At 43.8% G+C, this 60,948-nt stretch overlaps 6 protein-coding genes across 6 annotated transcripts; 4 read left to right on the top strand and 2 right to left on the bottom strand.

Annotated features, from left to right (window-relative positions):
- Positions 1-2,070: 2,070 nt before the first annotated feature.
- On the top strand, positions 2,071-9,249 carry LOC311149428 (uncharacterized protein). The gene is made up of 12 exons (XM_084186623.1): positions 2,071-2,224; positions 2,518-2,719; positions 2,860-2,892; positions 3,116-3,219; positions 3,348-3,462; positions 3,578-3,616; positions 3,710-3,763; positions 3,938-4,171; positions 4,323-4,429; positions 4,510-4,675; positions 4,785-4,863; positions 8,054-9,249. The coding sequence occupies exons 1-12, from the start codon at positions 2,157-2,159 to the stop codon at positions 8,914-8,916; spliced, it is 2,064 nt and encodes a 687-aa protein (XP_084042749.1). The 5' UTR covers positions 2,071-2,156; the 3' UTR covers positions 8,917-9,249.
- Positions 9,250-11,059: 1,810 nt separating this feature from the next.
- On the top strand, positions 11,060-14,949 carry elob (elongin B). Its single transcript, XM_084186795.1, has 4 exons — positions 11,060-11,314; positions 12,815-12,949; positions 13,297-13,405; positions 13,675-14,949. Exons 1-4 carry the CDS (start codon positions 11,312-11,314, stop codon positions 13,785-13,787), a joined length of 360 nt encoding a protein of 119 aa, XP_084042921.1. The 5' UTR covers positions 11,060-11,311; the 3' UTR covers positions 13,788-14,949.
- A 1,147-nt stretch (positions 14,950-16,096) lies between these two features.
- LOC311149499 (putative nuclease HARBI1) lies at positions 16,097-18,461 on the top strand. The gene is made up of 3 exons (XM_084186687.1): positions 16,097-16,891; positions 17,033-17,273; positions 17,485-18,461. The coding sequence occupies exons 1-3, from the start codon at positions 16,580-16,582 to the stop codon at positions 18,204-18,206; spliced, it is 1,275 nt and encodes a 424-aa protein (XP_084042813.1). The 5' UTR covers positions 16,097-16,579; the 3' UTR covers positions 18,207-18,461.
- Positions 18,462-18,603: 142 nt separating this feature from the next.
- LOC311149593 (uncharacterized protein) lies at positions 18,604-19,688 on the bottom strand (the record flags this gene model as incomplete). Its single annotated transcript, XM_084186767.1, has 2 exons — positions 19,478-19,688; positions 18,604-19,205 (listed from the first exon to the last, which is right to left on the bottom strand). The coding sequence occupies exons 1-2, from the start codon at positions 19,566-19,568 to the stop codon at positions 18,604-18,606; spliced, it is 693 nt and encodes a 230-aa protein (XP_084042893.1). The 5' UTR covers positions 19,569-19,688.
- Positions 19,689-20,023: 335 nt separating this feature from the next.
- Positions 20,024-26,768, top strand: armc5 (armadillo repeat containing 5). Its single transcript, XM_084186466.1, has 8 exons — positions 20,024-20,292; positions 20,503-21,010; positions 21,135-21,165; positions 21,253-21,363; positions 21,480-22,374; positions 22,486-23,660; positions 23,763-23,895; positions 23,995-26,768. Exons 2-8 carry the CDS (start codon positions 20,603-20,605, stop codon positions 25,484-25,486), a joined length of 4,245 nt encoding a protein of 1,414 aa, XP_084042592.1. The 5' UTR covers positions 20,024-20,292; positions 20,503-20,602; the 3' UTR covers positions 25,487-26,768.
- cox6a2 (cytochrome c oxidase subunit 6A2) lies at positions 26,582-28,797 on the bottom strand. Its single transcript, XM_084186805.1, has 4 exons — positions 28,689-28,797; positions 27,563-27,647; positions 27,011-27,153; positions 26,582-26,836 (listed from the first exon to the last, which is right to left on the bottom strand). The coding sequence occupies exons 2-4, from the start codon at positions 27,636-27,638 to the stop codon at positions 26,747-26,749; spliced, it is 309 nt and encodes a 102-aa protein (XP_084042931.1). The 5' UTR covers positions 27,639-27,647; positions 28,689-28,797; the 3' UTR covers positions 26,582-26,746.
- Between the last annotated feature and the right edge of the window lie 32,151 nt (positions 28,798-60,948).

Here is a 60,948-nt window from a genome sequence, read left to right as displayed (position 1 = left end):
TTGGTTGTGGGATGCGCGCAGTACGGAGTATGGAGCGCAGAACGCACACATCGTTACAAGTAGGCTATTTAGGTTGTCATTATGGAGACCTATTTCCAACCCCTTTTCCATAAAACATTAACGCGCTAGAATTGATGCGCATCAAGAAATAACGGAGACGAAGCAAAGGAAAACGACTTTAGGAGCTCTAGAGCCCATTAGAAAAATTCGTTTGGAGGTGGTTTAAACTGCATTCTTATATCAACTTTGCTTATGGAAAACCATAGCAAGCGAAGGATTTTTCGCATGCTCACTGGAAATTTGAAATGGAAGTCATGGAACGCCCTCGCGTGCTTCTGTTATGGTATAAAGTCCACAATAAAACTGACATTAAATGTGAAGAATGATAGCCTACATGTGCATCTGTTGGCCATCAAGTAGCCTATTAATTTCTATGCCTATGTAGGCTACTGTAACCTACCATTTCATACAATAAATATGTTGAAATGACGATATCACTGGAGTCATTGTAAATGAGTTTATGCCACTTGTGTAGCCTACCTGGAGCTGGCAAACGGATTTAATAAATAGCCTATAACTTCAGTTTATTGTTGTTGTAGCCTTGTGTTATCATGCAATTATTAATGTCCATGTTAAGTTAATGAAATTGGACGTTACCAATTGTGATCATGGTCACAGTTCTATCGCAATTGCTGATCAGCTGTTATTAGATTGAAGGTAACAGTCCGTCGAATTAGGCTACATGTAACAAAACAACAACACTGGCTGTTGTTGACAAGCATAGGCCTATTCGGTTCATATCCATATTATTAATATTTGATTCAGTGATTGAAATTATAACCCCATTATCAGTAGCCTATTCCAGCAGGGCAACATTAGCACTTCCTACCTCGAAATCACCACCATGTTGAATAAATTGTCAATTTGAACAAAGCAAACTGCTAAATCATTCATTTTACATCTTGCCTACATCTTGCCTAGGTTACTGTAGGCTATCTGAAATTAGATGTAGGCCTATCAGGGGCTGTAGTCTACCTGCATCTAGCTAATCATAAACCCAGATTTGAGTCAGTAGGCCTAGCCTTTGCCGATTGAAATGACTAGTCAATCTCCCAAATATGCCATTTATAACGGTTTGTAGTCTTAACATCTGGCACATAATGAAGTCACAATTGCCAGAAAATTGCCTAACATTCGTTTTTTTTAAGTTTGTCCAAGTGTTTCTTGCATAGAGATTTCGAGATCCTCTGTCCAATTTTCATCCCTCAAACTCTGGGTGGTTCAAGCCCTGAATGCTGATTGGCTGAAAGCTGTGGCATATCAGACCCTATACCACAGGTATGACAAAAAATATTTTTACTGTTCTAATTACGTTGGTAACCAGTTTAAAATATCAGTAAGGCACCTCTGGGGTTTGTGGTATATGGCCAATATACCACAGCTAATGGCTGTATCCAGGCACTCTGCGTTGTGTAATGCATAAAGAACAGCCTTTAGCCGTGTTATATTGGCCATATAGCCTACCACACCTCCCCGGGCCTTATTGCTTAATCATAGCAGTCAAATAGTTAAATCGACATCCATTGATGGAAAATGATCTGGCGATTTTAATTAGGGCGAATTATAATTTATCTTGCGACATATTGAAATTCCTTTATTAGTCACCGTAGCTCTCAATAATTATTGTTTTGATGGAAAAACGAATTTAGCTTCTTATGTCGTTACAAGTTACGTTGATATTCCTTCTTAATAAGCTCGATAATGTTATGGAAAAAGGGTTTATTGGCTAAATGTGGCAACTCCCCTTGCTGCATAATATATATATTTTTTAACTAGATTTCAGGCCATGTGGCCGGGTTTTGTGTGGTCATTGGCGAGACATTTGTTTGACCTGGCAACCCTGAATAGTGGCGTTTATGAAGCGTTAGATGGTGGTGCATTTAATTTTTCACCATTCTACTTTTTTGTGAATACATTTTGCAATTCACACTCCAACCTGTGGAAGGCAGCAAGTCTGCCGGAAAACCACACGAAGAAGAACAAGAACAAGCCGTGTAAAAACCATTAACATCCGGCGGCATCATCACCTTTGAGAGCGGTTAGCTAGCTAGTTGTCCCGCGAATTTTATATTTGTTCATTTCACACAGCGATAAAAATGCCAACACTGTGTTCAGCATACAACTGCAAAAATCGCGGTCCCAAAGCTGATGTAGGATTTTTTAGGTAAGTTTTACCGTCTTGCTCGAGAGCCACGTTAACGTTATAGATGCCTACTACGTTACGGTAGCTAGCTATCTAGCTAACTATGGTAGCTAAAGTAAAAGTTCGCGCTAGCTAGCTAGTACAAATAGTGTGCAGGAGAACCTATTACAAAAAAATCTTAGCTAGCTCGATTCTATGTTCTTTTGCGATGCTGTTCTCTTAGAAATCTACATAAATAATTTTTGGATTTACTGTTCATCATTTGATACTATTGTGATAACAATTTGCTGGTGTATTAATGTTTTTGGTAACAGTTTCCCAAAAAATGACCCTGAAAGACGCAAACGATGGATTATTAATATGAAGTGGAAAGACTGGAATCCGCAACACCACCACCGTGTGTGCTCCATTCACTTCGAAGACAAATACATTTGCCGGATGGACAAACGTCAACGGCTCACGCCAGATGCAGTCCCGACCATTTTTGACTTCCCAGAAAATTTTCAAAAGAAGAAGGTACGCAGCAACCGAACAATTGATCTAGCTAGCTATATCCCAAAGTCAGTAGAACTAACTACACAAATAACACGGTGTTTTATAAAATATTTAGCATCTAGTAAACGTGTGATTTCAAAATAAATGTGTTCCTTCTACAGGCATCCATCCACCCACAGAGTAGAAGAGCCAGGGTAAGGCACAGGGAGAGGCTAATAACTCATTGGCTATATTTGGCATCACACATGGCACGTTAGTGTCCATCTTGATATTGTATTGCATTTGATGTAGCTCTGCTATGTTTTCACTTGGTAAGTGAAGCATTGATATGGAAATGCATAGCCTAGACACGGTACGTTTTAAAGTACATGCGTCCACGCAGTAATGGTGGTCATTCTCTTTGTTTTTTGCATGCAGAGTGATGGGTTGCCAGTGAAGTATACTGCTGCCCCTGCTGTTACAGTGGCTGAACCTGTCACAACACCAAGCCCCACCATCACATCGACTAAAGACTCTACTAAGTAAATAACCTTGTGAATTTAATCATGTTCTTGCCCTTTTTGGAATGCACAACGTCACTGTAGAGCAGTATGATTTCTACCTGTGTTGTAGTGCTTGCTTTTTATATTGTCAACTTCTGTTTTTGAAGGATCAGAGCTCCAGAAAAAGTGACCTCTAAAAGTTGGTATATCCACGTAGATGAAGAAATCCAAATGGCTGAATCCCTCCCAGGTTTCTTCCACAGTGACTACTGTCTACCACACGTGAGTGTCTCTAGGTGGTCTGATTGGACTATTGCTTTGCCAGATATACAAGGATTATTTACTGGGCTTTTGTAGTAGACATTTTCTAAAATTTTCCTCATATTGATCTTTGCAGAGTATTCGCTGGGGATTCAAAGATGATGTTGCCCCGAAGGTAAGTTCTTTACTCACTGGAATAACCAATAGCTTATGCTACATACCAATAGCTTATGCTAAGAATTTGATAAACAGTACACATTATTTTCAGGTGGCATGTGAGAACATGGAGTTCCAACTTCCACCCCTCAAGCACATAATAGAGGTAATGAAGGATGTATAAACATTCAGTCTCTAATACAGGGCTAGGAATAGAGCCTCCAACAAGTTGATCATTGATTCATTGGCCTGTCTTTTTTGAATATGTCTCACTCTGGATCTAAAACCTATAAGAATATCATTAAAACAGTACTATACATTGTCTCCCATTCTTACCCAGATCACAGAGGCATGGGAGTGGCTGGGTATGGACATCAGAGGGCCGCTGCCCCTAACACCGAACGGACACCAGTACGTTCTGACCTTGACAGACTTCTACTCCAAATGGGTGGAGGCCTTCCCTCTGAGAGGTTGTAGCTCTACTGAGGTGGCACAGCATGTAGCTGAAGTCATCTCTCACTTTGGTTTCCCCTTTGGAATCCTTGTTCGACTGAAGAGGAAGTTTACCAGTAAGGTGAGAGGCAAAATATATTTTGTCACATACTTACTGTTACACATACCTTGCTACAATCTCGAAGTTGGTTCATATATGCAGTAGCGGTCACTAGGTCAAGAGTGGTTCATTAGACAATCGTATGAGCTGTTTACATTTATTCATGTTTCAGATCAACCTTGCCTTGAACAGTCATCTGAAGCTGAGGGGGTTCTCTCTCTTATACCGCCATCGGCAAGTTGGATCATTGGATCTGGCCACACAGACCCTGATCAGCAGGTTTGTGTTTTAGACACATTCCTTTCTATGGTGTTTAATTTCATACTCAACTTTGACCATGGTGGCCTTCACCCCAACAGGATGGTGTCTGATCTTGTGAAAGACCATCCAGACAACTGGGATGTCTGCCTCCCTGCAAAGGTGTTCAGCCTGTGTTTCAAGGAGCATCCCAAGACCAAGCAGAGGCCTTTCTCTCTGCTGTGCTGCAAAGGACCACAGCCGGTCACCACCCCCAGGGATCTGTCTGTAAGTTTACACTCTGTGGTTATAGCTAATAAATGTAAGCTCTTATCATAATGGATTGCATTTCAATTGAATGGGTGTGTTTCTGCCTGTCCTCCTATATTTCCTACAGTTCAGTCCTGCAGAGCTCAGAGAGAGTTCCTTTGCAATCCAGTCCACTCAAGAGAGTGGGCATGACACTGATGCGCAAGGTGAGTGCAATCCCTGTACTATACGATATATATATATATATATATATCACACACTGCAGTGATGGTTAAAGGGATACTTTGGGATTTTGGCAGTGCCAGATGAACTTGTGGATACCATTTTTATGTCTCTGTGTCCAGTATGAAGGACGTTGGAGGTAGTTTTGCGAGCCAACGCTAACTAAGTAAAAAGGAAATAGTAACACAATAAAAACAATGAGGCTATATACAAGGAGTACCAGTACCGAGTCAATGTGCAGGGGTACAATGTAGTTGAGGTAATACATTATGTATGTGTGGAAAGGGGTGAAAGTGACTAGGCAGTCAAGATTGATGATAAACAGAGTAGCAGCAGCGTATGTGAAGAGTAAGTGTGTGTGGCGTCAATATGCATGTGTTTTGTGTGGGTAGAGCCTAGTGAGTGTGCATATAGCCAGTACAAGGGAGTCAGTGCAAAACAATTAAGATAAATAAACAATAAAGGGGGTCAATGTAAATGGTCCGGGTAGCCATTTGATTTACTGTTAAGCAGTCTCGTGGCTTGGGGAGTAGAAGCTGTTAAGGTGCGTTTTGGTCCCAGACTTGGCGCTCCGGTACCGCTTGCCGTAGAGAGAAGCAGAGCAGAGAGAAGTCTATGACTTGGGTGGCTGGAGTCTTTGAAATTGTTTAGGGCCTTCCTCTGTCACCACCTGGTATAGAGTTCCTGGATGGCAGGGAGTTCGGTCCCAGTGATGTACTGGGCTGTACGCACTACCCTCTGTAGCGCCTTGCGGTTGAGTACCGAGCAGTTGCCATACAAAGCAATCAAGATACTCTCAATGGTGCAGCTGTATAACCTTTTGAGGATCTGAGGGCCCATGCCAAGCCTCCTGAGGGGGAAGAGGCATTGTCGTGCCCTCTTCACGACTGTTGCTGCGCTTGGACCATGATAGGTCCTTAGTGATGTGGACAACCAGGAACTTGAGGCTCTCGACCCGCTCCACTACAGCCCCGTCGATGTGAATGGGGGCGTGTTCGGCCCTCCGTTTCCTGTAGTCCACGATAAGCTCCTTTGTTTTGCCCACGTTGAGGGAGAAGTTATTGTCCTGCCAGGTCTCTGACCTCCCTATAGGCTTTCTCATCGTCGTTGGTGATCAGGCCTACCACCATTACATTACTCTTATCCAGAGCGACTTACGGTTAGTGACTGCATACATGTTATTTTTTACTGGCCCCCGGTGGGAAATGAACCCACATCCCTGCCGGCCAAACCCTCCCCTACCTTGGACGACGCTGGACCAATTGTGCACCGCCCATGGGTCTCCCGGTCGCGGCCGGCTGCGACAGAGCCTGGACTCGAACCAGGATCTCTAGTGGCACAGCTAGCACTGCGCCACTCGGGAGTACACACAGGGAGTACACCATGTCATCTGCAAACTTAATGATGGTGTTGGAGTCATGCGCTGCCACGCAGTCGTGGGTGAACAGGGAGTACAGGAGGGGACTGAGCACACGCCCCCGTGTTAAGGGTCAACGTGGCAGATTTGTTGTTGCCTACCCTCACCACCTGGGGGCGGCCCGTCAGGAAGTCCAGGATCCAGTTGCAGAGGGAGGTGTTTAGTCCCAGGGTCCTTAGCTTAGTGATGAGCTTGGAGGGCACTATGGTATTGAATGCTGAGGTGTAGTAAATGAACAGCATTCTCACATAGGTGTTCCTTTTGTCCAGGTGGGAAAGGGCAGTGTGGATTGCAATAGAGATTGCGTCATCTGTGGATCTGTTGGAGCGGTATGCGAATTGGAGTGGGTACAAGGTGTCTGGGATGATGGTGTTGACGTGAGCCATGACCAGCCTTTCAAAGCATTTCATGGCTACAGGTGTGAGTGCTACGGGGCGGTAGTCATTTAGACAGGTTACCTTAGCGTTCTTAGGCACAGGGACTATGGAAGTTTGCTTAAAACATGTAGGTATTACGGACTGGGTCAGAGAGGGGTTGAAGATGTCAGCGCATACTCTGAGTATGCGTCCTGGTAATCCGTCTGGCCCTGCGACCTTTTGAATGTTAACCTGTTAAAGGTCTTAGAGTGATAATACAGTCATCCTGAACAGCTGGTGCTCTCACGCATGGTTCATTGTTGCTTGCCTCGAAGCGAGCATAGCATGCATTTGAGCATAGAAGGCAATTAGCTCGTCTGGTAGGCTCATGTCACAGGGCAGCTCATGGCTGGGTTTCTCTTTGTGATTGTTTGCAAGCCCTGCCACATCCGACGAGAGTCAGAGATGGTGTAGTAGGATTCGATCTTAATCCTTTATTGACACTTTGCCTGTTTGATGGTTCGTCGGAGGGCGCAGGGGGATTTCTTATTAGTCGCCGGATTAGTGTCCTGCTCCTTGAAAGAGGCAGCTCTAGCCTTTAGCTCAGTGGGGATGTTGCCTGTAATCCATGGCTTCTGGTTGGGTATGTACGGTCACTGTGGGGACAACATTGTCGATGCACTTATTAATGAAGCCGGTAACTGGTAAACTCCTCAATGCCGTCGGATGAATCCCGGAACATATTCCATCCAGTCTGTGCTAGCGAAATAGTGCTGTAGTTTAGCATCCGCTTCATCTGACCACTTCCATATTGAGCGCATCACTGGTGCTTCCTGTTTGAGTTTTGGCTTGTAAACAGGAATCAGGAGGATAGAGTTATGGACCAATTTGCCAAATGGAGGGCGGGGGAGAGCTTTGTAAGCATCTCTGTGTGTGGAGTAAAGGTGATCTAGAGGTGACATGCTGGTAAATTGAGGTAAAACGAATTTCAGTTTTCCTGCATTCAAATCACCAGCATCTGTATGAGGATTTTCTTGTTTGCTTTTGGTCCTATACAGCTGGTTGAGTGCGGTCTTAGTGCCAGCATCGGTTTGTGGTGGTGAATAGACAGCTACGAAAAAAATACAGAAACACTTTTGGTAAATAGTATGGTCTACAGTTTATCGTGAGATATAACTCAGGCGAGCAGAACCTTGAGACTTACTTAATATTAGAGATCTCGCACCAGCTGTTACAGTTCAGACTTTCCTAAAGAGGTTTTGGAATAACTTGCTGTCAACATATTTATTGTTCAAGTGAGTACTTTGATTGTTAACTGTTCTATATTGTAGTTGTCTTTTATGGTATGTTACTAACATAATTGTAATTTTTTGATCATATTGTGTTTATCTGTAATTACAGACATGGTTGGCATTGAATCTGGGAAGGAAACGGCTGGAAAGAGCACAGTTACGAGGATCTCCTTTTTTAGGAGCAACACCGATGGTAACACTGATGGTAACACAGACGGTCACCCCAACAGTAACACAGACAGTAACGGTAACCCCAACACCAACAGTAACACAGACGGTAATCCCAACACCAACACAGACAGTAACACAGACGGTCACCCCAACAGTAACACAGACAGTAATATGTATGGTAACCCCAACAACAACAGTAGCACGGACGGTAACCCTAACACCGACAGTTGCACAGACTGTAATATGGACGGTAACCCCAACAGTAGCACAGACGGTAACCCCAACAGTAACACGGATGGTAACCCCAACAACAGTAGCACGGACGGTAACACCAACCGTAACACAGACGGTAATCCCAACACCAACACAGACAGTAACACAGACGGTCACCCCAACAGTAACACAGACAGTAATATGTATGGTAACCCCAACAACAACAGTAGCACGGACGGTAACCCCAACACAGACAGTAACACAGACGGTCAACCCAACAGTAACACGGACGGTAACCCCAACACCAACAGTATCACAGACGGTAACACCAACAGTAACACAGACGGTCAACCCAACAGTAACACAGACGGTAACCCTAACACCGACAGTTGCACAGACTGTAATATGGACGGTAACCCCAACAGTAGCACAGACGGTAACCCCAACAGTAACACGGATGGTAACCCCAACAACAGTAGCACGGACGGTAACACCAACCGTAACACAGACGGGAATCCTAACACCAACACAGACGGTAACCCCAACAGTGAGCGATCCTCTGAAGATAATCATGCCATGGAAAACTGAAGAATTGATTGGATGAGTGCTCTATCAGTCATGTTGATATCTTTTTGGGGGGAGTAGTTATTATTTATTGTTTTGATCATTTTGATTAGAAACACTTGTCTTTTATGGTTCAGTGTTTGGCTGGTGTACTGTGTCATGATTGTTACACAAGAGCATGATAGCAGAGATGTCTGTGTGGGTCAGGAGTTTATGAACCACCAACTGGATCAATTCAAAATCAGCCAAAACATCATGCATAGCAGCATAGATGATGGATTAGTGATAAGCTAATCCTAAAATCAATGTCTTTATTTTACACTGTGATCTGTTTTTCAGTAAATGAATCCAAACATGCATTATTGCAGTACATTATTTTAGTATAGACATTTTCACCTAACATGATTGTAGCATATACTGTAGATATTTTCACCTTACATGATCTTGGAAAAATCCACTTGAACGCCCCTCCGACTGGTAATTAGTAGTAGGAAACTTCTATCATCCCTGAGCTCGGACTTCTCCCACATGCTGACCTCTGACATCACATACTAAGGAAATTACCTTGATAACAGCATTTTTGGCAGTTAAATGCAACAAAACATTATTTATAAAAAGCAATCTTGTTATTGTTTTTGAACACTTTGTTTACAGTCATGATAGCTGTACTTTTAGTTTATGGTTGAAGCAGCTTGTTGGCCATTAGCCAATCGGCGAGTTCAAACCTTGTGAATGTATCTAACAGGTATTTATGACTTCCCAACTGGTAAATACCACCTTCCCACTTGGTTATGAACTCAGGATTATTCAAGGTATTTAACATTTATTTTTAAATGCCTTGAATAAGATTGAATGAATTATCTTGAAGCAACATTTGTCATGTTCTTTCCCCCCCCCCCCCCCCCCAAAAAATGTAATTTGTTTATACAAAGATACTTGCATGTTTCATAATGTATTTATTATGGGTCTCTTCATTGTAGAGGATGCCGGAGTTTTAACAAAATGTACAATTATGAAACATTCTCAAAACAAAGCTTGAGTTTTAATAATAATATGCCATTTAGCAGACGCTTTTATCCAAAGCGACTTACAGTCATGTGTGCATACATTTTTGTGTATGGGTGGTCCCGGGGATCGAACCCACTACCTTGGCATTACAAGTGCCGTGCTCTACCAGCTGAGCTACAGAGGACCACAGTTTTGACTTCATATATAACTCCCCCCCCCCCTTGGCATTTTGCACAAGCAGCGCTTTCAGACAGCTGGGGTGTATTCATTCTACCGATTCTGTTTCTTAAACGGAATTTACCTGCATTTTTCCAATAGAATTTACATGAATTTGGCTAATAAACTCTTGTTTTGGTTCTTAAATGGTAAACAGCTCGCCAGTTTGTAGTCCTAAAACCGGGAATGAGTTACCACTTGTTGGGAAAGAATAGGGGTTGGGAAAGAATAGGGTTTTCGAATAAATGCCGAAAATAAGGTCTTAGGTCTTATATATTTTGTTCTACGAGATAATATCAGTCAGTTAACAGGACCATTATGAATTTTGAAACTTTGTGCTTTTTTTTATTACATAAATGCTTACAAATTTACAGAAAGTGACGTAAACCGATTAAGATTATCTCATAGAACAAAACGTATAAGATCTCCTAAACCTGTGTTTACCACAGACCTTATTTTCGGTGTTTATTCAAAATCCCTCAAAATTCGCCATTAATTTCCCCATAGGCTTTGGCTAACGAACCATGGCGTGGTTAGCAAAGATGGTTACCCCTTCTGGCTGTGGAGTTAGTGCCTACAAAAAGACGCCATTACTAGTTCTCTGAATACACGCCACTGAGGTATGGGTATGATCAGAGATATTAGAGAAAGGAGATAGGAATCCTATTGATCAATGAATGGAGGCACGCGTAACGACCCAATCAGCTGACTGTTGACCAATCGCGTTCACGTTGTCATGCTGCGTCACGCTGTTGCTAAGAGAATCGTCACGCAATCCCTTCTCAAAGTCAGGGTATGAGTAGAGAAACGTGCCTTTTTTCCTCCAAAGAACGTAATGTCACGATTCCAAAGCTATACAATATTACATATAGCAAGTTAATTATCTCACATCTCGGAAGAGATTTGTAATGTTGTACTTTTTGTTGACAAAATGCATGCTAATGTTGAGTTTTTGAGCTAGCGGCCAATTGACTCCTTGAAGGAGAGCTCTCCTTGTCCAAGAATCGTCCAGAAGGCACCGCGCGGTCCATTGACATAGCATAGACAACGTACACAATGCGCGTAAATACGATTTCAATGCAGTTTCCTATCTCATCAAAAGTATCTCTGGTATTATACACAGCTTTTGGATTAGAGCGTTTTGTGATTCTCGCAGTGCAGCGTGGGATAGCGGAGGCGCAACCGACCGAGAGAAATGGTGAGTGAGGAAGAGAAAAATAATATATTTTATAACTGTGACTAGACATCCTTATGGCTTTTTGCTACTTTGGTAAAGTAAATGTTGACATGTAGAAACCGTTAATTCCATCCATTAAGACATATGGTTGGGAAACGCTTGACATGGACCCCTTTGTTTCGCAGGATATTAGGCTAACGGTAACTAGCAAGTCAACAAGGCTACAGTAGCTGCTTAACTGCAATCAGCGTTTTGTTTTAGTCCAACTAGACGAGCAAATTCTAGATAAACGTTCACTGTCGGACTTGTTAAAAAGAAAGGAAACTAGCTAACTTAGGCTAGATCTCTCATTTCGCTAGTTATCTAGCCTTGGTGACACTCGAACACACTTGCAATATCCATAGAAACTAGGTTACGTTAGCTAACTAGGTAGCTACTGCCCAGATGGCTAGCTATTAGCTTGTTGGCAAGTGAACGTACATTACCACACGTCAGTGAAGCATTGAGTGAATGGGCTAGCTAGCTAACGTTGGCTGGCATCTACTACTGTTAGTTAGCTAACTGAACAAGTAATTAAATATTAACTGGCTATTTTTTGCTGACTAGCTAGCTAGCTACCCAAACATTCCATTTGATATTTAACTAGTTGCAAACTAACGTTATACAGTTGCCAGCTTGGTAGCTAACTAGCATCGATATGTAGTTAGCTAGCGACTAACTTCGGAAGATTTGTAAATCGCTCTGGATAAGAGCGTCTGCTAAATGACGTAAATGTAAGACATACCGTTAACCAGTCAAACTTGTGGCAAGTTTAGGTAAAATCAGCTTATAGTCAAAACCGTCAAACAGTTTGTCATTTTGTCAGTCAACAGAAATGTAGCATTTTCCTCTTCAGGTTGAAGGCTAGTTCCAACATCTCGTCGCTGTCTTTTCAAACATGGGTGGAACTGGGATTTACAGTTGGTGGTGCGGTCTTCACCAATTGACTTTCCATGATCCCCCAACCTTAGCCCCAAATTTACTCCCTTACTTTAATAAAACTGTACTTTACCCACTATTCTCAATCCCTACATGTTGTCGACATTATTGGGGGCCGGCCCAGGCCTGAGGCCTTTAATTAGAGAGATGTCTCTAGCACTTCTAATGATGAATGAGCATATGTTGCTTTCACAGCTGCCACCCGGCAGGAGCCTATGGTGGCCGATTTGGCTGCGGTTTTATAATAATAATAATATGCCATTTAGCAGACGCTTTTATCCAAAGGTTTTCCCCTCTACTGAGATTTTTTAACATCTAACAGTTACATTGGTTCAAGAAAGGCTTCCACATATACAAATCACAGGCCATTGACTACTAGACAATGTTTATCAGTCCTATTCCAGTGTTTCTTATTGTTCACTGACACTGGTCTGTTAGTTAGCTAGCAAACAGAGAGCAACGGCATAGTGGTCCCTGGTACTAAAAGTTTGGGAAACTCTTATTTTTATTATGTCTTATCCCCTTAACTTGCTGTTGTCTTAGGATGTGTTTCTGATGATCCGGCGTCACAAGACGACCATCTTCACTGATGCCAAAGAGTCCACTACGGTCTACGAGCTGAAGCGCATAGTGGAGGGTATTCTAAAGAGGGCACCGGAGGAACAGAGGCTCTACAAGGTATATACAGTGCATACCCCTTGTGGAGGACAGCTACAAAGTGGGGGAGTAAGATCAGGCCAATTAAAGTCATTTATTCTATTATTTTTTTTAAATATTAAAAATGTAATTTCCCCCCCTTCTGATATAGAAATTCCCCCAGTCTAGGAGGAAGTTGATTTATTAAACCAAAACTATCCCCCAAAGTCTGTTCTTCTCTTTTTGTTATTTCTCTACTGCCCTCATTTGTGATGTGTGTATATATATATATATTAGTTGTGGGCATGGATTAAATGGTGAACTGTATGTGCATTCATGATGGTGTTATTACATATCTACCCTCTGTTCTGACATCTCTCTTGTGTCAGGATGACATGTTGCTGGAGGATAGTAAGACTCTTGGAGACTGTGGCTTCACAAACCAGACAGCCAGACCTCAGGCCCCAGGGACTGTTGGATTAGCTTTCCGTCTCGGGGGTGAGTATTCATGTTTCTGTCACGTAGTATCTGTCCCGTGTTTCAAAACTTTCACTCTGTTATATTCAGATGTTGAGCTGTATCTGTCCGTCAGAATGGCTGTGGGGAAGAAAAAAAAAAAAGTTTGTTGTGTGATAGTGTAACAGAAACACATTGTAACTTCCTTGCACCCCTAAGTTTCTCCCTCTAATAATGCCTCTTGCTTCCTCTGTTTCACTTTGATACTCTTCACTCTCTCCTTATCAAACAAATCTCTCCCTCTCTTTCAGATGATGCATTTGAGCAGCTGAGGGTTGAGCCCTTCTCCAGCCCCCCAGAGCTCCCTGACGTCATGAAGCCTCAGGACTCTGGCAGCACAACCAATGAGCAGGCCGTGCAGTGAAGGAAGCAGGGAGGGAGGGAGGGACATGGGGGGGATCGGGGAAGTGGTGCTTTGGATTAGGTAGGTGGGCTTTACAGACTGCTGTAGGGTAACATGCGAGTGTACCTGTGAGATCTTTAACTTTGCAGGAAGAACATGAATTCCCTCACACACAGAGGGGAGTATTTTCATGTTATTCCTGAACTAGGCTCACGCATGTTTAGATTAACTTACAAGATCCCTCAACAAAAATTTCTGATTTGTCAGGCCACTGTTATTAAGGGGGTTGGAAAAAAAACTAAAATGTATCATACCTCCTAATTTAATTCATACAATTCTGGTTTGGGTTGTTTTTGGGGAGGGTGTTTGTGTGTTTTGGCTTGGTGGGGATTTGAGAAGGGAGTGGCTATTACATTTTTTGAATGCCCTCTTGCTGATTGCATTTGTTTGTTTCTTTATTCAATATTATTATTATTACAATTTAGCATTTTTAATGACTCCTTGGTGTGGTTGTATGTGGAGCAACAAAGGGTTTGTGAGTTTGTTAGTAGCTTATCTAGATAACATGCGCATGAATGGATCTGAAATAAACACACAAAGATGTTGATGCCAGGACATTATAAAATGTATAGCAGAACACATGTACTTACACACGGACGGACACGCACACAGAATGTTGTGAAGATTTACAATCTGTAAAGTTTTTATTTCAGCGTAAAGGGATTAAGCTTTCCCACTATCTGGTTTTTGTTTGCTTGTTTCTTTACTTTTGACCTTTTGCGCTGGAGTTCCTGTGTGTATTGTTTTCCTGATTCTGTCCGTACAAAACTGTGTACCAATTTCACCCCTACCCCTCCCAAATCCCCCCCCCCCCCCCCTTTATTTTATTTTGCCAACGGGGAAATGGAACCCTTAGTTTTGTGTTTTGAAATCTTCAGTGGAAAGAGACAAGAATCACTAATATTTTGTGATAAACAAGCATGAAGGTACACATTACTGGTGTTGAATTGAAATAGGTGTAAACTGTCTCAATTAGATTCAACAATCTGACTTTGGGGTGGTTGTCATGCCCTTTTTAAGATATGATGGAAATGGTTCACCAACAAGCTCTTTTAAAAACAGGACTTTATCATACAAGCAACACCCTGTAATTGTCTTGAGTTGACATAAAAAACAAAACATATTTTCTGTGTGGTATATTGTTAATGCACTCTCTTCTGTGAAATGCTTTTGTGCCATTCACTTTACTGGGTATTCATCATTCATATGGTGAAATAAAATCAGTTCAGTTAAATTGGAAATTTACAGGATGTTATGATAGTGTAGTGTTATACTACAGCCAAAAGGAGGCGATCTCTTGCACTTGCTTACTTTATTACGCTAGTTACAGCAGGATAATAATATATTTGTGGTTTTAGCAGGCTGAATGAGAGCTAGTCAAAAATATGTAGCTAATTTATTTGCATCAAGGGTCGGGTAGGTAACTTCATTAATCTACACAGTTGAGGACACAGTGGATTAGCGAGTTAGCTATAACACAATAATAGCCCATTTATTAGTTACCGGTATCTTTGTTAGTAAATTACCTTGGTTACATTGTAGATGGCTAGCTAGCCTGTACTTGTGTGTGTTGGCTGACCAAGTTCTGAACAAGCATGGCATTTTGCATCAACTATTTAAAGGAGTGAATCAACAAAACATCAGTAAATATGGTATTTAGCATATATTTCCGTGGTCTGTCGTTTCGGTGGTCCACTCATCTTTCGTGATAAACAAGCATAAAGGTACAAATTACTGTCTCAATTAGATTCAACAATCTGGCTTTGTTATGGTTGTCATGCTCTTTTAAGATGGAAATTGTTCGCCAACATGCTCTTTTAAAAACAGGACAACCACAAATTCCTTTCGACATACAAAAAAATCTTTGTCACCCCCGTGTGGTATATTGTTATTGCTTTCGTTAATGCACTCTTCTGTGAAATGCTTTTGTGCCATTCACTTTGTCATTAATTTGGTGAAATAAAATCCGTTCAGCGGTAAAATTAGGAAATGTTCAGGATTTTATGAAAAAGTGTACCACCGCCAAAAGAGGGCGATGTCTTGCAGTTTTTTTTACTCTATTACGCTAGCTACAGCAGAATAATAATATATTTCCCAGAGCCTGTAGGGATGGGCGTTGGCAGTTGAATTGAATGAAGGAGTACATTGAGTTTTGTTTATTTTGTTTTATTTTGTTAATTATTTGGGCTGATACAGCCAAAACAGTAGGTGGCGGCATGCACCTATAGCATTTGTATTCGTACCGCAATAATATCAAAGAAGACGACCCTGTACAGTAGATGGCGGCAATACACCAATAGGTGTAGCCTGCCATAAAAGTTTAAAGAAGAAGAAGAATATATTTTTGTTTTTAGCAGGATGGATGAGCGCTAGCTAGCTAGACAGAACAAATATTTAGCTAGGTAATTTATTTGCATCTCAGGTGTCGAGTAGGTAACTTTAGCAATCTACACAATAACTGAGTAGGACATAGTGGATTAGCAAGCTAGTTAGCTATAACGCAATAATAGCCAACTTACTAGCTAGTTAGTTACCAGTATCTGTTAATAAGTTACCTTGAATACATTTTAGATCGCTAGATAGCCTGTAATTTAGTGTGTTGGCCGACCAAGTTCAGAACAAGCATGGCATTATCCATCAACTATTTAAAGGAGTGAATCAACAAAACAACATCAGTAAATACGGTATTTAGGATACAGTTTCGGTGGTCCTCTATCAAACTTTTTCCACTGTGCTCAGCACCACGCACACGCATGGATAATAATTATGTTGCGTCGGCTGGTCGAGCTGTGCTCGAAATGATGCAGCGTGAATGGGAGCCTCTTTCTCAAGATGAACTGGAGCAGCGATTGGACCAAGCTGTGGAAGATATTCTGGAAGCTGACCTCCTAGCAAAGGTTCAGGCCCAGCCCGGACCAATCTACCTACAACTGTCTCAGCTGGTGGAAGAACCTCAACTGCAAAACCAAATTCGGTCAACAACAGAACTTGCAACACTTTCTCATGTAGAAGAGGAGTCTGAATTTCAACAGTCAACTGATGCTGAGGAAAACGCTGCAGTTCAGGTAGCCTTCAATAGGCCTACTTTTCTTAATTGTTGTGGCTTGATCAATTTTTCCATCCTCACACTAATGCAGATTTGAGATGACACCATTTGCTTCATTTGCTGTGCACAGATCTGATTTATGTTTGTTTTCATCTCTCAGTACATTACAGATCTCCTCCAGAATTCAAACTCAAGATACAATCAGAGCCGTATGGCAGGACGTGCCCGCTTATCCCTGTCCCACACTGTTCTCCTGTCCCTCACCCTCCTCTCCAAGCGCCTCAGCTATCGCTCTGTGTCTACCAGTTTCCGCCTGGAGAAAGGAAACATCCATAGGATCTTCTTTTCCTTTTGTGAGCGTGTGAACACACTTGAGGACCAACAAATTAGATGGCCGACTGGTATGTAGACTGTTAAGTGTGGATCAATTACAACAGTGTTATACAAAAATGTTCAGCATGGACCCCATTTCATCCATCCACAATTATCTTTCTCAAAAACGTTTGTATATTGTCCCAACCGATTACAATATCCTGAAATGTGCATCTTCAAACTATTTACACACAATTTACTCCATCACCCATGTTTGTTTCTGGTTCTTCTCTCCTCCAGGCATTGATGCTGTTGAAAACCTCCCCCCCCTCTCCAGCCTGCTGGGGAAAGCCAATGGCCTGGAAGAGAAGGGTGTCCCCAGGGTCCTGGGAGTCTTGGGGCACACCCGCATCCCCATCCGCCTGCCAATTGGCAAACAGGATGTGGAGAGCATGGTGACAGAGGTAAAGAGGATAAAGAAGGAGGCCCATCCCGACTCCTGGCTGAACCTGGAGCTGGTTTGTAACCATACAGGCAGGTTGATACACTGCAGAATCAGCAAGGGATCAGACCTGGACAGAGCCAGTGCTCTGAGGGACAAACTCAAACAGCTCCCTGAGATGATGCCCCCAGAGACCTGCCTAGTGGCTAGAGTTGGATATCCAGCCTCTGCCCAGATATTGACCCCGTACGTAGTGGGTCGTGGCCCCAGGGGAAATCTTTACAACAGGACCCTGGAAGCCCATTTTTACCTCCTGGATCAGGCTGTGGCTGACCTGAAAGCCAGATTCGAAAGGCTCAGGTATTTGGACATGGGGAACTATGAGAGAGCCAAAGCAGTTGTCCTGACTGCCTGCATACTCCACAATGTATTTCTGGACATGGGGGAAGTGGTCAAGGGACAGGTTGAGAGGGAAGCTGGGACACAAGAGGGAGAGGGGGAGTGTGATGAGGAGGGTGTGAGGAGAAGGGAAGCCATCGCAGATCTGCTGTACAAAGAGTTGGATTCTGGAAGTACGTAAAGTGATTTATAATTTTTGTGTTTGTATTGAGATAAACAGCATTTATATTGTATATTTTATTAAAAGGAAGAGTGTCACAGCAATATCTTGTATTTTATTCATATGTAGGATTATTTGTATCCTATGGCATATCTATGTACAATATGCCCTGTGTAGCCTTCTTCTCATTCACAGGTATTACAGGGAGTTTTTGCAATGAACTCCTTTGTTTGTCAAATTGTGTTATTACAGCGTAATAAAAACGTATACAATGACAAATCATGACAACACAAAGTAACTGAATGGTTGAACACTTAAGAAACATTTGCATGATGCAATCTTTCATGCTATGGACAAGCTTCCATTTATCACACAACATCCAAAGAACTCCTTTGCTCTGGTCTGGTGTGCTGTACTGCTACTCTGGCAGCTGGACACTGTTGTTTTGACTCTGAGACAAACTGGAGATGGCACGGGCTAGATTATTGATGGCCTCGATCTTCCTCTCCTCCAGGGCCTTCTGCTGGGCCCACATGTTCATCTTCCTCTCCTGCAGCTCCATGTACAGCTGCAGGACATCCTGGGGGGGCCTGGGAGCAAAGGCGGCAGCTGTCAGTGAGGGTGTAGGAAGGATGGGGGTAAACCGCTTGCTGGCAATAGCCTTGCCCAGCTTGGTACCGTTGAGTTTGGCCCGGCGCTGTGCTTCGATCTCCTCCCGACTCTTCCCCAGAACCTCATGCATGGCCTTGAAAAACTCCCAGTGGACACTCTGGGCCCCTAGTCTCTTGGACCGCTCAGCATTTTTCCTATATGTGGCCAGCATGTTACGCCACTTCAGATCACACTCATAGGCCTTGACTGTGACATCTGTGCTCCCAGCTGCCCTTAGCTTGGCAGTCACTCTCTCAGCCACCATCTCCCACAGTTTCTTTTTCTTGCACACTGGCTGGTCAAAATCCTGGTCCATTTCGAGGCGGGTTTGGACAAGTTGCCATGTGGCTTGTAAAGTCCATACAAACTCTGGAGAAGGGAAGTTGATATATATATATATATATATATAAACAATATACAAATAAATGACATGTTTTGTTAAATTTTGTTTATTTAATTGTCATGTGTTTTCCTCGTAGCCCGTGTGTTTACAGAAACTTTCCCTATTGAGAAACTTTGAGAGCCAATTAAATTGATTCTGCCAATTAAATTGATTCTGATAAATATCAGTGATCAACCACAAACTCATCGAGCTCCTCGCAAATAACGATGAATGCGGTCTGCTGACAAGATGCACTGACCTGCTTTCGATTTATCCGGATCCAAACTGGACACCATTGGAGTTTCATCTACTTCAACGCTCTCTGTTACAACTGTCTCAATAACATCCATTGTGTTACTCAGTGACAATCACATTTGTTTGAAGTAGGATATGACAAGCAATTCTATCGAATAATTTAACAACTCTGCTATGGTATGCGATGTTTTTTCCCCCCCCGCATCAACTAAAACGATGATTATAACAACAACCCCAGACTTGTTTCCAGCACCTCCCATTGAGTGTAGCCATTGCATCGTAGAGCAATATGGAAAATGTAGTTTTTACAGTTCTAATTAAACAAGATTTGTTTTGCTTACTTAACAACAATCCCTGGTTGCTTTAGATATGGCTTGAAACGAGGAGTTATTTATAAATGTTTAGGGAAATGTATTCTTCATAGAGAAATATTGCTTAATTCTGGTAGTTGTAAAACAGCTGAGACTACATGGCCCGTGATTAAATAGAACGACCCACCCCTTCGCACATCCCTCCCCCCTTTTCGTGGCCGCCTCCTGTTTATCGTCCAGCTAAAAGATGGCGTTAGCGGCTAGCTAAGACGATTGTTTTTCGTTTGATTAAATGAATTAGGTCGGTGGGAATAATTAGTCATTGCAAATACTTTATTATTCTTGAGATGGGACTAAAAACATAGCTTATATCATTTGTATTCGCACCATAACGCACCGTAATTATTTGTTGGGCCTTGTCACATACAGAGGCCTGTTTTTTAGGGAGTGGACGAGAGGTTTGTAAACTCCAACTCCCGGCAACATTGCTGAGAAGTGGGGTCAAAGGGTAATTTTTCCACTTGTGATGCCGGTATTTGTAGTATAATTTGTTCATTTCCAGAATTTTTTGACAAACTTTGGAAATTGATTAAGATGAAAATACATTTAAGGAGATAATTTGTTAACAATGTTTAATACTGTATACATTTATGATGTAGCCTAAGAAAATTGAAAAGTAAAATGCACAAAAATAACTATCCACATTTCTGCCCCTCAGTCTCCCCCTGTCATCATCCATGTCATCACTTTCTGTCTGAAGTGACTTGTTAGTGAGGATAAGCAGAAGAGCAGGTGGGTTGGAGGCAATTAGTGGCATCATGGCGTCAAAGCAAGTGCCAGGGAGCCAGAAACATGGGACATGGGCAGGCAACCCCAGAGAAGTGTCCTTGGCCTCCCCAGAGACCTCACTGACCTGGTGCCTGTCACAGCTCTCTAAACCTGGGAGAGCAGCAGCCGATGACCACAAGCCAGGCAAGGCAGGGCCGGACACCAGTGGACACAGAGAGCTGGACAAGAGGGTCAAAGCTGGGCAGTGGCGAGCACTGGTGGCCATCCGCACACAGCACATTAAAGGAGGAAGCAGTGGGATAGCTCGATTCCGAGGCCAGGGTGGACTGCGCACTCTCCTGGACCTGCTCAAGCACCCTGAGTGTTCCAGGAAGACTCTGGACCTGGCTCTCAGCATCCTGGCCAACTGCTGCACTGAGAGACAGACACGAGTCGAGGTGAGACAGAATGGTGTAGGACAAATCAGGGCTGCTACACATTGCTTGAATATGCATGTTTAGTATGAAAAGTTGGACAGTGGTGACTTACATTATGATATTTAATGTTTTCTCCCCTCTAAAGGTTAGGAAGCTTGATGGAATATCTATTGTGGGTAAGTGACTATCACAATAAGTTTGAATCATTAATTTCACATGATGGTGAGAATTTCAGAAATGTAAGTTTGCTCTTCCTTTCTCAGTGGGTATTTTGAAGAAGAATGTAGCCATGGAGACGATCCAGAACAGGGCAGCCCGGGCCTTGGGGAACTTGGCCATGGACCCAGAGAGTTCAACGCTCATCCACTCTGCCGGTAAGAGTCTGTTGGCTGTCTGTGTCTGTCAGTACGTCACTTTCTGATGGTATTTTTTATTTTGTAGTATAAGATTTTGTCCCTGAAAAATAATTGCTTTTCGGTCTTCGATACAGGTGGTGTTCCACTCCTGCTCCTCTGCGTCTCTCTCTCATCCGCCCCATCCCCTCCCTCTGATGACCCACTGGAAGCCCCCTCCCCTAAAATTGAGTGTGCTCAGTCGGCTGCCCGTGCCCTCCTCTACCTTGCAGACACCCCCTCAAACCGCCTCTTACTTCTCACCCAGGGTACTCTGACTGCTCTTTCCCCGCTCATTGCTCCGGAGTACCCTCTGGGGCTGAGGAGAGCAGCTCTCCGGACCCTCCATGAGCTCACCAGGGGCTGCGGTGTAGAGTGTGCTAGAGAGGTGTCCCGATCTGGGGTTCTAGCTCAGCTAGGTGTCATGGCTTCGGGAGAGGCCGGTAAACCTTTTGAAGAGCTTGCGTTGAAAACCCTGGCCAACATGTGCACTCAAGGCTGCTTACGTCCTCTGGTGGGTTCCCTGGGGGTAATCCAGAAGTTTACGGAGGAGGTCAAGAAGGACGGCCTGAAGTCTGGAGTGTTCCTCAAGGCTCTCTGCTTATGCTGCAAAGAGGCAGTGAACCGGGCCAAGGTGAAGGAGAGCGGCGGTCTGGAGGTGTTGATTGGCTTCCTGGGTGTCCATCGGAGCCACCCCCTCGACCGATTGGTCATTCTGGCTTGTGTTGACTTTGTCTATGACGAAGCTGCCCTGGAACAGTTACAAGAACTGGGAATAGTCCCCCTGCTAGTTGCTCGGTTAGTGGAGCTGGCTAAAGGTGAGGAGCCATCTGCTGGGAAGATGGATGTGAGCCTCACCTCTACCATGTTTGCTTCAGAGCTGCTGTCTACATCATGTTTCGACTCATTTGACTTCCCTCCCCCTGAGGGGAACAGGAAAGAGGAGATGGGGAAGGAGCATGTCCTTGGGTCATCTAGCTTTCTTAGCCTGAGGTGAGTGAGGTGAACAGACTCACCTTTGCCCCCCTCTTGGTTTGTGCACCTGTGATTTATTTGAGTTTTGTAAAAATTGTTATCTGACCTGTCCTATTGCTGCTCCTCCAGGTCCTGGTTGGTGTCTGAAGGATTGATCTCATCTGAGGGGGATCTTCTTGACTCTCCTGGAGGCACGGAGGGAGATTGGGGGAGTCTTCATATCCCCTCTTCTTCTCCCCAAACCTCTTCCTCTGACTGTCATTCCCCTTTAAAATGCTTATCTCCTACCCGCTCACTACCTTCCTCCACTCCCTTATCCGCACCCAAACCTGGGACTCGGAGTCAATCCACCCCCTCTACCTCAACGAGTTCTCTAGCTCAGGTCCACATGTCATCTCCCTCAAAAACCACTGATCTGTCTCCCTGTGTCCCTCTGCCCTCCTCTACCGCCAACCCCCAAGCCCAGCCCAGCTCCTCTACCTCCACCCCCAAAGCCCAGCCCAGCTCCTCTACCGCCAACCCACAAGCCCAGCCCAGCTCCTCTACCGCCAACCCCCAAGCCCAGCCCAGCTCCTCTACCGCCAACCCCCAAGCCCAGCCCAGCTCCTCTACCGCCAACCCACAAGCCCAGCCCAGCTCCTCTACCGCCAACCCACAAGCCCAGCCCAGCTCCTCTACCGCCAACCCACAAGCCCAGCCCAGCTCCTCTACCGCCAACCCCCAAGCCCAGCCCAGCTCCTCTACCTCCACCCCCAAAGCCCAGCCCAGCTCCTCTACCTCCACCCCCCAAGCCCAGCCCAGCTCCTCTACCTCTTCTCTCCCTTCCCCCACTAAGCCACCCCTCACTCCTGTCTCTCCATCCAAGTTCTCCTCCCCTCCACGGAAAAGGCCACGTGTCCCCTCAACTACTCGCTCCAGTGTGGTGCCCCTCGACACCCCTCCCACAGTGTCCCGACACCAGGCCTACCACCACCCCTACCACCCTGAGCCTTGGGCCCCAGAGTCTCCCATCCTGCTCCTGCTCTCACGCTTCTCTCACGCCACGGACCCCAGCGCTGCTCTGGTCAACTCAGGCATCATCTCTGGCCTACTGTTCTACCTCAGCCAGCATCAGGACCCCAGCGGCAGGTGCTTCCGCATGCTGTGCCGGCTGAGCTGCAACCCCAACTGCCTGCAGGCGCTGGTCAGGACTGGCTCAGTGGCTCTGATCTGCCACCACCTGGTCCAGAGAGGGAGTGACCCTGAGAGTTGGGGAGATGGAGAGAGGCAGACTGATAGGGTCAAGGCCAAAGTGAAACAGCTTGGTAAGTTTCATTGTTGTACTTGGTCATAAAGTTTTGTTTTTAGTTTGTGTAATGGTGCTGCTGTAACGTTTTGGGTATAATTTCATGTGCGTATGTCTTTAGGTCTTGCTCTGCTTAGTAATCTACGCGTTCAGTGTGAGTCTGGATTTGGTTCTGGTGTCCTGAGCCATGTGATGCTGTCAGGCTCGGAGTCGGACAAGCTGAACTGTGCCCTGTCTCTACCACTAATAAATGGGTAAGTAAAACTTTCTTGTGTCAGTGTGAAATGGCACTGGTGGAACATTATGAAATTTACACCAACTGTAATCTAACATCAACTTGTGTTCCCTAACAGTAACAAGGTTCTCTTGAAGAAACTTCTTCTGGACAACGGTGGTCTACTCTTGGCTCTGGAGCCCCTTGGATGTCATGAGGACGAGGAAGAGGAAGATCATCACACCAGTGAATGCCGAAGACTCCTCTCAGATTGTCTCAACTCACCGCAACATGTCTCCGCCCCCCAGCTCCACTCTCTATATTTCTCCCTGCTGATTGGATGCCTCTCTAGTCTGATGGGTTGCCCCAAAACAGTACTGGCTAAAAGAAGGTGCAGGGTACTCAGTCCTATCAAAACCCTGTCAGTCTCACAAACCGGTAAAGCTTCACCCCCTCCCTTAAAAAAGCCTCGTCTGGTCAATCTCTGTCCTTACAATGACTCAACCTTTGACCTCCTCTTCCTGCTGGACGATGGGAGCCAGGTGTCAGCCAATAGGGAAGCAGTGGCTGGGGCGGAGGGAACCGAAGTGGTGGGGTCAGAGTACTTCAGGGCCCTGTTGAGGGGGGGCTTTGGAGAGGCTCAGGGGAGAACAGGGGAGGCCATCCCCATCAGGGACGTGAGCCAAGGCATGCTGCTACCTGTACTGCACTATCTGCATGGCTGTCGCCTAAACAAGGATGGAGAGACAGCAGAGGAACAGGGGGATGAGACGGAGAGAGAAGGCAGAGGAGAGTGTCAGGTTTTGGGATCCTTGGCCTCTGAAGGACTGGGTGTCTGGAGAGACGGGGCAGAAGAACCCTCACCAGAGGCACAGGGCTTCCAGAAGACCCCCCTGGCTGAGACGATGATGGGGGCCTGTAGGTTTTTGGTGACAGAGTTGCAGAGGGAGGTGGAGGATCTGTGTGTGTCTTTGCTGTCCTGTTCTGCCAAGAATGCTGGTCGAATTGCAGACACTGGCAAAAAGCCTCCATCTAACATGGACCAATATGGGTCAGAGGGAGAGTCTGCTGACGAGAGCCTGGCAAACCGCACATCTGGACTAGAGTTGAGTGGTTCTGAGGCCCAGACAGACTCCTTGGCCCCCACAGTGACAGCAGGCCAGGCTGAGTCACTACATGGTTCTGGACACCAACCCTGTCAGCAGACAGATGGTGGACGGCACTCTGCCCCTGGACCAGGCCAGAAGGGAAGTGGTGCACCAAAGACAACCTCAGGACTGGAGACTTGTGTCAATCCGCTGAAATCAAGTTCTGCATCAAAGTGCTGCAAAAGACGTTCTAAACTGCGGAGTGTTTCAAACACACAGAAGGTTGTGGATTCTGCTCAGGACTCTAAAGGTGTTCCTGGTAGATGGACCCTCCTACCCCAGGTTTATTGGTTCTCCCAGCGGTACAGCTACCCTGGACTGGGCAGGGCCTGCCTGTCCCTACTGCTGGGCTCTCAGGGCTCCCCCCAGCCCCGCCATTCTTCCCTGGCTGCAGACTGCCTGCGCAGACTGGCCAGAGAGGCAGACTGTACAGAGACTCTGAAACGTGACCTAGTGAGTCTGGCCACCATGGCCCTGAGCTGAGAGGGGGAGGGCTAGGAGGAAAGAGGGGTGTTAGGTGTGGATGGAGGCAAAGAAAGGAGAGACAGAGGATAAAATATGAGGATTATTAGGGATGGTATAAGATCATGTTTGTCTTTCAATTACACTTAAATTAACATTTGCCATTGTGAAAATGTGTCTTATTTTCTTAAGTCTTTACAACATGATTAGCCTTCCTTCCTTGAGAATATCTGTTTGTCTCCGAACAAATAACCTTTATTCCAATATTGGTGTTTACAAAGTAATTGATTGAACTCTGAATTATTTTCTTCAGAATAGTACATTTATATTTAAAGGAGTCATGCTGCCATTTAAAGGGATGGGTTCTCAGACATAGAATCATGGGGAAATTAGTTTTTACTACATGGCGCACTGTAAATTTAAGTTGTATTATAATTAAAATATATTAGCTTAATGTAATATGCTAAATACTTTTGTTGCATTTAATGTTTACTTTTTTAATATTTTCTGTTTGAATTTGAAATGTAAACAGAGCTGTCCTATATTGACTTGGATGACTGGAATAATCAGGGTCGGACTGGGTGCCATGTTGTATATGCTGTAAAAAGAGAACTGTAGGAGTAGCTGCGAGGTGAAGATAACAGACACAGAGATTAGCTTTCACTCGCCTCATGTAAATCCATGCTCCTCAATAAATCTGTTTAGACATCCTGTTGTCTTTGTGTCAACCTTGACATCTGTTTCTCTTTTGTCCTTTCTGAAAAAAGGCATACTGTATCTAAAGGACAAGACCGAATAACACGAATGTTAGCCATGCGCAGTAGATCACCTGCTCAGTGTTCCAACGAACGGTGGTGATTCAACATGTAGAATTGTCAGGAAATGAACAGAAAATGACAGCCGATGTTCTGTGGTCAGAGGCAATAGCAAGACCACACCCACTGCGCACTGCCAACGTCTGTGTTGGTCTGTCTTGTCCTCAAGGTATGTTTGGTGTTCAGAACTGGAATATACTTGTACTATATGTTTAAATACTAGTTCCATTCTTCATCTTACACATATAATACAATCAGACAGTTGGAGGTAAACAAATGAGAAGCCACCCAGTGTGCGTGATACAGTAGAAAGTATTTTTTATTTATATCTGACTGGGAGCACCACAGTCAGTAGTGTTGCTAATTGGCCCCTGGGTCAGTAGCATTATGCCAGGTTCATTAGAGCTATTCAGCATGTAGCAATCAGGGAAGGTGGATGATCAGCATGGACACTCAAGAGGTCTCCTTAGTGGCGGGGGCCCTCATAACCATCAGGAAGAGCATTTTCATGAGGGTTGTGGAAGAGCGAGTGGTTGCCATCACCCCAGGGCCATTTCTGAACCAGAGAAACAGTTGTTTTCATCATTCAGGATAGATTGGATAAAACTAGACATATGTTCAGAAAGACATCCCACTACTACTACCAATCCTAACATGTAGATGATTAACTGTGAGTGAAGCTAGTCTGAGGATGTGGCTGTTGGTTATGAGAGAGTGCCTCCTGTATCACCTTGGTGCGGATGCGAAGGTGTGAGTAGGCCACAAACTCAGGGGGTTCATGGGAGTGCTGCTGCATCTTCATGTAGGCGTTGGCGATGCATACGGCCACACCAGGTAAGGCCAACACAAACGACAGGATCTTCCAGGTCCTAGCTGTGGAGTTCAAACCAGTTCCGATAGATCAGACTCAACTGTTCTATCTGACCTTGAGTTATCAAGGCTTGGGAACACCAGAACACCAGCATAACTCAGTAACAGAGGAGCTCCAAAACACTGATGATCCAGTCCAAATTTCAGTGACTCAGCCTTGGTTCCTTGTCTCAGGCTCTGACATGCTGGGCAGAAGCACCTCAATTACAATATGATACATTTGTAAGTCACCTGACAGGCCTAAATACAGCAGAGCACAAACATTTCATGAATGTAAGAGGAAGACTGCCAACTTTCCACAAACCTCTGTTAATGTTAAACCCAGAAGCCTGACTAAACACAAAAGGTGCAGGCAGCAGGGCAGAGAGAGACTATAACACAATATGAGAAGAGTTCAGTACACTACACACACCTGATCCTCCCTCATGGCCTGCGTGTGATGCAGCAGATAATACCCTGCGGGCCACCATCGATGCAGGAGACGCCATTCCTGTGGGCTACAGACAGACAACATTTAAACATACTCCTGAGTGGCGCAGTGGTCTAAGGCACTGCATCGCAGTGCTGACTGTGCCACTAGAGATCCTGGTTCAAATCCAGGCTCTGTTGCCGCCGGCTGCGACCGGGAGACTCATGGGCGGCGCACAATTGGCCCAGCGTCGTCCAGGGTAGGGGAGGGAATGGCCGGCAGGGATGTAGCTCAGTTGATAGAGCATGGCGTTTGCAACGCCAGGGTTGTGGGTTCGATTCCCACGGGGGGCCAGTATAAAAATAAATAAATGTATTCACTAACTGTAAGTTGCTCTGGATAAGAGCGTCTGCTAAATGACTAAAATGTAAATGTAAACCAATGGACAGAGAATAGAATTGTGCATTTGTTTCTATGTTTGTGTAGACAGAGAGACAGTAGGCTATGTTCAGATGTGTAGATTTGTTAATAATAATATGCCATTTAGCAGACGCTTTTATCCAAAGCGACTTACAGTCATGCGTGCATACATTTTTTTGTGTATGGGTGGTCCCGGGGATCGAACCCACTACCTTGGCGTTACAAGCGCCATGCTCTACCAGCTGAGCTACAGAGGACCTTTTAGAAAAGTGTTATTATATTTGTAGGTAATTTATTACACCCTACAGACAAGATGAAAAAATCCAGGTCTAGGCCCACACATTATCTATGTCAAAGGTTTGTATTCTGGCTCCTCTACCCCAGCAACGGCACATACAGTAAGTAGGTCAAGCTAAAGCTCTCAATAAACCTTCAAAGATGAGATACCCCATGAGAATGGCTCACAATACATGTTAACTGACAGTAAATGTCTAACCTAGTCATTTTCAAATTAAGTAAAATAAATGTTATAAATGTTGGGTTTTTAATACCTAAATTAAAAGAAAAGTAAAGTAAAAACAACAACAGACAGAAGCCATGCCATAGGCCTGTTGATATTACTGGTGATCTGAAATGGGAAGCAAAAATTAAACAAATACCATAAAATCTATAGAAACTTACTGTCCTTTATCCAAAAAGTTTAACTCACCTTTAATTTTGTTGGTCAATCCTTTGTCCCTTTCTCTTTCTGCACCTTTGTGTCTGTTTGTCCTTCAGCCTGTCCTGGACTGAACAGAACTGTGAGACTCCTCCCCATTGCAACCTGTCTGTCTGCCAAGAAATATCAAGTTTATATTTGGTCAAGTGCAAAAGGCAGGCCAGAAGATCTGTGATAGAGAGGAAGAAGGAATGGAATGGGTGTTTGACATTGTCTTTTGTGTTTTTGTCTCTTTGTAAACTGAATATGAGGTGTGTGTGTGTGTGTACTTACAAATTCATTAAAATCTGCAGTAGATTTACCAAATCAGTGCAGTGTACAGGAGTAGGATCATAATTTGATCACCCTGTTGCAGGAGAACTTTCCTGCAATGCTGGAAATGTACAACTTCTGAAGTTTGTAATTTGCATTTTGAAATGTCAAACTTGATTTTCCCTTACGAAAAATGTACCAAGCCCTACACAATTGTCCATTAGGCTAATTATAATCCACATAATAATTCACAGTTTCTGTTGCTGCAGGATTATTTTCCTGCTGTAGCAAACTGGCTAAAATTAAGATCCTACACCTGTAATAGTAGTAAGGTCCCAGTTTTGTTCAATTTCATTCTGCGCATGACCACATGCACGTGAGATTTCACATGGTTGGCATTTGTAGATAAATATATTTCATCAACTATACCAATTACTGTCTAATCAAGTACTGTCCAAATATGCAAAAAAATACTAATAAAGATCTTAGCTAACATGGCTAACATGACGAGTTAGCTAATTTTGGTAACGTCATCTCAATTAGCTAGCTAACTTTATCTGTTGAAAAAACTGCTGGATAGCTGAGTTAACATTTTTTCCAATTTATAGAAGATGGACATACGGAATTGAAGATGCAGCTCAGGAAACACAGAAGGTTGTTGTATTTGCAGGAGTAAGTGAATAGATTGTGTGTGTTTACAATACAATTATTTAGCATCTAGCTACATCGATGAGTTGGCTGACAACGTCACGAAAACGATGTACGCGCTTCCATGAGGCATAAATCAGCCTGTTGTGATTTTGGATGGCCAGATTGCTAGCAAGAATGACACTGCAATGTGGGGAATCATAAGTGGCTTTCAGCATGCTTCATCGTGTTATTGATACCATGTCTTGTTTTGAGGTGTTTTGACTGATTTCATGTCGATACAAATATTTGAAACAATAAGTGGTTATTATGCAAATGTATTTGATTTCAATAAACATTGGAGACTTAATATACATTTACATTTACGTCATTTAGCAGACGCTCTTATCCAGAGCGACTTACAAATTGGAATATAGCTTACATGTTAACAATCTAAGCCAACCTCATCTGTTTTGCCCCATGGTTACACGCATTTCGATGTTGTTGCTAAAGCAACAGAGAGAGGACACAGGTATTGTAGTCCCCTGTAGCTGAGTTGGTAGAGCATGGCGCTTGCAACGCCAGGGTTGTGGATTCGTTTCCCATGGGGGGCCAGTATGAAAATGTATGCAGTGACTGTAAGTCGCTCTGGATAAAAGCGTCTGCTAAATGACTAATGTAAATGTAAGTTCTACATAGAGAATGGGCCCGTGTAGAATCGGAAGTTGTGAGTATGACTGATAGGTGTGTATGCTAATCATGGTGCAGCTGACCCGTCCCTTTAATTTACTGAAGTCTGACTTGAATTTGGTCCAGCTGGAACTTCTACAAGTTCAGAAATAGCGCCCACTTTGTGTCACAGGGTAACAGTATGCCCTGACCTGCGGCCGGTTAGTCAGTGGCAGTCACAATGCAGCACCCAAACCTCTACCTAGACAGTGAGCGTTCTATCCCTACAGTCTGCAGCTTGAACTTTGTATTGCTCAATGTTGAGCTCTCTCTCTCATAGTTCGGCTGGACGCAAGTGGGTGTGCATGTCAGATAATAGTGTCTGTGGTGTAGGCCTACCATAATGACGCTGACAGAACGATATATTTATTAATGCACAGTTGGGTTTGAAATAAAATACTGAATATGGACATTCAAAGAGGTGGCGCAGTGGTCTAAGGCACTGCATCGCAGTGTTAGCTGTGCCACTAGAGATCCTGGTTAGAATCCAGGCTCTGTCGTAGCCGGCCGCGACCGGGAGACCCATGGGGCGGCGCACAATTGTCCAAGCGTCGTCCAGGGTAGGGGAGGGAATGGCCGGCAGGGATGTAGCTCAGTTGGTAGAGCATGGCGTTTGCAACGCCAGGGTTGTGGGTTCCATTCCCATGGGGGGCCAGTATGAAAAAAAAAAGTATTATGCACTCACTAACTGTAAGTCGCTCTGGATACGAGCGTCTGCTAAATGACTTAAAGTAAGTGTGTCATTTATGACTGTGATAGTCGTGGTCCTCTGTAGCTCAGCTGGTAGAGCACGGCGCTTGTAACGCCAAGGTAGTGGGTTCGATCCCCGGGACCACACAAAAATGTATGCACGCATGACTGTAAGTCGCTTTGGATAAAAGCGTCTGCTAAATGGCATATTATATATTATATAGGATTATGACTGTGTATTGTGAGTGAGTGTGATGACTGTATACTACGTTTAACTGTGTAATAACTGTGTACCATTTTGGCTGAGAATACAAACAATATTTTAAAACAGTAAATAATGAGAATTACAATTAGGAAATAAAGTTTAAATTGTGCAAACGTTAACAAAAGACACCCATAGGAGGTACTTTAAATAAATAGGCAGTGCGACGCTATGGCACATATCAGTTCAGACTAGATATGACTAGGTTCAAATGAGACACTTAAAATTATTTAAGACAGGGGTGACGTATGCATGAGAGTGTGAATGATAAACCTGTATACCTTGATAGAAAACTAATTGGGAATCAAAGACGTCTGTGCCTGTCCAAACTGTATAAATTTGGGGATAACTGTTGGGTTTGTGGTTGCTTAAAACCGTATAACCTGTTATTGATGTTTGACATAGCATAATACTGGTTTTGAATAGTTGTGTTGAAGCAATTCGGTTTATTATTTGATTTAATGTTTGATGTTTGACATAGCATAATACTGGTTTTAGGTGCTTGGGTTGAGGCTTTTTGGTTTATTATTTGATTTAACGTTTGATGTTTGACCCTGCAAAATACTGGTTAAACAATTAGACTGAAATAATTCGGTTTATCGTTGAAATATAAATATGCACCAACTTTAACTAATTAGGTGGGAATGATTCGATTTAAATAAATAGACTAAAGTACTTTAAATAACGGCAGAATATTGGGAACACTAAAACGAAAAACATCTCTTCAAAAGAGCCTTCTCCCACCGAACACTGGAGAGAGAGTTGCGAGGGGAGGGGCTGGAGAGAGCGAAAGTGTGGCTTTTGGAGCCAGGAGAGACTGGGAGTTGGCTGGGAACACCACGGGGTGATTATTTGAGAGGTGCATGTGGGTTTCTGACGAGGGATGAGATGGGTGAGAAAGTAGAGAATATTTACATTTGCATTTTTGGTGATTTGGCAGACGCTCTTGTCCAGAGCGACTTGCAGGAGCGATTGGGGTTGAGTGCCTTGCTCGAGGGCACATCGGCAGATTTTTCGCCTGGTCGGCTCGGGGATTGGAACCGGCGACCTCTCGGTTGTTGGCGCGGCGCTATTGATCACTAAGCTGCCTGCCGCCCCATATGAGTTTAAGGTTGTGGCGTTGTTTGATCATGTGATAAGGTTTAATGGCTAATCGGACCATAACTAATGTGGTTATGGAAGAAATGTATAGGTAGGGGAGAGCCAATAGGGGGCTCCATTAAACTATTATGGTTTATTTTGCATTTAAATGGCATAAGGTGAAATCTGTATGCATGAGGGGAATTCGATTATGTATTATTATAGTATTATGGACACTCCGTAATAAATAAACTGAACCAAACAAGACGTTACTACAGCAATAGAGAATGGTTAAGGTTGTTACGTTAGTTCTTAAACCCGATGATAGAGGTAAATGCAGAACGCTGTTAGAGAGTGTGTTTTATTTTTGCTACTAGGGTGTTTGAGACGGAAGGGCTGGCTAGACGGGGGTGATGACGTGGCGTGATGACGTGGCTGGTTGTGAGAAAATAAAGTATTTACTTTGAGAGAATCGCAGATGGGGGAATAGCGCCAGCCTGTGGTGGGTTATGGATTTGTTACATAAACTTATATTTTAAACTAAAGTGATGGAATAGGCTACAATTATAACATTATCAGAAAAAAGACACAATTTAATGTGAAATAGTTATTACAATTATTATTGATAGTTATTACAGTTATTATCATTGATCCAGTAATGATAGAAGGACAGTAGAGTAAAGGCAGGGGATGATATTTAGGGAAGTTATATTAGGAAGAAAATACCATTAACTGAGGGAACATTTGATGTAACCGTGATTGTATTGGCTAAAAACTCAAATATGACATTTACAGGGGGGACAGGAACAATAGAAGGGGAGACAGATTTTCCTAGGGGGTTGAACAAATAATTGATAATGGATCATTTGAGATGAGATCACATGTAGCAGAGTTAGGGTAATCAATTAAATAATCATTGTATACTCGAGGAATTTTGAGTGGTTTTATAGATTAGTTATGAGGAATTAGATTGATACAAACAATTATTGATGGGTTAAGACTGGGGATATCTGTATCATGTTTTGTGTGTACTACCATCTTTAGATTATAACCAGGAGAAAGAGATTAGCTCATCTCAGTTAGGCAGTATTTAGGTCATAAGAGAGGGCTACCAAATTAAGTTGAGCCTAACTATATTTGTGGTTGTTATTTTTCAAATTGGGTTTTTCAAACAAAAAACAACACACCTAGTATGATGTTTATAAAGCCTTGTTGTTTCAATTATGGGGGGTTTTCAGCAGGTCAAGGGTGATAGGTCTTAGAGGAGCACACACACAGTGAATTTTATGGAGTTTTTAGGTTTTGGCTGAGTTTGGGGTATATATGATTTCTTATGAGAATGAATGTCATGAGGACTTAATGAACACTTGGGATAACTAACATTTATGAAATATTTAGAATAATGGTAATGTTTAGTATACTATGGGATTAAACAGTTCGTTAAATGATTTCAATGGCCTCTGAACTCTGTTTTAACATTCTGGTGTTATTTTAATCATCCACACTAGTAAATTCTAAAGGCATGAGAGGAGGACTTTAAGATAGTTTATTTTACTAAGTTGAGGGTAATTTGTAATACTGTGCAAAGTGTGAAGAAGATTATAATTTGGTAATAATATATATGATTTGAACCATAAAATAACAGAAGGGAGAGTGGAGGGATGGCAATTGGATAATGAATTACCAATATTAACTAAAGTGATTGTTTAGGTAGGTGGTAATATTGACACATGGCCAAATCATGTGTCAAATGGGGGATGGATGGTATGGTAGGAGATGGTAGGATTAAATATTAAATATATACGAAGGAGAGGACAAAATACTTAAAAAAAAACAAAAAAAAAAAACATGTATGATAGTTTATTAACCACACCTGTATGTCAGAGGTTTTGTGCCCCACAGGTGAACTAAAGGAGAAGGTGACCCACTCTATCTAACCAGGAGACTGAAGCAGGCCTGGCGGGAAGGGCCCTACCAAGTACTGCCTTTGCCAGCAGAATAGCTGAGAGATCCATCTGGGTGCATGTCACTCACTGCAAAAAGGTAAACCCAGCTACACCTGACGAACAAACACAGAGTTAGGAGAAAGAACCGATCACCACTAGGGCTCGGGGGTTGGCTCCTTAACGAAGATTCCCTTACCCTGTCTGATCATCCCTGTGTGAGTTCGATAGAAGGTAAAGCAATGGGTTGGCCTCTGGCGTCTGACATGTTCTCAGGGCGAGGGTGGGGATTCACAGGTCTCCTGACGGTAGGTAGCTGTCTGATTATGGGGGCCATATTCCTAACACACACGGACCCTCCTGTTTCAGCCAGAAGTGGTAGTTAACCTAACACAAGTTGAAAAGGCATAGGAGACAGCTAGACGTAGGGAAAGGGGAAATACTAGGGACTTTAGGGAAGGACATTGCCATATGTATGTCACCATGTACATCCTGGGACTATGTAGTTGCTTATACCAAGCGGGGGGGGATATGTCAATCTCCATACACAGTTTAGGGACAGGTGTAGTATTGTGAAAGTAGGGAATTATCAGAAATGGCAGTGCGACCCATATGAGAGTAGGTACTGTCTGAAAGTCTGAATTATGCTAAAACAGATTACAGACCTGACAAGTGAGATATCTTCTTCAACTGGGGCACCCTATAGAGTAAACCTCTCTGAGGGAGGTAGTGAGACAGTGCAAACTATAGACCTGAAGGAAGTAGTACAGATGGAGACGGAGTAAATAGATTTTAACCTGTGGTTGGAATGGATTCAGTATACGGTCTAAAGAGGACTGTTATGCCTGTAGGACAGCCAAACCAAGGTTGACAACTACTCCGTTCCCCTTGACAGGCTTTAACTATCTGTCAGGTTTATCCTCCATGCAAGCCACCTGGGAATGTGGTGAAAGAGTCTTATGGTAACTTGCACTATCTGTTTCCCCCGATAACAAAGTCATCCCAACCTGGGTTGCCTCCGTTTGAAGTCACAGGGGATTCTTATTGTTTTTCTAGGACTAATAAGATAGGATACAGGGTAGGGCATCTTAGCTCCTGCTCCCACACAGAGAATGTCACAACTAAAAGAGACCATGACTAATCTCTCTTCTTTGTTGCAGCCAGAGGATTTTAGGAACCAAAACCAGGCCCGTGCTGACATCTGATGGTTGTGTGGTGATAACTGATTGTGAACTCACCTACATATGTAAACAATCAAACGTGTCAGAGACTGGTGAGTTGTCACGTAGAAAGTAGGACCTCCTCCCGGGATCCTTTGATGAAAGGATATATATATTGATGGGATAGGAGTACCTCGAGGGGTTCCAGAACAATTCAAAGCTAGGAATCAGATCGCAGCTGGGTTTGAATTAAGTATTTTCTGGTGGTCAACAATTAATAAGAATGTAGATTGGATAAATTATATGTAATATAACCAGCAAAAGATTTATAAACCACACTCGTGATGCAATAAAGGGATTAGCTGAGCAGACAGCGGCAACTAGCTTAATGACATGGCAGAATAGAATAGCTTTAGATATGCTTTTGGCTGAGCGGGACGGGGTTTGTGTTCTGTTTGGATATATGTGCTGTACTTTCATCTCCAACAACACAGCACCGGACGGGTCCGTGACCAAAGCGCTTGAGGGACTCACCACGCTGGCGAACGAACTGGCTGAGAACTCTGGTATTGATAGCTCCATAAACGGTTGGTTTGATAACATATTTGGTAAATGGAAAACTATTGTTGTGACAATTCTGGGTGAAGTTATAGCTTCTATGGGTATACTTGTTCTTTGTGGATGTTGTCTTATTTCCTGTGTCTGAGGGTTGGTGAGAAAAGGAGATGGAGAAGGTGGTTTCCAAACAGATGGTGAGATACGGCCCAATCCCGGACTTCGACCTAAGGAATTAAGGATATGACCTACCAGACTTGGTAACCATTGTGGATGTTTGTCTTTCCTTATGTGAAGGTTTGAAGTTCCTGGGTGACTGGTAGCCAACCGTTTGCAAGTTGGGTGTAGATGGAAGGACTGAAGGCCTTTTATTATCAAATTGTCTATTAATAAAAGTGTTTATTTTTGTTTGTATTGTATTTTAATGAGTGACACCCTAGAGGGTGTCAAAAGGGGGATTGTTGGGTTCTATTTTTCTCATAATTGGATCTGTATGTGATGAATAACTTAGAAGGAATGCATTAATGAGGAGCATAGGTTTGTACTATACTGATATAAATTGTTTCACATAACAGGCTGTGATTCATGTAAGGAACGTTAGTGGTAGGACAGATAAGACTTGTATTTCTTACAGATACGAACACTCTCTCTTTGTTGTCTGTGAAACCGTCCTTGAACGTGGGTACATGGAGTACAGATTGGAGGGGTGTCTTTTGGGTGCTGACTCCACAGGTTATTATGATAGCAACTTATGCCTGGGAACGGTGGAGCGCCAAGCGGTGGAGCACCAAGGGGTGGGACTAACCCGTGCGCCAACGGATTGGCTGAGTAAAGTCTAAACCACACTCAGTCCTTTACTCTGATTGGCCAACAGAAGAGGTGGGAACTATCTGTCAGAGTATTTGAGAAATAACCTGTAAACAATGGTTTAGTTCTCTGAGTGCCCTGCGTGGTATTTCAGTGGACCCGTATATACGAACCTTCATACTTATCATACATACATTTTGCATATAATAAATTAAGCTTGGATTGAAGATCTCTTGATTCTTATTCCAATACCAGATTTGAATTACGCAATTTCTAACATTACCTACACATACAGAGACAGATTGGCGCTATTTCGCTCGCGCTGATGCTTTCTCTGGTGAGATACAGTACATTCAGCCTCTTGTGAATTGGTAAATCTTTTGGGGAAGCCTGGCTTCCCTTGACATCCATGAATACACACCACTGATAGCGAACCAACCAATCAACTATTTTTTTTCTTTTTTTTTACGGGATGGATACAATATTTTTACTGACCACCAGATGGGGCATTGTGTGCCTATTGCAGGATATCCAATTGACCAATATTTTCACTCTCCTGTTTGGTATTTCTCTAACTTGCCTAGATGCCTAAAACTTCTCCCTCACCATCCATATGTGAGAAAATTATGTCTTACTGTATTTTCCCAAATATTTGTTGAACTGACTTAAAATAGGCTATTAGTTCCCTGAAATCAGTTCAACTCCTCTTCAGCCTATAAGACTGTCTTTCTGTGTGTGTAACCATGTGAGTTTCCTCTGTGCTGTGTGTGAGCCAGCCTGTCCTTTTATAAGTGTGAATCCTTTATTTTCACACTATTTGTTGAGTGTTCCTGTCTCTGTCTGAGCAGCTTCCAGCTCCAATGCAAACAGCAGCGAGAGCCAGGCGTGAAGTCAGCCTGTCAGGGTTAGGGTTAGCCAGTCATGCAGGCAAGCAGTCTGGCCGTCTGGCCCTGTGTTATTGTAGGCACATGTTGTGTTTTACTGTGCGCGTGCATACACACTCATCAAGCCTCACATTGAAACACACACACACACACACACACTTGTTAGAATGTTTCACTCAAGCACACAATCAGTCTCACACGTTCCCGTTTCCACTCTTTCCTGCTCTCTCTTACCACATACACCTGTTTATGTGAACCTGGCACACACGGCTGCCTTGAGACACCTAGACTCAACACTGTTCAAGTGTACACACACACACGCAAAGCTCGCACACTTTGATTGTATGCCTTCAAAATGCCAAGATAAAAACTGAGATGGCATGAGCGGTTAGTGCCACCCTGGCATAGCGTTGACAATAAGTTGGGAGCATGTGCCCTGTTAGACAAGAGTCGAATCAGTCCATGCCAGCTCCAGAGGGGCTCCTGGGTCTGATATAGATCATCCAGTTCTTCTGCCCCAATAAAGACACCAGACAACAACAACTCAACCAAAATCTTTCTAGTTATTTTCTTTCTTTGTCTTGGTTTAGTCACAGAGATGACATGGTCAACCATGGTTACATCCATGTTGTCTGTATCAGATTAATTGTGAGGCGGGACCCATTGTTATTTTAAAGTCATTAATAGTGGTACAGAGTTGCATATCCAAACATTACAACATGGGTCTTGAAAACATAGTATACTGAGCATTTGATGAGGGCGTCTCGAACAGCTAGTCCGTCAATTCGTGTCTGTTTTTTTTTATGGCCCTGAACTGAATTTAAACATTGTTCTGCATCACTGTCTTGGACAGTACAAGGGGTCATTTGTATTTTTCGCACACTGTCTGGTGGGTAGCAAATGAGGTTGGGACAAATCATGATCAGATGAAATAGAAATGTTTAAAATCAAGGCCTATTACGTCGTTGGAAAGCTCTGTCGATTACATGAAGACTTGAATATTTCCTTTAGAGGTTTTGACTGTCGTTCAGTAGGAAGAGAGGGAAGAGGTGAGGGATGGAAGATAAAGAGGCTCTGTACGGACACACCTTAATGTGAAATTCTACGAAAGTGGAAATTGCAAACAGCATAGACAGGGTAGATATGCTGTCTTGGATGTGGAGAGCTAGAGATGCAGGGAGAGAGTGAGAGGACAGGTAGAAACGGCTATCAGTGGAGTGAGATGGGCAGAAGAGGTGTGAAGATTATGACGCAGAGGGGTCAGAGAGAGGATGCTCAGGAGTGTGTGTAAAGGGGGAGGGGTCTGGTCAAGACACAGGGCAAAAGGTTCAGAGGTTTAATTCCCTGTGGGGACAGTCAATCTCTCGCTATGTTCACAAATGCAAACACGTGCACCCAACAGTACTGCGTTTAGTTAAACACTGAACAAAAATATAAACGCAACATGCAACAATTTCTAAGATTCTACTGAGTTACAGTTCATATAAGGAAGTCAGTCAATTGAAATACATTTATTACGCCCTAATCTATGGATTTCACATGACTGGGAATATAGATATGCATCTGTTGGTCACAGATACCTTAAAAGAAGGGAGGGGTGTGGATCAGAAAACAAGTCAGTATCTGGTGTGACCACCATTTGCCTCATGCAGCGTGACACATCTTCACATAGAGCTCATCAGGCTGTTAATTGGGGCCTGTGGAATGTTGTCCCACTCCTCTTCAATGGCTTTGCGAAGATGCTGGATATTGGCGGGAACTGGAACATGCTGTCGTACAGGTCGATCCAGAGCATCCCAAACATGCTCAATGGGTGACATGTCTGGTGAGTATGCAGACCACGGAAGAACTGGGACATTTTCAGCTTCCAGGAATTGTGTACAGATCCTTGCGACATGGGGCCGTGCATTGTCATGCTGAAACATGAGGTGATGGCGGCGGATGAATGGCACGACAATGGGCCTCAGGATCTCGTCACGGTATTTCGCTGCATTCAAATTGCCATAGATAAAATGCAATTGTGTTCATTGTCCGTAGCTTATGCCTGCCCATACCATAACCCCAGCACAGTTCTCCAGCGTGCCAGTGGCCATCAAAGGTGAGCGTTTGCCCACTGAAGTCGGTTACGACAACGAACTGCAGTCAGTTCAAGACCCTGGTGAGGACGGCAAGCACACAGATGAGCTTCCCTGAGACGGTTTATGACATTTTGTGCAGACATTTTTAGGTTGTGCAAACCCACAGTTTCATCAACTGTCCGGGTGGCTGGTCTCAGACCATCCCGCAGGTGAAGAAGCCGGATGTGGAGGTCCTGTGCTGGCGTGGTTACACGCCGTCTGCGGTTGTGAGGCCGGTTGGACGCACTGCCAAATTCTCTAAAACGACGTTGGAGGCGGCTTATGGTAGAGAAATGAACATTACATTATCTGGCAACAGCTCTGGTGGACATTCCTGCAGTCAGCATGCCAATTGCACGCTCCCTCAAAACTTGAGACATCTGTGGCATTGTGTTGTGTGATAAAACGTCACATTTTAGAGTGGCCTTTTATTGTTCCCAGCACAAGGTGCACCTGTCTTATGATCATGCTTTTTAATCAGCTTCTTGATATGCCACACCTGTCAGGTGGATGGATAATCTTGTCAAAGGAGAAATGCTTACTAACAGGGATGTAAACAAATTTGTGCACAAAATTTGAGCTAAATAAGCTTTTTGCGCGTATGGAAAAATTCTGGGGGACTTTTAATTCAGCTCACGAAACATGGTACCAACACTACATGTTGCGTTTATATTTTTGTTCAGTGTAATTCACTAAACAAGATAAGGACAATACACAACCAGCTGATGCAAAAGGATGCAAGTTTCAAGTTTTATTTGTGACATTGTCACGACTTCCTCCGAAACTGCCTCCTCTCCTTGTTCGGGCATGCTTCGGCGTTCGTCAACACGGGCCTTCTAGCCACTGCCGCTCCTCATCTCATCATTCCATTTGTTTTGTCTCGTTTTTCCACACACCTGGTTCATATCCCCTCATCACTACCTGTATAAGTGTTCCCTCTGGCCCCCATGTCTTTGTGTGTGATTGTTACTTTGTGGAAGTATCGCATGCTCGGTTGAGCATTTTGTTATCTTATCGCCGGGAATATTTACCTGTGTATGTTTGGTTCCCAGTACGCATTTAAGTCACACTGGGATGGTGTTTACGCATTGCTGCGGACTACCTTATTGGGCTGAATAAAGCATATTCCTTCTTCACACTGCTGCGCCTGACTCCGTCCATCCCATCTCCCACACACATGCACGAGTACAGTGAAATGCTTAAACAACAGTGCAGTATTCAATATCAAAATAAAATATTAAAAAAAAACACGAGAAATAATAAATAAAGTGCATAGAGTTAGTAAAGCATAGTCTGAGGGATACGTGTCAATCCCTCTGTTTTCTAAGTGGCTGGACAGAGACCCTGCCTGTCTGTTTTTGGTGGGGTAACCCTGGCTGTAGACACTTGAACAAACCTTTAATACTGAGAATACACCATCAATATTGTCGCTGTCTGACTCAGTCAGCAGGGGATTTGGAATGGAGACGGAGACGGGGAGCGATGTGAGGGCTTTATAGTGGAATCTTCCAAATGCTGTCACTGAGAGTCAACAGGGAAATGGAGGTGTCGGTGGACGGAAAGGCGGTTAAGTGTCTATTGTATGATATTTTTTTCACATTGAGTGAATTAATCTGACAGGGCTTGATAATCTTGATAACTGAACGTAAGGAGCAAGACTAAAATTCAACTATGGTCTTAAAATGGAGTATGGTGGACTTCAGTTAGGTCTTAAGTGGTCAAATGATGTAATATACTCAGTTATTGTAACCAGTGGTTAAATGACTGGGTAGCAGTGGAAGGGTTGAATTCTACCATCTTTGGACTCATTGGACTGATAATTTTATTAGATATGTAGGGGCTGAACATTTTTCATTATGATATGATTTTAGCATGCCAAGTTGCCAACAGACTCATCTAAATGCAACAGTATATAGGCTAACCCCCTTGGTCTCAATATGTCATTGATTCCCACTGGGCACAAACTGGTTGAATCAACGTTGTTTCAACGTAATTTGCCAATTTATTGTGAAGTGGAATCTACGTGGAAATATATGGATTTGTTGTTTTGAGAGTGAAATTTCATCCACTGGATTATGTCATTATGGTAACCAAATTTCAACATAGACAAACCTTGTATAAAGTATGTTGAATTTGTATCTTTAAAAAAGTCATATTTTCAACGTTACAGTATTCATACCCCTTGACTTATTCCATATTTTGTTGTGTTATAGCCTGAATTCAAAATTGATTAAATAAATACAAATTCTCTCCCAACTACTCACAATAACCCATAATCACAAAGTGAAAACATGTTTTTAGAATGTTTTGAAAACATATTGTAAATGAAATACAGGAATATTTCATCTACTTAACTATTCACACCTCTGAGTCAATACTTTGTAAAGCAACTTTGGCAGCGATTACAGCTTTGAGTCTTTCTGGATAAGTCTCTAAGAGCTTTCCACATCTGGTTTGTGCAACATTTGCCCATTATTCCTGCAAAAATTATTTAAGCTCTTTCAAATTGGTTGTTGATCATTGCTAGACAACCATTTTCAGGTCTTGCCATAGATTTTCAGATAGATTTCAGTCAAAACTGTAACTCGGCCACTCAGGAACATTCACTGTCTTCTTGGTAAGCAATTCCAGTGTTAATTTGGCCTTGTGTTTTAGGTTATTGTCCTGCTGAAAGGTGAATTCATCTTCCAGTGTCTGGTGGAAAGCAGACTGAACCAGGTTTTCCTCTAGGAGTTTCCCTGTGCTTAGCTCAATTTTGTTTATTTTTTATCCAGAAAAACTCCAGTCCTTAACGATTACAAGCATACCCATAACATGATGCAGCCACCACCATGTTTGAAAATATGGAGAGTGGTACTAGGTAATGTGTTGTATTGGATTTATCTTAAACATAACACTTTGTATTCAGGACAGAAAATTAATTGCTTTGCCACATTTTTTGGAGTATTACTTGAGTGCTTTGTTGCAAACAGGATGCATGTTTTGGAATATTTGTATTCTGTACAGGCTTCCTTCTTTTCACTATGTCATTTAGGATAGTATTGTGAAGCATCAATGATGCTATTTAGGTCTGCAAAGTCATCATCAGCAATTGTTTGAATTCAACCCATAATTCAACTAAAAATAGACAATACAATAGACCTAGGGTTTCAAGCTCTGGTTGATTTAAAATGTAATGATATTTAGTTATATTGAATTGTGTCTGGTTGTCAACGCAACCAAATATCAACATTAGAAGGAGATCAAAAATGTATATGGTGTATTCAACGTCTCCAGCTCAATCAAAAATCAAAGTTAAAGAATAGGACTAAATCAAATTAAACTTTATTTAAAGTGCATTTGATTTGATTTTGTCATATTCTATAACTTAGATTTTTGGTTGCGATGGAGATGTGAATCCAACATGTCAATTATTCATTCGTAGACAAACTGGATATTTGGTTGTGTTGACAACCAAACACAATTCAATATCACGTTTGAAATACAATACATAGCCTATTAACTTGTCGACAAGTTAGCAAATAATATGTTGGATTCATGTCTTCAACTCAACCAAAAATAAAAGGTAAAGAATGGGATTAAGCCAGTGGCTCAGATGAAACTATCCAAGCAGTAGATAAATCTCCTTTAAATGTTGATATTTGGTTGTGTTGTCAACCAAACACAATTCAATATTACTTTTGTAATATAGTAAATAGCCTATAGTTAAGGCTATTTTACAAACTAATGTAACATTCAACCTTAAAATGAGTAACATATCTATGGCCACATTTTGAGGTTACTGTAACTATACATTTCTTCTTATGTAATCATATTGAACACTTGTTCAAGATAGCATGCATAGGTAATTGCAAGTCTGTGGAGATCTTTACAATTGCTGTAATAATCAGTGCAGAATCTCAAACAGCATTGATCACTTGCACCATGTACTTTTAATGTAATCTCAACTGCAATCCAGGTAATTTGGTTCTGATATTAGATGAAGCACAGTGATATCATATTCATCTGTTTAATAAATAAACAAAATATCTGACATTTGAACTTTGCTGTGCTTTTAAATGGTTGAAAGCGCATTGATAGACATTTGGGTGACAGCTAAACCAAAACTCAGACATTGTTTTTCCATTGGAATTTGGTTGTGCTTTTAGACGTTTGAAAGCATAGTGATAACACATTGGAAATTCAACTAACTTTTGTCTGTCTTTTTGAGTGGGTGAAAATAGGTTGTAACCCCATTGGTCAACGTCTCAACCAAATATTACCCAATTATCCAAGTTGAAATGACATAGTGTGCCCAGTGGGTTGTCTCCGTCTAAATAAGAGCCAGTAATTATTACAGTGTTAATGGAGCTGTCCATTGCTGCGTGCCTGGCCTATGGGGCAGGAAACTGTAGATCACCCAACTGGGCCGGCAGCTAGACTCTTGGCCATTCTCTCTCACTGGGAGCTTGGCAGAGATGTTTTGGCAGGCCGGCCCGTCTGTATGTGACCCTCTCCCTCTCCTCTCTCTTTCATTAGTTTGGATTCTATAGGACTGTTTAAAAAGCCCCACCCACCACCTCCACCTCCTGGCACCCCTGCTCCTGCTGCCCCCGGCCTGCATTTTTAAGCCAATTTCCTGCCGAAGAACCCTTTTGGAACCCTTTTTTCTAAGAGTGTAGGTAATAGTGCAGCTCATGTTGGATTCCATACTCCCCCTGTCCATATCCCTGCTGCTGGTCACCTCTTTGTCCTTGACCTGTGTGTCCTGGAGGATCCAGCTCGGGTAACCTGAGTCGTGTATTGAGACAAAAGCTTCCCTTACATCTCTCTGTTCCACTACTGTTGTCAAGGTTTTTATATCCCTTACTACTGCAGTGATTGATTGTGACTGCAGCTATTGACTGTTTGAGTTGTCCATCTGTGAGAGGGTGCATGGTGGTCTGTCAGAGGGATACTTTATTGTAAACAGATTTGTCATCAGACACAACCACCACCTGTTGGTTCTGCCACATCCTCTGGCATGTCCGTTGCACCTGCACAGCTAGGGAGGTAAGCATGCGTTTCAGCCCTTTCTGTGGTTCTTTGTTTTCCCTTACCTCAGTTTGGATATGCTACACAGAGCTGAACACTAATGTTGAGACCCCCCAGCTGTGGCCAGAGCAACTTACGAGCAGCATAATGCCCGAAGAGCGTAAAACCACGTAGGCCTAACACTCTGGAACCTCAGGGCTAGACTGTGGTAAGCAATTTAAAAAATACATGAGAAATAATTGTCATGTGTCCAGCCACCATATTTCACTGGGTATGAAACATGTCTGAAGAGATGGGTTATTTACATTCAGAGGAGGAATGAAGCCCTGGGACAGATGTAGTGGGCACAGGTGTCACGTTCGTTCATAGACGGGTCAGACCAAGGCGCAGCGTGATATGCATACATGTTTATTTAAACTTAATAAACACTCGACAAAACAATAAACGAAACGTGAAGTCCAAGGTAGACACAAACAACATACCTTACACGGAACAAGATCCCACAACCCACTAGTGCCAATAGGCTGCCTAAGTATGGTCCCCAATCAGAGACAACGAGCGACAGCTGCCTCTGATTGGGAACCACACCGGCCAACATAGATCTAGAATACTAGATCCTACAACATAAAACAAACACAACAAGGAATATACACACCCTGACTCAACATATAAGCGTCCCCTGAGTCAGGGCGTGACAGTACCCCCCCCCAAAGGTGCGGACTCCGACCGCACAACATAAACATAACAGGGTAGGGGCCGGGTGGGCATTCCGCCTCAGAGGCGGATCTGGCTCAGGGCGTGACGACCTCTCACTCTTCGCCTCCCTGTTGCGCCCCTGGTCTGGTCTAGACCTCGGCGCGTTGCTTCCCCTCTCCTTCCTCCCACTATACTCCAAGCCCTGTCTGGACCCTGGTGTGGGAGACCCCGAACCTGGATAGGGGCTGACATCTGGGTCTGGACTGGAGCCGCTGACCGGAGCTGGACCGGGCACCGGTGGAGCGGACTGCTCAGGCTCTGGACTGGAGCCGCTGACCGGAGCTGGACTGGGCACCGGTGGAGCGTACTGCACTGGCTCCGGAGTGGAGCCGCTGACCGGATCTGGACTTGACCCCGGTGGAGCGGACTGCTCTGGCTCCGGAGTGGAGCAGCTGACCGGAGCTGGATCAGGCACCGGTGGAGCGGACTGCTCTGGCTCCGGAGTGGAGCCGCTGACCGGAGCTGGACTGGACCCCGGTGAAGCGGATTACTCTGGATCCGGAGTGGAGCAGCTGACCGGAGCTGAACTGGGCACCGGTGGAGCGGACTGCTCTGGCTCCGGAGTAGAGCAGCTGACCGGTGCCGAACCAGGCACCGGTGGAACAGGCACGGGCCGTGCCGGACTGGACACACGCACCACTGACTTGGTGCGAGGAGCAGGAACAGGCCGGACCGGGCTGGCAACACGCACCACTGGCTTGGTGCGAGGGGCAGGAACAGGCCGGGCCGGGCTGGCGACGCGCACCACTGGCTTGGTGCGAGGGACAGGAACAGGCCGGACCGGGCTGGCGACACGCACCACTGGCTTGTTGCGAGGGGCAGGAACAGGCCGGACCGGGCTGGCGACGCGCACCACTGGCTTGGTGCGAGGGGCAGGAACAGGCCGGACCGAGCTGGCGACGCGCACCACTGGCTTGGTGCGAGGAGCAGGAACAGGCCGGACCGGGCTGGCGACGCGCACCACTGGCTTGTTGCGAGGGGCAGGAACAGGCCGGACCGAGCTGGCAACGCGCACCACTGGCTTGGTGCGAGGGGCAGGAACAGGCCGGGCCGGGCTGGCGACGCGCACCACTGGCTTGGTGCGAGGGGCAGGAACAGGCCGGACCGGGCTGGCGACGCGCACCACTGGCTTGGTGCGAGAGGCAGGAACAGGCCGGGCCGGGCTGGCGACGCGCACCACTATCTTGGTGCGAGGGACAGGAAGAGGCCGAACCGGGCTGGCGACGCGCACCACTGGCTTGGTGCGAGGGGCAGGAACAGGCCGGGCCGGGCTGGCGACGCGCACCACTAGCTTGGTGCGAGGAGCAGGAACAGGCCGGACCGGGCTGGCGACGCGCACCACTGGCTTGGTGCGAAGAGCAGGAACAGGCCGGACCGGGCTGGCGACGCGCACCCCTGGCTTGGTGCGAGGGGCAGGAACAGGCCGGGCTGGCGACGCGCACCACTGGCTTGGTGCGAGGGTCAGGAACAGGCCGGACCGGGCTGGCGACGCGCACCACTGCCTTGGTGCGAGGGGCAGGAACAGGCCGGGCCGGGCTGGCGACGTGCACCACTAGCTTGGTGCGAGGGGCAGAAACAGGCCGGACCGGGCTGGCGACGCGCACCACTGGCTTGGTGCGAGGGGCAGAAACAGGCCGGGCCGGGCTGGCGACGCGCACCACTGGCTTAGTCAGGAACGGGCCGGACCGGACTGGCGACACGCACCACTTGCTTGCTCCTTCTGCTGCCTAACCAGCCCCTCTCGCCGTGCCTCTACACTTTCCTTCTCCCTTTTAGCCTCCTGTAGCCTCGTCATCCACCCCGTGTGCCCCCCCAAAATGTTTTATTGGGGTTGCCTCTCGGGTCTCCGTCGTCGGCACGGTTGGCGCCGTTTCACCTCTCCTGCCTGGGCATCTACCTTCGCCCATGGCCCTTTCCCCACAAATATCTCCTCCCATGACCACCATTTGCCCACCTGTGACATGGCAATTCGCTCATCCTGGGCACGCTGCTTGGTCCTCGTTTTGGTGGGATCTTCTGTCACGTTCGTTCATAGACGGGTCAGACCAAGGCGCAGCGTGATATGCATACATGTTTATTTAAACTTAATAAACACTCGACAAAACAATAAACGAAACGTGAAGTCCAAGGTAGCCACAAACAACATACCTTACACGGAACAAGATCCAACAACCCACTAGTGCCAATAGGCTGCCTAAGTATGGTCCCCAATCAGAGACAACGAGCGACAGCTGCCTCTGATTGGGAACCACACCGGCCAACATAGATCTAGAATACTAGATCCTACAACATAAAACAAACACAACAAGGAATATACACACCCTGACTCAACATATAAGCGTCCCCTGAGTCAGGGCGTGACAACAGGTTCATCTCAGACAGACAGACAGACGCACACACACACACACACACACACACTAATAATTGCACTTACCTCACACCTAAGAGATGAAAAACAGGATTGCAAATCATTTGAATACACACACCTACGCACACCTAACAGGCATGTGAGAACCTGTCAGAAACTAAGAATTTACTGATTGTCTTGGGACCCATGTCTCTGTGTGTGTGTTCGCATCGGTGTAGGTGTATGCATTCATTGTGGGTTGTGTTTGCATGAACTTCCTGTTCAGCCGCCACCGCCTTACCAACTATGAGGTTGTCTCTATGGTATGGTATGTTTTTCCTGTCTCTGTTTCAGTCTGTGTGTTCAGTGAGGCACAGTGTTTTCAGTTTGACTGACCACACAGAAATAGTCGTCCAGATGTCTGTCCACACATTACAACCCCTGTTCTTCTTACTTCCTCTGAGTCAAAGAGCCAACACTGTCTATGCCACCTCTTTCTGCCCTCTTTCTTCCCTCTTTCTGCCCTCTTTCTGCCTCTCTTTTCTCTGAATATAACCAGTGTTCTTTGGATCCTCTCTTCAATGTATTGTGTTGACAGTAATTGTGCAGTGCACTGACCACACAGAAGCTGTGGGTTTGGACAATGTATTCAAAAAGGTCGGCATGAGTGAAATGACCAGAATATATACATGCAGAGGTTAAACGTGGGTGAGGGAGTAATTTTCATAATTTATGTCTAAGAAGTTAGGGTTTCTGTTCACAGCACCACATTGAGAAATAATATGCAGGTGTGCTTTCAGTTCTATATAATCATGATAATAACCAGAGTTCTTTGAATAATTCCTCTCGTTAAATTATTGTATATTGTGTATGGTTTTGGATATCAGCGTGGTGCCATATAGACTATTTTTATATCATCATATTCAGCAGTCATGGAGGTGTAGGTGGACAGTGAGTGTTAGTGGTAGCAGCCCTCACACAGCACAGAGGAAGTGTAGAAGACAGTAGATTATGTGTGAGTCAATGAGGAACCACAGTGTCATGTATGGACCAACGCCTCTTGTTTACGAACTGAGCTGAAAAACTAGCAGAGATGGTCAGTACAAACAGCGTAATAAAAGATTTTAGACAGGCTATTTTGAAGGAACATTTTTACAATGTCCCACTGTAGAAAAATTATGGAAAAATCATTTTGCATCTTTTAAGAGAGGAGGTGGCATTGAGGAATATTTCAACCTGGTTGCACAGGTTTCCACATTAAACATTTATACCAACATGCTTTTCACTCAGCCTTACAGTACCTGGCAGAAACAAACTACTCTAGAATGATGTCATTTTTATCCTGCAATTTACTGGGCCTTTTTCTCCCCTGGACTGTTTGTGTACATTTCAGACATTCTGTTTGCTTGTTCTCATTCTTTTCCCTTTCCCTTATTTTTTAGGAGGCGTACAGTCACGCCTGTTTAGCAAAAACAAGACGGTCATTAATGAACCCAGTGGGTCTTGTTTGGAACACAAAGAGCAGGTTGAGTTGGTTCCACCTGACTGTGAAAGCTCTTTCTACGACTCCTCATCAGCATCTCCCTCCCCAGAGCAACAGCCCCATCCATTTATATTACACCTGTCAGTGGACTGGACTGTTGTGTATAGAGGTTTTGTGTTAGTTTGCCCGAGTGTATGTTTTCTACATATATATGTGGTCCCGTGTTGCTCAGTTGGTAGAGCATGGTGCTTGCAACGCCAGGTTTGTGAGTTCAATTCCCACGGGGGACCAGTACAAAAATGTATGCACTCACTACTGTAAGTCGCTCTGGATACCCGCAACTGCTAAGTAATAAAATGTTAAATATGTGTGTGTGTGCCTGTTCCAGCCCTCTCTCTGTAAACAGTGCAGGAAGTGGAGATGACATCAGACACGCTGAGTGTGTTTACTCTGGGCAGCATCTTCATCGCTCTCCTCAATGACAAGAATTTCCTTTCCAGCTTTCAGTCTCCTTATTGTCTGTCTGTGTCCATCTACTGTGTCTTCACTAACCTGAGGTAGACCTAAAACAGCTTCCCTTGGCTTGGCAGGAACATACTAACAATGTCACTCAAAAAAACATTGAACTCATGAAAAATTGTAATAAAATTAGCTTGACTGCATATTAATTCAGACATGAGCTCAATGCATGAGAAGAGTTATGGGGGCGGGGGGGGGGGACAAGTAACCGGGTTGTCTGGTTATTGAATTGCGCCCTGAATGTTGCGGACTTGTACATTTTCTTAGGATTTTCTTGGTGCCTCCAGACAGAATAGTGATTCATGCACTGTTTTGTCACTGTAAATTCCCACTGTGAGCTCATGCTGGGCTGGCGTGACCGTGAGGCTCTGAGTCTAAGGAGGGGTGGGGATGAGGTAGGAGGGGTCTAAAGGGGTCATTAAGTCTAAGGAGGGGTGGGGAGGGGGTAGGAGGGGGTCTGAAGGGGTTATTAGAGGCAGAGGGCCATGTAGGGTTACTTCCTTATGGTCAGGATGTGAGTTAAAGAGGGGAGGGGTTACAGAGTAGAACTGAGCAGCAGGAACCAAATCAAATCAAATCAAATGTTATTTGTCACATACATGTGTTTAGCAGATGTTATTGCGGGTGTAGCGAAATGCTTGTGCTTCTAGCTCCAACAGTGCAGTAATATCGAACAAGTAATATCTAACATTTTCACCTCATATACCCAATACACACAAATCTAAGTAAGGAATGGAATTTAAGAATATATACATATATGGACAAGCAATGACAGAGCGGCATGAACTAAGAAACAGTAGAATATTATAGAATACAGTATATACATATGAGATGAGTAGTGCAAGATATGTAAACATTATTAAAGTGACTAGTGTTCCATTTCTTAAAGTGGCCAGTGATTTCAATAGGCAGCAGCAGCCTCTAATGTACTAGTGATGGCTATTTAACAGTCTGATGCCCTTGAGATAGAAGCTGTTTTTCATTCTCTCAGTCCCAGCTTTGATGCACCTGTACTGACCTCGTCTTCTGGATGATAGCGGGGTGAACAGGCAGTGGCTGGGGTGGTTGATGTCCTTGATGATCTTGGCCAGGTGTATACACGTTCTCATGGAGAAGGAATTTTTAAGGTTATTGTGTTCGCTTATGTGACATTGGGTGTATCTGTTTCTGAGTGTATGGTTCATGTACTTGTTTAAGTATATGTGTTTTGATAAATGTAATAAGTTCTCGTTCAGACATATTATAAATATGTTGTAACTATGTAATAGGATTATGTAATAATATCATACAGCCAGTCCAGTGTAGTGGATTTCCTCAGGCTAGCCACCTTGCATGTGTATACACGTTCCCATCCTTCCCCTCTGTAAAATACTGACAATGCCCTTCTGTCCTACTGCCCCTTCCTTACCATCTAAACCAGGGTTCCCCAACTGGAGGCCCACAAGCTAAATTTGTCTCGCGGGTGGTTTTATTTGCCCCCCCCCCCCCCCCAAAGTGTTCTGAGCAACATTTTGTATTTTATTTTTTATTGTTAGACATAAAAGTCTGTAAAAGCACCAGAAAATCAGCTCCAAGTGATTTTAATTTTGGAAGCTTTTCCAAAGTATTCCCACGCATAATAGAGAGACACGTGATCGTATACAAATGTAAACAAGGTTTGAAATGATTATGTTTTAGTCAAATATTATATCTGTTTGGGCTTCTTGCAGTCAATTTGCAGTCTACAAATTATTTGTAATTATGTTCCAGCCCCCCGACCATCCGCTCAAGAAGAAATTGGTCCACGGCTGAATCTAGTTGATGATCCCTGAACTAAACCCTAATCACCTCTTTGAAGCACTGTCTTATCCTGCTCCTCACACACACGTCACATTGCAATGTTAATATACTGGCTGGCAGCCCTCCAGCTGATCAGCAGCCTGATGTGGATGGGCAGAGGTGGGCCTGACTGCCTGGCCTTGTCCAGAGAGAGAGGGAGGAAATGGGGCAGGTGCTTGGGTGCAGCAACGGCCAATTGCAGGGTAGAGGGCAGGGCTGGTATCAGAACTAGAATTGTATTTAAGCCTTGGGCAAACACTGGAACTGGCTACTTGTGCTGTGCCCCTGTCCAGCCGGCCAGTTTCTCTCTCTCTCCTTGTCTGTCTGTCTGCCTGTTTTTTTTCTCTCTCCCGGACCAGGTCTCCTCCACCATGCTGGTAAAAGCACTCCTTCAGACCTCGCTGGTCCTATGGCTGGCACAGCACACCCTACAAGGAGGTAAGAGACATAACTAAGACTATCCGTGTGGATGATGGAAGAGAGATGAGAGGAATGTGGAAGAGGGATGTGAGGGAATATGACAGAATATGAGAGAAAGTGAGAATGTAGAATGTAGGATGTAGATCACAGGTGAGAGAAGAGAGAGACAAGAAGTAAGGCCCACATTTGTGTGAGGATTGGGAAGGATAGAAAGAGAGATTAAGACATGCCATTTCTCAAATTGTAGAGTTGGCACATCAGACATTTTAGTTTTAATTAATTGTAAGAATTAATGTTGGAGTAGTTTCAAGACTGTCTTTGTAGAACATTGTTATAATAGCATTCACGTACGTTACATTGTGTTGTGAAACACTGTACAGTAGGTGTCAGCACAGGACTGCTTGTGACCACCTCACATCTTCACTGGTGCTTGCTTAGTGCAGAGCAGTGTAAATTGGACTTAAATGTTTAAATGTTCATTATTTATTAGTATATAGTAGTTTCCGAAAATATTGTATTGTTCTGTAAATTATGGATTTGCTTGTTTCTCAGCTTAGATTAAAAAAATAAGAATATTTAACAATTGTAGTTTCATTACTTAAATGGTTATGCATGTATAATATTCATATTATATTCATATATAAAACGTGACCTATTTTTGTTGTTGTTGGATGTGTTGCATTGTGGTCCATATTTAGTTACCTATTAGGCACAACTTATAGCATATGCAGTGGCATTCCATAAAAAAACTTGCCAATTTGAATTGTCCAAATTAAATTGAATTTACATTTGAATTATAAGATATGTTTAATTTAACATTAATTCCCTAGTTGTGAAATTCCTTTAACACATGTTAGGCTCAGATTCACAGAGAATAATTGCCAGCATAATTGCTTTTATTGAATAGTTGGGGATAAAATGAAAGCAATTTAAAATTGTATGGAACATTTGAACAATTCAGAGTACCTACTTTGTTTTAAACCCTGACAACATGCATTTCATGTTTCTGGTGACTTTATCTGAGAGGTCTGGAAGGCCTGTCAACATACAGATGTTGGATCTTTATTTGAGTCAGTTTGCTACAGCAGGAAAATAATCCTGCAACAACAGGAAATGTGAAATATTATGTGGATTATAATTAATTGACATTTTTGTAGGGGTTGATCAATTCTTCTTAAGGGAAAATCAAGTCTGAAATTTCAAAGAGGAAATGACAAACCTCAAATACACTACAAGTTTCACATTTCCTGCATTGCAAGACATTTTTCCTGCAACAGGGGGATCCAACTAAGATCCTACACCTGTACAGCTGAGTGACAGATAGCTGTAGACATGTTGCTAAACTATCAGGAATCAACTTGGATATCATGCTCAGATATCTTCTCTGCAAAACCGGCCAACTGACATTTATGTGTCAAATTTCCAATGACCGTGTCAGATCAGGGAAAAAATTGGGCCTACGTGGTCCTTGCTGCCTGGATCTCAGTGAAATGGACCTGCTCCAGGTCTGGTGACCCCGCTAAGCATCTGTAGTTTCATATCGTCCGATTGCTTTGAATCAAAGCATGGGAAGGTGAGGTGGCAGTGGCAGTCCAAATTTGACAACCTGTTGTGAGAGGAGCCTTTACAACCTGCACACAGTCCCTCCTTTTTGTCTGTCTCTCCACTCTATCAATGGAGACGTCTGTTTCTCTCCCCTCAAGCTGCCCAGCTGGACTTGACTTTGCATGGGATGGGAGTGAGATGTACACTACTCATCATCCGATGACATCATTTAATATTTAATCAGCTGTAAAGTTTCAAATGCTTACGTTACGGACGGTGGAACACTGGCACTGGCCAACAGGAAACGATGAAGGCCTTCATCTCTGTCCAAACCACAGCATAGCATACTTCATAGATTGATTTGCAATTCTGTTTTTTGTCTCTCTTAGGAGTGAAACCTCAAAGTGGCGGTATGGGGAGAATGCTACCCAGGGGTAAGTGCAATTATTAGTCTTTGTCTGTCTCCCCCACCCCCACCTCTCTCTCTCTCTCTCTCTCTCTCTCTCTCTCTCTCTCTCTCTCTCTCTCTCTCTCTCTCTCTCTTCTCTCTACGGGGTCAAGGTGCAGGGATGAGAGGTGTAAAAGCTGGAGGTCAGTGGAACTTCCACCAACATATCTGACCCCCTAACAGATTCTGTCTTATCTCAGGACTGCACTCAATTGATCCGCCTTGAGCATGGTCCTGTCATCATCATCAAACTAATTTGCTCAACTAAATATAGCTTCAGATTAAGTTGTCTGTGACTTTGTTCTGGCATTAATTAAAAACTGAAAGTGGTGCAATCGTCCATGAGAAATCTGACTTAGATTCTGTCTTGCAATGCTCATCCTCATTATTAATGATTTAATATAGACTCATATGATACAATGTTTAGAGTTTTTTCCCACCATAGAGAGACATGCTCCGCTATGGTGCTCACTGATCACTGATGTCTCATATCTCCCTGTGGTCTCTTGTTGTGGTCTTCCAGGGGCTGGTGCTCTTGGGATACAGGGAGGCCGTGGAGGCTACGGAGCCAATGGAGCCAAGCCCGCTAAGACCGGAGGAGCTGGGGGTAATATTGATTGATTTACATATTTATATTTTGTGTGCTGCCAATCATATAATTAATAATTTATGTCCCATCATGACCTGTCTTTCTAATGAATCCCAGGTGGTCGTTATCCAGGGGGGGCTCAGCAGCTTGGAGGAGGTGAGTTTCTCAAAGATATAGCTAAACCACATACACTGAGTATACTGTACCAAACATTAGGAACACCTTCCGAATATTGAGTTGCACCCCCCTTTTGCCCTCAGAACAGACTCAATTTGTCGGGGCATGGACTCTACAAGGTGTCGAAAGCGTTCCACAGGGATGCTGGCCCATGTTGACTCCAATGCTTCCCACAGTTTTGTCAAGTTGGCTGGATGTCCTTTGGGTGGTGGACCATTCTTGATACACACGGGAAACTGTTGAGCGTGAAAAAACCCAGCAGCATTGCAGTACTTGACACAAACCGGTGCGCCTGGCACCTACTACCGAGTGGTAATGCTAGCTCTAGTGGCAATGCTAGCTGTGCCACTAGAGATCCTGGTTCAAATCCAGGCTCTGTCGTAGCCGGCCGCGACCGGGAGACCCATGGGGCGGCGCGCAATTGGCCCAGCGTCGTCCAGGGTAGGGGAGGGAATGGCCGGCAGGGATGTAGCTCAGTTGATAGAGCATGGCGTTTGCAACGCCAGGGTTGTGGGTTCGTTTCCCACAGGGGGTATAAAAAAAAAAAAAAAAAGAACAAAAAAAAGTATAATAATAATGTGACTAAACTGTAAGTCGCTCTGGATAAGAGCGTCTGCTAAATGACTTAAATGTAAATGTAAATGTACTACCATACCCCGTTCAAAGGCACTTAAATCTTTTGTTTTGCCCATTCACCCTCTGAATGGCACACATACACAATCCATGTCTCAATTGTCTCAATGCTTAAAAATAATTATTTAACCTGTCTCGGCCCCTTCATCTACACTGATTGAAGTTAATTTAACAAGTGACATCAATAAGTGGTCATAGCTTTCACCTGGATTCACCTGGTCAGTCTATGTCATGGAAAGACCAGGTGTTCTTAATGTTTTGTATACTCAGTGTAAGTATTCTCTGTTTGAGTATTCCGATTCAGCTTGTGTATATCTACTCTGTTTAATGTGTTATTTGTGTGTATCAATATGTGACATGTCTCCACTGTCTTTCCCAAAGGGGGATACAGAGGCCCAGGGGGGGCCGGGGGTAGAGGAGGATATGGTAATGGAGGCCAGGGAGGCTATGGTAATGCCTACTACTTTACTTAACAAACACACTCTGAACAAGGCTTGTTAAGATGAAATGCCTTAGTAACTTAGGTTTACATGAAATCCACAATGGTTATGACAAACATTTCAAACTCTTGCAGCAGTTTTCCTTGTTGATTGAATATTCATTCATTTATTTTAATAAATGTCTACTTCCCATTTGTCTGATTGTAGGTGCTGGTCTGGGAGCAGGAATGGGCCAAGGAATGGGGATGGGAGCCGGACTGGGCTCACAGGGTGGGAAACCAGGTGGAGGTGAGTGAGACATTCAGGACAAGAGATGTTTCATTCCAAAGTTTGTACTAACAAAGCTGAGTAAGCATCATCTGTCTGTTTGTCTGTGTTTGTCAGGATACGGTGGTAATGGCTATGGCACACAGCCAGGTACGTGTTTGTTCTGTTACCTGGACTTAACTGGTATTTGTTTGGATAGAGCACACAATATTTAAGCTCCTCAAGTCTGTCTCCTCTGTGTCTCTGTTTGTTAGATTTAATCATAGTTAAGTTGAACTTGTGTCATTGTCTGTGAGTGCAGATTGGTTCTCATCTAATAAATCAGAATGTGATCTTGGAATAAGATAATAAAAACTCCAGCGGTGGTGATTTAAGCTTTCTGTTTGTGGTTATGTGATTAGATGACACTGTCATGATTTAAAGGGTTGTCTGTGTGTTGCATGTCCTTTGACCTTGCTACTTGTCTTGTTGCTAGGTTACGGGGCTGGAGCTGGAGCCAGAGGCTATCCACGACCAGGTGAGCAGCCAATCCCTGCTGGCCTGAACTATCTATAGGCCAATACTCAATCAATTTACTCTTAATGATTCATTCTAATCCACATAATAATTCACATTTCCTGTTGCTGCAGGATAATCTTCCTGCTGTAGCAAACTGGCTCAAATTAAGGTCCTACATCTGTACAAAGTGGTTGATTGCTGCAAAGCCTCTGTACCCCATACCCTGCATGTGGAGTTTGATCATTCCAATTGACAGTGCCCCTTTGCAACCATTAGATGCTGGAGCTGGGTATCCCAACGGGCAGGGATCTAAGGCGCCAAAACCGGGTAAACTTTCCAATCCTGCTGTGTCCGTCCGTGTTCGCACTCATGTTTGTTTGTCTTTACCTGCGTTTTTCAGTTTGTGCCTTTGTGTCTGCTCTTCGTGTTGCCGTTTCCAATTGTTCTGTGTAATCAATATTTATGCCTTTCACTGATGTCAGTCAGACATGGTGCAAATGCATGTTGTTTGCTCAGTGCATTAACAGGTGTCTATCTACTTACAATCAATGGTTGTCTTTATTGTTCGGCTGCCAGATTCTTTCAAATGGGCAGACATATATCTTGTTTTGTGTTATGATTGGAATTGTGTTAGTAGTGAAGTATGTAAGTGTGTGTGTGTCTGTGTATGGTTATGTTCATGGATCAGAGCATCGTATCTGCATGAGTCTGTCCTATAGTCACCAGTGTGGAGTAATCACTATTGTGGTCATCAGCTTATGATGCAGGAGCTGGAGTGCCCAATGGACAGGGTGCTAAACCCAATGGTAAACATCTGCTACCCTGTGTGTTTGTCTGTCTATGTGTGTCTTTGTCCCAGTTTATATAAAGGTGGATGTACATGACACATTATGATATTGATTATGTAAATTCACATGCTGTCTACATATCGTGGAAGTATAACTTTCAGTCATAGTTTTGTTTGAATGCGTTATTGAGACAGCATGCCAATATCTATTGACATGTGTGGATCACAGCCCCTGTCAGCATGTGGTGGTTGTGGGTTTTGTTCCTAACTTTGTATAGGGATTTGGGTTTTTCTAACAGCATGTGTTTGTCGTGGGTCTTCTTGACCAATCACTAGAAAGTGATGGGAGACTCTTAACGATGATCAAAGTATTCTATTTTCAATATGATATTTCAAATCACATTGTCATATAGAATTCTAGATTCATTTTGGGGTTCAGAGTCCAGTCTCTATTGGTTGGTTTTTGGGTGAATGTGTTGAATAACCACTGTTGTGGTCTCCAGGGTATGGTGCAGGAGCTGGAGGAGTTCCCACTGGACACGGTGCTAAACCATCCAAACTGGGTAAACCCCTCTTTCCTTGTTTTCCTGTCATCTCTTTATAATAATTAGCCGATAACTTAAAGTTTCATAAGTGCACCTGGTGGCCCTTTCCTTCTTCACTGATCTGGTGCTCTATGCTTATTAAGTGGTTTCAGCATCAATGCTTGTTTTGTGGAAATCTCACTAAGATTCTTGTGTAAATGTATCGGTAAATGAACTCTGGTTGTCCGTCAAGTCAGTGGTGTCTGTGTCTTCTGTATTTTTGTTTTTCTCACTGTCCATCAGGTGGATTTGTCACCCACTGATGTTGACTGTTGTGTGTCTTCGTCCATGAATGTCACACGGAGACTGGTCTTGGTGTGTGCCATTGAAGTTCTTGAGTTCTTGATGGCAATGCTTTGTTAAGTGTGTGACCTCCATGTGGGCGTGTTTTTATGTCAGTGGATGTCCTCAGAGAGTATGTTTTCATGTTAGTGTATTTTGCGTCTGTTGTTGCCCTTGTGGCTTTTGTTGTCGTCTGTTGTTGTTTGTCTTAGTTTGTGTCTTAATACGGCTGATGATGTGCCCGTTAACCCAGGCCCATCATTAATCTCGGACGATCGTCCCTCATCTTGTCAGTGTTGTGTGTCTGTTTCCTGTCACGCAGTCCTACAGTGCATTCGGAAAGTATTCAAACCCCTTTACTTTTTCCATATTTGGTTACGTTACAGCCTTATTCTAACATTAATTGAATTGTTTTTTCCCCTCATCAATCTACACACAATACTCCATAATGACAAAGCAAAAACAGGTTTTTATAAATGTTTGCACATTTATAAAAATAAAGGAAATGGAAATTGTACAAATACATTAGTATTCAGACCCTTTACTCAGTACTTTGATGAAGCACCTTTGGCAGCGATTACAGCCTTGATTCTTCTTGGGTATGACGCTACAAGCTTGGCCTACCTATATTTGGGGAGCTTCTCCCATTCTTCTCTGCAGATCCTCTCAAGCTCTGTCAGGTTGGATGGGGAGCGTCGCTGCACAGCTATTTTCAGGTCTCTCCAGAGATGTTAGATCGGGTTCAAGTCCGGGCTCTGGCTGGGCCACTCAAGGACATTCAGAGACTTGTCCCCAAGCCACTCCTGTGTTGTCTTGGCTGTGTGCTTAGGGTCATTGTCCTGTTGGAAGGTGAACCTTTGCCCCAGTCTGCGGTCCTGAGCGCTCTGGAGCAGGTTTTCATCAAGGATCTCTCTGACTTTGCTCCGTTCATATTTCCCTCGATCCTGACTAGTCTCCCAGTCCCTGCCGCTGAAAAACATCCCCACAGCATTATGCTGCCACCACCATGCTTCACTGTAGGGATGGTGCCAGGTTTCTTCCAGACGTGATGCTTGGCATTCAGGCCAAAGAGTTCAATCTTGGTTTCATCAGACCAGAAAATCTTGTTTCTCATGGTCTGAGAGTCTTTAGGTTCCTTTTGGCAAACTCCAAGCGGGCTGTCATGTGCCTTTTACTGAGGAGTGGCTTCCGTCTGGCAACTCTACCATAAAGGCCTGATTAGTGGAGTGCTGCAGAGATGGTTGTCCTTCTGGAAGGTTCTCCCATCTCCACAGATGAATTGAGTTCTATCAGATTGACCATCGGGTTCTTGGTCACCTCAGCTCTAGGAAGAGTCTTGGTGATTCCATACTTCTTCCATTTAAGAATGATGAAGGCCACTGTGTTCTTGGGGACCTTCAATGCTGCAAAAAATTTTTGGTACCCTTCCCCAGGTCTGTGCCTCGACACAATCCTGTCTTGGAACTCTACAGACAATTCCTTCGACCTCATGGCTTGGTTTTTGCTCTGACATGCACTGTCATCTGTGGGACCTTATATAGACAGGTGTGTGCCTTTCCAAATCATGTCAAATCAATTGAATTTACCACAGGTGGACTCCAATAAAGTTGCAGAAATATCTCAAGGATGATCAATGGAAACAGGATACACCTGATCTCAATTTTGAGTCAAAGGGTCTGAATACTTATGTAAATAAGCTATTTCTGTTTTTAATTTTTTATACATTTGCCAAAAAATCTAAAAAAACTTTTTTTGCTTTGTCATTATGGGGTATTGTGTGTAGATTGAGGAAATTTTTTTAGTAAATCAATTTTAGAATGAGGCTGTAACGTAACAAAATGTGGAAAAAGTCAAGGGGTCTGAATACTTTCCAAAGGCACTGTATATGTAGTCTGTCAGAGGATGGTTGTTTGGTATTTAGTGCTGAGTGACCTGGAGAAAAAGGCCCATGAAGTGTCATTTGGACGAATTGTACTACTGTTTAAGTTGGTGTTTAAAGTGTGTTCATGTACAATGGTCTGTCTTAAAGCAACCCCCGTGGCTATACCTTGTGGCTGGGTGCAGATATTTGTAGTCATAGAACCAGAAACTGTAGTTGTAGAGCCAGTACTTTAGAGATTAGTTTTATGTCTACAATAAGCAACATAATTGGCCTATACGACCTGCAATCCAATGGATCTTTATTTTTCTTTAATATCAACAACAATATAAAAGGGCAATCTCTACTTCATCAGAGTCAGATTAACTCGTGGATAAAAAATGTATGTCTCTGCGTCCAGTATGAAGGAATTTAGAGGTATGACGGATGCAATCTAGCTGATCTCGAAGACTTCCAGTCTAGTTAGCATTGGCTCGCAAAACTACCTCTAACTTTCTTCATACTGGACAAAGAGACATAAAAATGGTATCCACAAGTTCATCTGACTCTGGGGAAGTAGATAAAGTGCTTTGTGCCAAAATCCTAAATTATACCTTTAAGGCTTGTCTCAGTTTTTGCAGTAAAATAAAACAAAAAACATCTGTATATGCCAATAGTTAA

This window comes from Coregonus lavaretus (genome assembly GCF_964263955.1).
Source record: "Coregonus lavaretus genome assembly, chromosome: 2".
NCBI classification, from domain to species: domain Eukaryota; kingdom Metazoa; phylum Chordata; class Actinopteri; order Salmoniformes; family Salmonidae; genus Coregonus; species Coregonus lavaretus.
The sequence above is the reverse complement of the archived record's forward strand: the minus strand, read 5'-3'. Positions and strand labels throughout refer to the sequence as shown.

What these genes read in the sequence shown, in the direction of transcription:
- elob (XM_084186795.1), top strand. An exon ending in AGGAACAGAGGCTCTACAAG is followed by an intron (nt 12,950 to 13,296) that starts GTATATACAGTG and finishes CTCTTGTGTCAG; the next exon opens with GATGACATGTTGCTGGAGGA. An exon ending in ATTAGCTTTCCGTCTCGGGG is followed by an intron (nt 13,406 to 13,674) that starts GTGAGTATTCAT and finishes CCTCTCTTTCAG; the next exon opens with ATGATGCATTTGAGCAGCTG.
- armc5 (XM_084186466.1), top strand. Translation starts at nt 20,603, where the DNA reads ATGGCGTCAAAGCAAGTGCCAGGGAGCCAGAAACATGGGACATGGGCA. An exon ending in AACGCTCATCCACTCTGCCG is followed by an intron (nt 21,364 to 21,479) that starts GTAAGAGTCTGT and finishes TCTTCGATACAG; the next exon opens with GTGGTGTTCCACTCCTGCTC. An exon ending in GGCCAAAGTGAAACAGCTTG is followed by an intron (nt 23,661 to 23,762) that starts GTAAGTTTCATT and finishes GTATGTCTTTAG; the next exon opens with GTCTTGCTCTGCTTAGTAAT.
- cox6a2 (XM_084186805.1), bottom strand. Translation starts at nt 27,638, where the DNA reads ATGGCGTCTCCTGCATCGATGGTGGCCCGCAGGGTATTATCTGCTGCA. An exon ending in AGGCCATGAGGGAGGATCAG is followed by an intron (nt 27,154 to 27,562) that starts GTGTGTGTAGTG and finishes TGAACTCCACAG; the next exon opens with CTAGGACCTGGAAGATCCTG. An exon ending in ACCTTCGCATCCGCACCAAG is followed by an intron (nt 26,837 to 27,010) that starts GTGATACAGGAG and finishes TCTCTGGTTCAG; the next exon opens with AAATGGCCCTGGGGTGATGG.
- LOC311149499 (XM_084186687.1), top strand. Translation starts at nt 16,580, where the DNA reads ATGGATAATAATTATGTTGCGTCGGCTGGTCGAGCTGTGCTCGAAATG. An exon ending in AGGAAAACGCTGCAGTTCAG is followed by an intron (nt 16,892 to 17,032) that starts GTAGCCTTCAAT and finishes TTCATCTCTCAG; the next exon opens with TACATTACAGATCTCCTCCA. An exon ending in ACAAATTAGATGGCCGACTG is followed by an intron (nt 17,274 to 17,484) that starts GTATGTAGACTG and finishes TCTCTCCTCCAG; the next exon opens with GCATTGATGCTGTTGAAAAC.
- LOC311149428 (XM_084186623.1), top strand. Translation starts at nt 2,157, where the DNA reads ATGCCAACACTGTGTTCAGCATACAACTGCAAAAATCGCGGTCCCAAA. An exon ending in GCTGATGTAGGATTTTTTAG is followed by an intron (nt 2,225 to 2,517) that starts GTAAGTTTTACC and finishes TTTTGGTAACAG; the next exon opens with TTTCCCAAAAAATGACCCTG. An exon ending in TCGACTAAAGACTCTACTAA is followed by an intron (nt 3,220 to 3,347) that starts GTAAATAACCTT and finishes CTGTTTTTGAAG; the next exon opens with GATCAGAGCTCCAGAAAAAG.